This window comes from Trichomycterus rosablanca, chromosome 7 (assembly GCF_030014385.1).
Source record: "Trichomycterus rosablanca isolate fTriRos1 chromosome 7, fTriRos1.hap1, whole genome shotgun sequence".
NCBI lineage: Eukaryota > Metazoa > Chordata > Actinopteri > Siluriformes > Trichomycteridae > Trichomycterus > Trichomycterus rosablanca.
The window spans coordinates 17,362,171-17,434,259 of NC_085994.1; the positions used below are offsets into that span (position 1 = coordinate 17,362,171).

General features: G+C 39.6%; 1 protein-coding gene across 1 annotated transcript; it reads right to left on the reverse strand.

Moving 5' to 3' along the window:
* Window positions 1-15,117: 15,117 nt before the first annotated feature.
* Window positions 15,118-56,768, reverse strand: ajap1 (adherens junctions associated protein 1). Its single transcript, XM_062998452.1, has 5 exons — window positions 56,042-56,768; window positions 23,904-23,991; window positions 21,861-22,103; window positions 16,002-16,124; window positions 15,118-15,656 (listed from the first exon to the last, which is right to left on the reverse strand). Exons 1-4 carry the CDS (start codon window positions 56,766-56,768, stop codon window positions 16,052-16,054), a joined length of 1,131 nt encoding a protein of 376 aa, XP_062854522.1. The 3' UTR covers window positions 15,118-15,656; window positions 16,002-16,051.
* Window positions 56,769-72,089: the final 15,321 nt, after the last annotated feature.

The following is a 72,089-nucleotide window of genomic DNA, read 5'->3' on the forward strand; positions in this document are numbered from 1 at the left end:
TCATCTGCTTATTGTAAAATGTTTTAAAACATTATAACTTCAATCAATTTTTCATGCTTATTTTGCCTCTGTCCCAACTGTTTTGGAGTGTGTTGCAGGTATCAAATTCTAAATGTGTTTATCAAGAAAGTGTCTTTCTACTTTTGTCAGTTAATTCTGAATTAACAAATGACAGATTCTGTATCTTATTACACAACATCCCAATATTTCAGGAAATGGGGTTTGTATATTAAAAGTCTAATATATGTACAACATATTTAATATATTTTTTTAATCTATAAAATATATTGATTTAATTAATTATTCGCCAAATGTGGGTCGAACGTCCTTCTTTTATTGGCCGAGTGTGTAAAGTGTGATAACCCCTAATACACTTATGCGTTTACCTATCACTTACTCCACTTTGGGTTGCAGATTTTGATTTCGGTTTTCTTTCTGGTTTCATTTCCTGTTTTTCCACCACTGGTTTTGTGTAATTTTCTTTTTATTTGTGGCATTTAAGCTGCAGTATTATTGTACCTTACCCAAACCCTAACCCCTTCCTGTTACAGTCCCTCTAAATAAACTGTTATATAACTAAAAATAATTTTCAGAACCAATGGCATTTACTTGAGGAGTAAACTGTGCACCTGCCAAACACTGAAGGTAAAGTAGCTGTATTTTAAACACTAAGTTAAAACTAACGTAATACAGATTACTACTGCACAACACTGTGGAAAATCTATAATGATTATTTGATTGCAGTGAGCAGAGCAGCATACCATGCTTACTAGCTGTAATGTGTTCAGTCTTTAAATTAGCAGAAACTAATGAATAAAGGATCAAACATTAAACCTCTGCTGAGTCACTTATCACAAGTAAATTGAGTAGATAGCTAATGATCTGGCTTTAGTTGAGTCCAGTTGTTTTCTTTATTCTGATTAAATGAAAAAATAGTACCTAATTTGAAGAGGCTTATCCTGAAAAGCAGACGCAGCAGCTTCCTAACACAATTGGACTAGCACGACTCAAACGTTTAATTACCTGTAAGTTCTATCTGACCATATATACATATATACAGTATAATATATTGATTAGGCATTACATTATGACCACCTTCCTAATATTGTGTTGGTCCCCCGTTTGCTGCCAAAACAGCCCTGACCCGTTGGGGCATGGACTCCATTAGACCCCTAAAGGTGTGCTGTGGTATCTGGCACCAAGATGTTAGCGAGGTGGGGCCTCCATGAATTGCCAATTTTTCCTGCTTTTAACACATCAACTTTGAGGATAAAATGTTTACCTGCTGCTTAATATATCCCACCCACTAACATGTGTCATGATAAAGAGATAATCAGTGTTATTCACTTCACCAGTGGTCATAATGTTATGCCTAGTCGGTGTCTGTATATACAGTATATATACATAAAACTGTATATATAAAATATACATTAAAAAAAATATATATATAAAACTGGAACACTATTTAATGCTTATATACTTTTAGTGATTTATTTTTATAGAGATTTGGATGCCTTGAAGACCTCACATTTCTGCATGACAGCAAATTTCCAAGGCGATTAATCTAATTGCTTAAAACATTTGCCCTTATTTTACAGAGTCCTATTCATTAAATCCACATTAAATAAGTCATTTTGTCACCCACAACACACAAAATATTTCACTTGTAATCTTTGTTAATCATCGCTCTCACAAGCTGCCAAACTAAAATAACAAAGATTAAGTTCAAACCGCAAAATAAAAAGAACTAAATTAAAACCTTAAACAAATATATTAAAATATAATCACTAATTGCTTCATCTTGCTCAGGGTTGCTCTGGATGTGTATCCACTCAGGAACAGTGGGCAAAAGGCAGAAATGCTGGACAACATACTCACCTGGGGTAATTAAAGTAATCCACCAGTACCCAGAGAAAATCACATGGACATTGACATTTTCGGCATTTAGCAGACGCTTTTATCCAAAGTGACTTACAGTACACTGACAGTATATTGTCTTAGCAATTGAGGGTTAAGGGCCTTGCTCAAGGGCCCAACAGTGGCAACCTGGCAGTGGTGGGGCTTGAACCTGCAACCTTTGGTTTACTAGTCCAGTACCTTAACCGCTAAGCGACAACTGACATTGAATGAACATACAAAGTTTTTTATATAAAGTGACCAGAAGCAAGAATAAAGTAAATGTGCATATTAAACATACAATTTATTTTGTAGCATTTAAGTAGCCTAGTGGTAGTCTAGGATGCAAATACTTCATCTTAAGAGCTACAAGGGCACCATCTTTCCAAGCAGTACAGAGGCATGAGCCATGACAGCTGTGGGCCTCTCTCTCGCTCTCTCTCTCTCTGATGGACTCTGGTAAGCCTTGTGGTCCTGAGATGAATGGAATCATCAATGTGAAGCCACAGATTAAATTCTGCTATTAGGTAAACATCTAATAACCATAAAGCCTGGAATGTGCAATCTGATTAACATTAGGCCTAATAATAAAAGACAAGAGCCCTGAATACCTTATGTTACTTAAATACATTTAGCTTATCTAGGCAGTTAAGATGTATACGCATGTCTATAGAAAAAATACTGACAAAAAATAATAGGAGTCACTACGTCTGAAAGTGCAGGTGTATGCCTAACATATTTGATTTGACTGTTTAATTATCATTTCCAATAGTTCCATTATGTGCTTGGTACTCTATCACCAAGGGGGCAGTCACACAGCAGCATAGGTCCTGGGTTTGATTTTTGCCTTTAGTTACCACCTTTCAAAAACATACAAATGAATGCATTGCATCTAAATTGCCACTAGATGTGAGTGAGTGTAAAGGTGTGTGTTGCCCTTTGGGCACAAGGCAAGAATACACAGTGGACAGAGCACCAATCCATCAGTGTTTTTGGGTGGCATCCATTACAATTTTGACATTTAGACTTACATATTTTAGCAGATGATTTTATCCAAAGCAAATTACAACTGTTTCAATGCTGGCAACTCAGCTGTGCTTTTTCCAAAGCAACCTACAGCACTGTGACAGTATATTATCTAAGCAATTTAGGGCCTTGCTTAAGGGCCCAACAGTGGCAACCTGGCAATGGCGGGGCTTGAACCAGTGACCTTTCGATTACTAGTCCAGTTCCTTAACCACTAGGTTTCAGTTGCCCACAAACAGGTAGTTACTGGTTACACAAGATTCATCAGTTCAAGTTTTAAAGTCAAACACAGTCATTCACCAATTCACCTCACTTGCATGTCTTTGGACTGTGGGAGGAAACCGGAGCTTCCGGAGGAAACCCACGTAAGAGAACCCATGGGGAGAACATGCAAACTCCACACAGAAAGGACCCGGACCGCTCCACCTGGGGATCGAACCCAGGACCTTCTTGCTGTGAGGCGACAGTGATACCCACTTAGCCACCATGCTGCCCCGCACTGTAGCAGCAACCTACAGATTAATAGTCCAATACCTTGATAACTAAGCTATTACTGTTTTAGTATGAATGAATGAGTTATTGAATTAATAGATGGATACATTTTTGCTTTTTGCTTATGGGCAATTTCGTATGGCCAATTTGGCAAGGAGCTTGCTTGTTAATAATCTACACATTTATACATCATTAGAATCAGGAGTTCCTTGCAAAAACATTGCAGTTTTATAGCTTGGGTGTGTGCCTTGCAGGTATGATTCTCTAATGAAAAGGTGATTGAAGGCTGTCATAGCTGTGAAGAGTGGTACACTCCATATCAATGTTCATGGGCATTGGGAATCTGGGAATGGGATCTTCAACTTCTTCATGGCCAGATGATTGCATATTTTAATTAAATGGGGCAGTTGTAGCCTAGTGATTAAAGTACTGGACTAGTAATCTAAAGATTGCTGATTAAAGCCCCACCACTGTAAGGTTGCCACTGTTGGGCCCTTGAGCAAGACCCTTAACCCTTGATCGCTTAGACAATATACCGTCACCGTACTGTAAGTCGCTTTGGATGAAAGCGTCCGCTAAATGCCAAAAATGTAAATCAAAATATGTTACATTTCTGGAAAAATATTAATTAATCAGAAAGTTAAATCAGAATCACTTAACTACATAAAATGTGCTAATTATACACCGATCAGCGATAACATTAAAACCACCTCCTTGTGTCTACACTCACTGTCCATCGCTTATCTATTGCTGCTGTTTGAGTTGGTCGTCTTCTAGACCTTCATCAGTGGTCACAGGACGCTGCCCACGGAGCGCTATTGGCTGGATATTTTTGGTTGGTGGACTATTCTCAGTCCAGCAGTGACAGTGAGGTGTTTAAAAACTCCATCAACATCGCTGTGTCTTATCCACTCATACCAGCACAACTCACACAAACACACCACCACCATGTCAGTGTCACTGCAGTGCTGAGAATGATCCACCACCTAAATAATACCTACTCTGTAGTGGTCCTGTGGGGGTCCTGACTATTGAAGAACAACATAAAAGGGGGCTAACAAAGCATGCAGAGAAACCGATGGACTACAGTCAGTAATTGTAAAACTACAAAGTACTTCTATATGGTAAGCGAAGCTGATAACATGTACAGTGAGTGTAGAAACAAGGAGGTGGTTTTAATGTTATGGCTGATCAGTGTATATTGGACTTACAGCAGTAATGATTTAGTAAAGAGTTTTTCAGTGGTGCTATAAATTTATTACCAGGTGAAACAACTATTAGGATGTTTTATTGTCACTAACTCCAAGCATTATCACAGCTCATTGGGTTGGGTGCTCCAGTGGCACAGTGATAAAATATGTTAACCCACTACCGCTAAGTTCGATTGAATTGAACTCAGCAGCGGTGCTCTTGGCAGGTTGGGTGTTTGCACAGACATAATTTGCTTTTTCGGGAACGGATAGGGGGGCATAAATCAGATATGTGGACCACGATAATGGTGGTGACCCCTAAAATACAAGAGCAGCTGAAAAAAAGGTTAATGAACAAAAAAGATTCATTATTAATAACTTCAGTCATCCTGTTCAGTTTAAGGGTTCAAACATAAATCCCAGGAGCCCTTATGCTGTGCCAAAACCATGTACTCAGGGCTTGGGTTGCAACTCAGGTTCCCAGAGCCCTTGTTTTGTGTGGCACCCATACTACTAAACTAGTATATTTTACTGCTAAACACATTGTAGCCCTAACCATTGCAGAGCTATAAAAAAATAATCAAAGAACTGCAGATATAGCACAAACTGTGGGTCTGATATATCAATCTTTTCCCTTTACATCTTTGCGTTTAACCCAGGACTTGGCTAACCTTAGACAGAACCTCTTCTGTTTATTTATATGTGTATTTGCTTGTGTCTTTTAGATAACTGCTTTGTTTTCTGATGACACGTGTCAAAGCAACATCCACATTAATAGCAGGACCCGAGGTTTCCCAGCAGAACATTGCCCAAAGCATCACACTGCCTCTGCCGGCTTGCGTTCTTTCCATAGTGTATCCTGGTGCCATGTGTTCCCCAGGTAAGCGACGCACACGCACCCGGCCATCTACGTGATGTAAAATAAAACATGATTCATCAGACCAGGCCACCTTCTTCCATTGCTCGGTGGTCCAGTTCCGATGCTCACGTGCCCATTGTTGGCACTTTCGGGGGTGGACAGGGGTCAGCATGGGCACCCTGACTGCTCTGCGGCTATGCAGCTTCATACGCAACAAACTGCGATGCACTGTGTATTTTGACACCTTTCTATCAGAACTACAGTAGGTCGTCTGTTGGATGACACACGGGCCAGCCTTCGTTCCCCATGTGCTTCAATGAGCCTTGGCTGCCCATGGCCCTGATGCCTGTTTACCATTGTTCCTTCCTTGGACCACTTTTGATAGATACTGACTACTGCAGACTGGGAACCCCATTCAAGAGCTGCAATTTTGGAGATGCTCTGACCCAGTCATCTAGCCATCACAATTTGGCCCTTGTCAAACTCGCTCAAATTCTTATGCTTGCCCATTTTTCCTGCTTCCAACACATCTTTTTTTTTTCTTTCAGCTTGAAAGATGATTTTAAATAGTATTTCTGTAGAAACTCCAATATAACTGCTTGACATTGGGAGTATTTTAGATAAGTAAGATTTATATTGAACAGAGCTGGCTAAAATTAAGCATTGTGTTTGGCTAATTGATTACTGTGAATTGGCTAAACTGGTTGATTACTAGTACTTAAAGAGGTCATTATTCTTTACAAGAGTGTTAAATAGCTTTGTTCCTTTATGAAATTTGTCACTGAATTTTTTCCTAATATTAAGCTGCTTGATAAGTTTGTGCTTTTACATATTAAAAGGGTTCTTCAAAAAGTTTCTGCACTTATTACCCTATTTATTAAGAATTTAAAGAACAAATTACATCACTTTTCTACATAATCACCTCACGATGCATTTCTCCCAGCGTCGTACCAACTTTTTAATGCCATCAGCAAAAAATATTTTTGGTTGAGCACGTAGCTACTGATGCACCACTGCTTTGACACATGATTTTCATCACATGAAAATCTTCTTCCCCTTAAAGCTTCTTTTATAGCACCTTTTCACCAAAAGAACTCTCAAAAGGTTCTGTTCGAGTTTCTTCGACCCTTAGTGTTTTTTAGAGAACCGACCCGCATTTCCACCAGTTTTTGAGAACCAAGCATGTGTCATCAACAGTGGGCGTTGCGCAACGAAAGTAAAGAGTAGAAACATGATGGCGGAGCGTGTTGATTACCTGCGAGCATTTGTGCTGTTGTTACAGATGTTTCTTTTTATGCAAAAAGCATCGCTCAACTATGGGTGATAAGAAGTTAAGCGTTTTTCATACTTTCTGGGTCACTTTACCACGTCATATCACACAGTCTATCTCTTTTGAGGAGCTATGAAAATATCAGCGGCAAACTAGCTCCAGAGTAATTCAGGTGAACTTCAAAAGATGAAAGTGCAGCGTCAAGCTCCATACCAGACAACAGCACCACGGTTTTACAGCTTCTCATGTAAAAGCACCCAAACCTCTACACTCTGACACGCCCACAGATGATGTCATGGTTCACGCTGAAAAACCAAGTATTCCGTGGTGCCAGATTAGAATACTAGTTCGCTGTCTGGAACCTCTTTTTTCGGTAGAAACAGTTGAACCAGTTCAAAATCAAGTTCGTGAACCAGAACCGGAACCGTTCCACATCAGTGGAAAAGGGGTATTAGTGGTCTAAAAAGGTGGAAATCAGATGGAACTACATCTGGACTATAAGCTCTCTCCCAGTCTCTTAGACACGACCGATTACTACTCCTCCCGCCCTCACCGTATCCAACCAAAATACTTTTTGAAAAAACTTTTTTTGTAAAACTTAAACCTATAAAACTTATGTCACAAGTTAATTTTATTGTATGTAATGTATTTTCACTCACAAATGTTTTTTTAACATTATTAATTAAAATGACAAGTAGATAACTACCACAATTATACTCTTATTAGTTTCTTTTGTCTTGATATTTAACATTAACACCCACACACACCTACACACCCCTGTGATATTCACCCAAACACTTTGATGATAAGGTCCAATGAACATGTTAAAATGATTTAGTAGCACTATCTGTGGCCTCACAGATCAAAGATATGAAGTTTAATGCTGGGCAGTAGATGTCCTTGTCTGGCTAGACAAAGCCCTTGCACGCTCTTTGAAAATATCAGACATGCACAAACTCTGCTCATTATCCACTCCCACACTGACCAAGAAGGGGTTGCAGACTAGCACATTTCTTTTTACTGGGCAGTAAAGGATTTTCTACAGAAATTCTACAGAAAGTAATTACTTTTGAGTTGTTTAATACACTGTGTGTGCAAATTATTAAGGTATGTATTAGCGTTCTTAGTGTGACTCTGTGCAGGCACCATCAATCAGCCAGCAGAGGCCGTGATTGCACCAGTTATGAGGAACCCGGTCCGGCTCGTCCCATCCCTGAACAACAGCCAATCGTTGTTTTGATACGATGTATTCGAAATCTCAGCTCTGGTGTGCTAGTGTATTTTACCGCTGTGCCACCTGAGCGGCCATTTCACTGATTTTAAAAAATATTATTTAACACGTTTTGTCTGTTTTAACCTTTGCCATAAACTTTAATGAAGTAAACCAGAATGCCCTTAATAAAATAAATGTTGAGATTATGCATCTGAATCTTGCTTATAAAATGTTGCATTTTATACTTATTATTTTTAAATTGTTGTCATTACTATTATTATTATTTATATTAAGTCTCTATTAATTTTATCACTGTGTGGCGAGTGGCTAGCTAATGATGTAAACAGTAGCCATCTTTGAATTCCCAAAATGCACTCCTGCCTGCTGTATCTGATGGGCATGATTTTTCCAGAGGGCAGCGCACCACCTACTAAAATCAGGGCGCAAAAATGTCAATAATTCATTATGTAGGTTGAATTAAGTGAATGTAAATGCTTCAACATAATCTGTAGTGTAACGCCAGTCACTCCTTGTATTTTGTTAAACGCTTCATAATTTTTTAAGTCACCACTGTCACGTGTATGTTTTTGGTCTTTAGTTACTCTCAGCAATTTTCTGTGTATAGTTAATCCTCCTTTTCCATGTGCACTTTCACTGCTCACATCAGCTAGTGAGTCATTTTTAACAAAAAAAGCCGAATAATTTCTACAGTCTCATTACTCAGTGTTGACACCACAATAATTTCACTGATCTGACTGCACCTCCCAAGCAGATTGGTTCCTTTAGGAGTTTTAATACTTCTAACATTATCTGTATCTCTACTTTTCTGGCAGCTTAATTATTAGTAGCCAAATATGCCACAAAATTAAAATACATTAGGAAAGTCCTGGCTTATTTTAGGGCTAGATGTTCTTAATGACTGCATCACAAGCCACATACTACTCAACTAAATAGTCTGCCAAACTGGTAATGACACTTGGGTAGTGTTCTATAGCCATGTTTTTTTTTATTATACTTAATGTTGTAAAGTTCTTAATGTTTGCAAAATCTAACCAACTTTTAAATGCAAATGTCATGTTTTCACTGTAGTCTCAAATCCTGATCTTAAAAATTTAGAACAATCCCAACCAGATGAGACATATTTATATATTAATGCATTTTCTCCCCATTTTCCTCCCGATTTAGCACACTCAATTTTGTCTTCCGCTGCTACCAGAGATACCAGATTGCATCTGAGGAGAGCACATCACTGTACACGCCTCTTTCGACACGTGCACAGCCCCCCTCTTCTCGCCCATGCATTCTACACAGGTGTCTCTTCCGCCAATCAGGGTCCTTACACAGTGTATGAAGACCCACAAACCCACACATGGTCTGGCCCCCACCCTGCAGATACGGTGGCCAATTAGTATCTGCTGCAGGCAATGCCAATTATGCCCGCTAGGTGTTGTCCAGTCGACCGGAAGCAACATCAAGTTTCGAACCGACGAGTTCAGAAACTGCACCAAGATGTATCCGGTGCTGGTGTGCAATATCCCGCTGCGCCATCTGGGTGCTCTATAGATATTTTAATGTAAAAAAAAATCTAACTTATATAAATGTACGTATATATATCCAATCGAGCATCTGGCCTCCATATTCCCCAGATCTCAACCCAGTCAAGCATCTGTGGGATGTGCTGGACAAACAAGTCAGATCCATGGAGGAATCTGCTGCTAACATCTTGGTGCCAGATACCAGCCTCAGGGGTATAGTGGAGTCCATACAATATTAGGAAGGTGGTCATAATGTTATGTCTGATTAGTACAGTGGGGCCAAAAAGTATTTAGTCAGCCACTGATTGTGCAAGTTCTCCTACTTAGAAAGATGAGAGAGGTCTGTAATTTTCATCATAGGTACACTTCAACTATGAGAGACAAAATGAGAAAAAAAAACCAGGAAATCACATTGTAGGATTTTTAAAGAATTTATTTGTAAATTATGGTGGAAAATAAGTATTTGGTCACCCTCAAACAAGCAAGATTTCTGGCTCTCACAGACCTGTAACTTATTCTTTAAGAAGCTCTTCTGTCCTCCACTCGTTACCTGTATTAATGGCACCTGTTTGACCTCGTTATCTGTATAAAAGACACCTGTCCACAGCCTCAAACAGTCAGACTCCAAACTCAACCATGGCCAAGACCAAAGAGCTGGACACCAGGAAGAAAATTGTAGACCTGCACCAGGCTGGGAAGAGTGAATCTACAATAGGCAAGCAGGTTGGTGTGAATAAATCAACAAAGGCTACCATCAGTAACACACTACGCCGAGAGGGACTCAAATGCCAGGCGTGTCCCCCTGCTTAAGCCAGTACATGTCCAGGCCCGTCTGAAGTTTGCCAGAGAGCATATGGATGATCCAGAAGAGGATTGGGAGAATATCATGTGGTCAGATGAAACCAAAATGGAACTTTTTGGTAAAAACTCAACTCGACGTGTTTGGAGGAAGAAGAATGCTGAGTTGAATCCCAAGAACACCATACCTACTGTGAAGCATGGGGGTGGAAACATCATGCTTTGGGGCTGTTTTTCTGCAAAGGGGACAGGACGACTGATCTGTGTTAAGGGAAGAAAGAACGGGGCCATGTATCGTGAGATTTTAAGCCAAAACCTCCTTCCATCAGTGAGAGCATTGAAGATGGAACGTGGCTGGGTCTTCCAGCATGACAATGATCCCAAACACACCGCTCGGGCAACGAAGGAGTGGCTCCGTAAAAAGCATTTCAAGGTCCTGGAGTGGCCTAGCCAGTCTCCAGACCTCAACCCCATAGAAAATTTGTGGAGGGAGTTGAAAGTCCGTGTTGCTCAGCAACAGCCCCAAAACATCACTGCTCTAGAGGAGATCTGCATGGAGGAATGGGCCAAAATACCAGCTACAGTGTGTGCAAACCTGGTGAAGACTTACAGGAAACGTTTAACCTTTGTCATTGCCATCAAAGGTTATGTTACAAAGTATTGAGTTGAACTTTTGTTATTGACCAAATACTTATTTTCCACCATAATTTACAAATAAATTCTTTAAAAATCCTACAACGTGATTTCCTGGATTTTTTTTCTCATTTTGTCTCTCATAGTTGAAGTGTACCTATGATGAAAATTACAGACCTCTCTCATCTTTCTAAGTAGGAGAACCTGCACAATCAGTGGCTGACTAAATACTTTTTGGCCCCATTGTATATATATGTATATACGTATATATATATATATATATATATATATATATATATTTATATATATATATAGTGGTGGAAATAAGTATTTGATCCCCTGCTGATTTTGTAAGTTTACCCCCTTACAAAGACTTGAACAGTCTATAATTTTTATGGAAGGTTTATTTTAACAGAGAGAGACAGAATATCAACAAAAAATCCAGAAAAAAAACATTAAATAAAAGTTATAAATTAATTTGTATTTAATTAAGGGAAATAAGTATTTGATCCCCTACCAACCTGCAAGAATTCTGACCCCCACAGACCGGTTATGTGCACAAAAGGCACACAAATTAGTCCGGTCCCTGTATAAAAGACTCCTGTCACAGAATCAGTTTCTTCCGTTCAAATCTCTCGACCACCATGGGCAAGACCAAAGAGCTATCAAAGGACGTCAGGGACAAGATTGTAGACCTGCACAAGGCTGGAATGGGCTACAAGACCATCAGCAAGAAGCTTGGTGAGAAAGAGATCACTGTTGGTGCGATAATTCGAAAATGGAAGAAATACAAGATCACAGTCAATCACCCTCACTCTGGAGCTCCATGCAAGATCTCACCTCGTGGGGTAAGAATGATTCTGAGAAAGGTGAGGTCAGTCCAGAATTACACGGGAGGAGCTTGTCAATGATCTCAAGGGAGACAGGAGTCTTTTATACAGGGACAGGACTAATTTGTGTGCCTCATGGGCACATAACCGGTCTGTGGGGGTCAGAATTCTTGCTGGTTGGTAGGGGATCAAATACTTATTTCCCTTAATTAAATACAAATTAATTTATAACTTTTATTTAATGTTTTTTTTCTGGATTTTTTGTTGATATTCTGTCTCTCTCTGGTAAAAATAAACCTTCCATAAAAATTATAGACTGTTCAAGTCTTTGTAAACTTACAAAATCAGCAGGGTATCAAATACTTATTTCCCCCACTGTGTGTGTGTGTATATATATATATATATATATATATATATATATATATATATATATATATATATATATATATATGTACAGTGTATCACAAAAGTGAGTACACCCCTCACATTTCTGCAAATATTTTATTATATCTTTTCATGGGACAACACTATAGAAATAAAACTTGGATATAACTTAGAGTAGTCAGTGTACAGCTTGTATAGCAGTGTAGATTTACTGTCTTCTGAAAATAACTCAACACACAGCCATTAATGTCTAAATGGCTGGCAACATAAGTGAGTACACCCCACAGTGAACATGTCCAAATTGTGCCCAAAGTGTCAATATTTTGTGTGACCAGCATTATTATTCAGCACTGCCTTAACCCTCCTGGGCATGGAATTCACCAGAGCTGCACAGGTTGCTACTGGAATCCTCTTCCACTCCTCCATGATGACATCACGGAGCTGGTGGATGTTAGACACCTTGAACTCCTCCACCTTCCACTTGAGGATGCGCCACAGGTGCTCAATTGGGTTTAGTCCATCACCTTTACCTTCAGCTTCCTCAGCAAGGCAGTTGTCATCTTGGAGGTTGTGTTTGGGGTCGTTATCCTGTTGGAAAACTGCCATGAGGCCCAGTTTTCGAAGGGAGGGGATCATGCTCTGTTTCAGAATGTCACAGTACATGTTGGAATTCATGTTTCCCTCAATGAACTGCAGCTCCCCAGTGCCAGCAACACTCATGCAGCCCAAGACCATGATGCTACCACCACCATGCTTGACTGTAGGCAAGATACAGTTGTCTTGGTACTTCTCACCAGGGCGCCGCCACACATGCTGGACACCATCTGAGCCAAACAAGTTGATCTTGGTCTCGTCAGACCACAGGGCATTCCAGTAATACATGTTCTTGGACTGCTTGTCTTCAGCAAACTGTTTGCGGGCTTTCTTGTGCGTCAGCTTCCTTCTGGGATGACGACCATGCAGACCGAGTTGATGCAGTGTGCGGCGTATGGTCCGAGCACTGACAGGCTGACCTCCCACGTCTTCAACCTCTGCAGCAATGCTGGCAGCACTCATGCGTCTATTTTTTAAAGCCAACCTCTGGATATGACGCCGAACACGTGGACTCAACTTCTTTGGTCGACCCTGGCAAAGCCTGTTCCGAGTGGAACCTGTCCTGGAAAACCGCTGTAGGACCTTGGCCACCATGCTGTAGCTCAGTTTCAGGGTGTTAGCAATCTTCTTATAGCCCAGGCCATCTTTGTGGAGAGCAACAATTCTATTTCTCACATCCTCAGAGAGTTCTTTGCCATGAGGTGCCATGTTGAATATCCAGTGGCCAGTATGAGAGAATTGTACCCAAAACACCAAATTTAACAGCCCTGCTCCCCATTTACACCTGGGACCTTGACACATGACACCAGGGAGGGACAACGACACATTTGGGCACAATTTGGACATGTTCACTGTGGGGTGTACTCACTTATGTTGCCAGCTATTTAGACATTAATGGCTGTGTGTTGAGTTATTTTCAGAAGACAGTAAATCTACACTGCTATACAAGCTGTACACTGACTACTCTAAGTTATATCCAAGTTTCATGTCTATAGTGTTGTCCCATGAAAAGATATAATGAAATATTTGCAGAAATGTGAGGGGTGTACTCACTTTTGTGATACACTGTATATATAATTTAACATTTTTAGGCACTTGTTACAACCTAATGGAGCTTTGTTTTGTGGCTGTAGTTAAAGTCAGTATATGGCCAAAGATATGTGGACTCCTGACAATTAGCTTGTTGAATATAATATTTTAAACAGTTGCCAGTTGCCTTAATCTCAAATTGCTAAAAAGTCTTCATTTAAAAAAAAAGCTATTGTAAAATCAGGCATTGATATTGACTAAAAAGGCCTGGCTTGCAGGTCAGGGTTCTGTGCAGGCCTCTGGGGTTCCTCAAACCCTGCCATTATTACATTTCCTTTGTGCACAGAGACACAGTCAGGCTGAAAGAGAAAATGGCATTTTAAAAACTGATGTCACAAAAGTTGGATGCATGTAAGTTGTTTTACAGTATTGATTTTACACCACTTAGCAATAGATGTAGGACAGGTGTCTACATAGTTTTAGCCATATAGTATAAACAACTGTTGAGTTTTAAATCATGGGTCTTTACTATCATTCCCATTGGCAGGATTATCACAATTCCTTTAATTACGGTTGTGAGAAGGTAAAAGAAAGCACAAAATGATATAAAACGATAACATCTATTTATATAATTCAGTTATCAGTACAGATTTAAATAAAATAAAATAAAATCCACTTCAGCATCACACCCGGTGACATTTGGTTACATAGATTCTTATAATTCAGTACCTTTTTCAAAGCACACAAATAAATAATATACATGTGATGTATGATTGGCACTGAACAATGGCTTGGCACAAAATAAAGCAGACATAGCAATGTGTTTGATATTAAGCCCTAGAGTAGTGATAACTGTACACGTTCAGTTCTTATAAAAAAGCTTTTAAATCCTAATGCAGTGATGAAAATGTATTGCGTACCATAGTTAAAAATGTGAGGCTTTGACTAACCCATAAGGCTCTTCAAGAATATTTATAGAAAATGCAGACTTTGTTAAGGATTAAAGTAACTGTACTGTACTCATCCAACAATTATCAGCGACTGTTGATTATCATCAATGGCACCCGGTATCAAGAAAAATGGCTTGTGCAAATGAAAAATCACCTGGGACTAGTGTTGTTTTTGGATGACCACTAAATCTGAATGAATCTCAGATGCAAAGTTAACAGTTCAGAGTTATGATGCATCACAGCTGGGTGATATAATGTGTGATCAACCTGTGTACAAAAATAGAGAAGACTATTCTATTGAAAACGGGGCCTAATAACAATACAGTCACCTCAAAAATTGGCCAAGGTTCTCATCATTCAGTTAATTTCTTTTATCTAAATCAAATAGTTTCTTATAAATATTTTTGGATGTCTGCAACAGTTTTTGTTCAACTATTTCAAAACATAGTTCAAATACATATTTGTACTTTCTATACAAAAAGTATGGGATTTTGAATACTGTCACAGAACTGACTCGTCGTTAAGCCTGTAGTATTCAACTCCCACATGTGTCCCATCTGTACATATTGGCACATATTGGCATTATTGGCACGTAGTTCTGAAAAGTCTGTTCACCTCTTTAACAGCAGACCATCTTGAAAACAGCTCTCCATACACATACACGTCCATAATGGCAGCGATTCTCCCCAAGACGTCTACACATACAATTATATATGAATATAATATTAAGTATAGTGCATCACCTCTAAGTAACCAGAAGTCTATTAAAAATGATCTGGAGTGGCAACCATAGCACGTCCCTTTTGCAATCCGCTTACAAAAATAAACATCTTCATTTCCAGGGAGATCCATAATTTATACAAAACAGTGTATTGTTCCTGCTCCTCTGCAATTATTGGGTACGTCGTTTTGTCATTTTCCTCCGTATTCGGGAAGTCAAGGGTTTCCAATCGGATTCTGTAATTAGAAAAATAAAAAGTTAAAATTGAGACATGAAATCACAAGCACTTTCCAGCTAGCAATCATTTAATTAAGTTCCATTTGATCCGCTAATCACCACAAACAAGAAACTCCACAAAATACCATCTAATTATGAAATGCTTCTTAATTATATACCCCAATACTAATCATGAAATCAGAATCTTTTCAACTTATTAATGTTTGACTTTAAAACATCCAATACAACAAAATAACATCTAATTTTAACAGCATGACTCAGTGAAGCTCAGTGCAGCTTTAGTCTGCAAAAATATTTTACTGTAGTTGTGTATAACTGGGAACCAACTGAGGAATTAAGCATACCAAGGTCCTATTCAAGGAAGTTGCAGTGTCCAACAGGTAGTGAAAGACCCTTAGCAGGAGATCTCAAACCATTTATCCGACACAAAGGCCACAGGGATTAGCTGCCTTTCAGTTGGCGATGGTCTGGAAAAAAACACAAACAAGAGGTGGAACTTAGGTTCAGCACACAAGTAAACAGCCTTGCGTGTTCTGTTTTGGATACTGAAAGATGTGGTAAAATTGTATTACGTTAACCTAAAAAAAGGCTTCTTCTGTATGAAATTGTAACTTTCGTCATAGAAACTGATTTGTTGACAGACTTCACAAAAAAATCCTACAATATGCTTTCTTAGACTTAGACTGAAATACACCGATTAGGCATAACATTATGACCACCTTCCTAATATTGTGTTGGTCCCACTTTTGCTGCCAAAACAGCCCTGACCCGTCGAGGCATAGACTCCACTAGACCCCTGAAGGTGTGCTGTGGTATCTGGCACTAATATGTTGGCAGCAGACTCTTTAACTCCTGTAAGTTGTGAGGTGGGGCCTCCGTGGATCGGACTTGTTTGTCCAGCACATCCCACAAATGCTCGATTGGATTGAGATCTGGGGAATTTGGAGGCCAAGTCAACACCTCAAACCCGTTGTTGTGCTCCCCAAAGCATTCCTGAACCCTTTTTGCTTTGTGGCAGGGCGCATTATCCTGCTGAAAGAGGCCACAGCCATCAGGGAATACTGTTTCCATGAAAGGGTGGACATGGTCTGCAACAATGCTTAGGTAGGTGGTACGTGTCAAAGTAACATCCACATGGATGGCAGGACCTAGGGTTTCCCAGTTGAATTATGGGATAGATTATCGGACAGTGTGCATCGTTTGCATACTCAAAAATGGCTGCCCCAGCAGTAGGTCATCCAGGTACTTTTCACGTACTGGAAGTATGCGATTTCGGACGCAGCTATCAACTTTGAGGATAAAATGTTCACTTGCTGCTTAATACATGCCACCCACTAACAGGTGCAGTGATGAAGAGATAATCAGTGTTATTCACTTGGTCAGTAGTCATAATGTTATGCCTTGTCGATGTAAGTGTTAGTAATGTCAATACTTCATGGTTTAAAACAATGGTGGAAAGTTTTCATGTGTAACAAACACACAGTAGTGAGTAAGTGAAAGTGCACCTTTGGTAAGATCTTCTGCACAATGTAACATGGTACTAAAAACCATCGATTATAAACTTTAGATTTTTGTAATTGTTGTAATTTTTACCATTCTAGTTAATTCCAATTTCCTGATTCCATAACTATGCCTGCAGTCACCATGGGCTTATTTTTACCCATTAAAGGCAGGGTCTCACACCTATCCTGTACTGAAAGACTTTTTGAGTTCCCCACCTTGACCAGCCAGCAGAGGCCTCCCTCCCTCAGACATAGCCAACTGTGTCTAAACGGTAGGTTAGCACAACTAACCATGGTTCCATCCAGGCACACGAGATGCATTCATCAGTAACAGTATAACAGTAGGTGTAATTTTTCATTTTGGATTTTAAATTATAGTTTTGACACAATACCTTCAGCCGATACCCTCAACAAGTATCACACAACATGATAAATAAATGAATTAAATTCTCTAATGCATCAAGAAAATAAAACGATATAACAAACACCAAACCAGATTCCTAATCCTATATTTCATACTCCTGCACTTCAATCAAGTAAAGCTATGAAATACTCATTTTTAATTCTGTCTAGTACAGTATTCAGTATGCTGTATCTGTATCCAATGGTTTTATACACAGACTAACTAATCTTGTCAGCTGAGCAGCAGAACTAAGGCTGCACCCGTGATGGTAGCAAAAAGCACCTTACAGCATCAAATCACCACCACATCAGCTTGAACATATCTACTCCATTCACTTCAAAAAGAAATAAAACCACAATTCTAACAGGGGTATCCAGGTCATACAGAGACTGAATCTTGACAGTGGGAGTAGTAAATCCAGCAAAAAAGCTCTAAAATTAAATTAGTCACATTACAGGGAAGTTTTTATATATTTATATATTTTATATGTTTTATTCCTGTGCTACAATGCATTAAAATTGAACCTTTCCAAAGCTAGTACAGATTGGTTCTGACAACTCCACCCTGATTGTACATTGCAAAAAAAGATCTGGTTGTCAAATCTGACAACAAACTGACAACCTTAGCATACAATACAATACTCAATAACGTATTTCCTGAGTTTTTAAAAAGGCATTATCTTTGCACAACTCTGATTAATCATTAGTTTAAGATGATAAATATTCAACATATATTTAGATTTCAACCTTTATTAAAACCTGTAGCCTTATTTTGAGCTTTTACAACCTTAAAGTTTCTAAATTGAAAACACAAAAAGTGTGATCTAGTTCAGTGGTCCCCAACCACCGGGCCGTGGACCGTTACCAGTCTGTGGGTCATTTCTTACCGGGCCGCACAGAAAGAATAAATAATTAGGGATCGCTACAAGAGCAATTAAATTTCCAATACTCTTCGGGTGTTATTGTCCCCAATTACCACTAGGTGGGAGCAGCGTCTTGTTGCAGCACCCCGCCGGTCTGTGAAATTATATCTTATATGAAACCGGTCCGTGGTGCAAAAAAGGTTGGGGACCGCTGATTTAGCTGACATCCTAATCTATTGAGAAATGTTATCATTGTGTAAGCTATTATTATTTTAAAAGGTGTGCATTGTGTTTTGTTTTTGTACTGCTTCACTAGCCAGTGACCTGGTCCTCCAAACCTCACCTCTGGTCACTGAAAAAAATCTGATTCTATTGTCACCTGGAAAATTAAGAATACAACCTTGGCCACCCAACAATCAATTGCAATTTATGCACACTTCTTTACATCTTGTCAATAGACATCCTACTTGCTTTTAGGGGGTGGGAGAAAACCAGTGTACCCGAAGACATAAAGAACATGTGAAATTGAAGAGTGGTTGCTGGAAAACATGAGACTTGTGGATCTGTGTTTGACAGTTAGGTTTAGGAGGAAACCCACGCAGAAACAGGGAGAACATGCAAAGTCCACACAGAAAGGACCCAGGCCCTATTTGCTGGGAAGTGACAGCGCTACCCACTGCACCAACATGCCACCTAGGCACATTATGAAATTTTTATTTTATTTTTATTTATTTATTTATTCATTTATGCATTTAAAAAAAATCTAAATATTCTCAATTTCTTTGTGCACTCTGGCAGCCCATGCTGGCTGCATGCATAGTGCCCACGCAGGCCAAGCACACTTGTAAAGCAACATTTACACCCTGGACAGCAGCGGATTCTCGCAAAGACCCTAAGCAAGAACTAAGAACTCTTCATATATATTTTTGGCCACTCATGCAGGCACCTCAACCAGACAGTAGGAGTCAATTCAAAAGGGGTTATCCCACATCCAACCATTCTTTCCTCAGAGACAGCAACTGTGTGTGGTAAATGCCTTGCCAGGACAGTTTCACTGCCAAGACTTAAACTTGAGACGCCAGTGTGGATCATATTGGACTGCTATGCTATGCTGCTTTGTCATGCAGCGTGAAGACTTTTTTTTGTTTTTTTTTGTTTTTTGGATACCTGTGGACCTTTGTATACCTTGATTCAGACCCGACCTTGCCTTTTGTCACTGTCAGTACAGAGTTTGACATACGACCTCACAACAACATGCAGAAAGTGCTAAATAATAATAATAGGGCGCCCAGGTGGCGCAGCAGGATATTCCGCTAATGCACCAGCACCAAGTTTCTGAACTCCTGGGTTCGAGGCTCGGTGTTGCCACCGGTCAGCTGGGCGCCATCTGGTGGGCATAATTGGCAGTGCCTGCAGCAGATACAAATTGGTCACCGTATCTGCAGGGTGGGGACCGGACTGTATGTGGGTGGGTGGGTCTTCATACACTGTGTAAGGACCCTGATTGGTAGAAGAGACGCCCATGCAGGAAGCACGAAGAAGAGGAGGGCTGTACACGTGTAAAGAAGGTGTGGGCAGCGGCGTGCTCTCCTTGGATGCAAATCTGGAGTCTGTCAGCAGTGGAAGACAAATTGGATGCGCTAAATCAGGAGGAAAATGCATTTAAAAAAAAATATTGTCATTTGTAGCTGTAACGTTATGAGATAATGCTTGACAATATAAACCTTGGTTACTCACTGATACTGCAACTTGCATCATCCTCTCAGACCTAACATAACATGAGAGTAAAATATAGCTAAACTGCAGATTCAAATTCTGCATTATTTGTATTCCCATTATGATCCAATTCTGACTAGAGGCAAAGTCCATAAACGAATTTGGATTCCACCACTGAAATCAGAGCTTTTATCATATGAAATCTTAAATCCATGCTATGACTTGGGGCAATACTCTGAGAAAAGAATAAAAAAAGAATTATAATATTTTGAATTGCGTTACATTGGGGAATACAATCTGCTCAGTCACGCACACTTTTCAGAGTGAGTGCCTGCCTATGATATTTACCAGAAAATGTGGTTTACAGCAAGGGGTTTCAGCCTGGGGGAATCTAATGGGGTGAGCATTAATGAAATACTTATATGTTATATGCAAAAGCAAGTAAACAACATTAAGAGAACTTCAGTGTGTAACTTTAGTGTGTTTTTTTTTTCTTCCACCCCTATAAACGGGACAGAACATAGTAATAATAACACTTGAGTACACAGCAAAATAACTAGTCTAATTCTGCTTGGTAGGTAGTCTCAGTGTGGTTCCAAATAACCCTGATTAGGTGGTCTTAGTCTGGTTCCAAGTAACCCCTGGAATCCTGGTTCCAAAAATCCTGATTGGATCCAAATACAGGAAGCATTAATGTATTTTTAAACTAAACATGAACTTGAACAAAGACATGGTCATTATTATAAAGTTGGTCCCTCTTTTGTACCTGAAACAGGTCTGGCTTGTAATTAGTGTGGCTGCAGAAGCCAGTATACACCGATCAGCCATAACATTAAAACCACCTCCTTGTTTCTACACTCACTGTCCATTTTATCAGCTCCACTTACCATATAGAAGCACTTTGTAGTTCTACAATTACTGACTGTAGTCCATCTGTTTCTCTGCACGCTTTGTTAGCCCCCTTTCGTGCTGTTCTTTAATGGTCAGGACTCTCCCAGGACCACTACAGAGCAGGTATTATTTAGGTGGTGGATCATTCTCAGCACTGCAGTGACACTGACATGGTGATGGTGTGTTAGTGTGTGTTGTGCTGGTATGAGTGGATAAGACACAGCAGTGCTGATGGACTTGTTAAACACCTCACTGTCACTGCTGGACTGAGAATAGTCCACCAACCAAAAATATATCCAGCCAACAGCGCCCCATGAACAGCGTGACCACTGATGAAGGTCTATAAGACGACCAACTCAAACAGCAGCAATAGATGAGTGATCATCTCTGACTTTACATTTAAAAGGTGAACCAACTAGGTAGGAGTGTCTAATAGAGTGGACAGTGAGTGGACACAGTATTTAAAAACTCCAGCAGCGCTGCTGTGTCTGATCCACTCATACCAGCACAACATACACTAACACACCAACACCATGTCATTGTCACTGCAGTGCTGAGAACCCACCACCCACATAATACCTACTCTGTGGGGGTCCTGTGGGGGTCCTGACCATTGAAGAACCGGGTGAATGCAGGCTAATAAGATATGTAGAGAAATAGATGAACTACAGTCAGTAATTGTAGAACTACAAAGTGCTTCTATATGGTAAGTGGAGCTGATAAAATGGACAGTGAGTGGTTTTAATGTTATGGCTGATCAGTGTACTGTATAATAATAATAATAATAATAATAACATTAATTCCACTTTGAGAAGCAGTGGGCTCTTACCTGTTCCCATTGTAAGTAGACTTGTAAGTGGGGGTGTGCTGGATCATCTCGTCCGTATAGACGGGCACGGCGGTGCGCACACACTCGTGAGAGCAATGTAAACTGTCGTTGTAGGCGGTGAAAATGTCCACCTTGCTTGGCACACGAGTTGAGGTGAAGTCAGTCAGATTCTGGCAGCTCTCCTCCTGCTGGTTGATCTTCCTCTGGTGGCTAGTGTGGCGGCCATTCACCGACTGTGCACAGCTACAAAAACACGCACCAAATTCACAAAACCAACATAAAATCATACCTTGAACCCCCATGTTTGCCTTACACATAACATATTCAGGGGAAACAGACAGAAAAAGAGCTCTGCACACAGGTACAGGTACAGAAATGTATGCAGTGGTGTATAAAGTACCTGAAGTCCATACTTGAGTAAAAGTACAAGTATCTTACCAGAAATTTACTTTGATAGAAGTAAAAGTCACCTTTTAAAATATTACTTGAGTAAAAGTCAAAAAGTATCTGATGTTTAATGTACTTAAGTATCAAAAGTATCTGATATTAAATGTACTTAAGTATTAAAAGTAGAAGTAAAAGTAAATGCTGTTAGTATAAACTGAAGCGGTCAGAATTTTGCAAAATATGAAGATTGTTCTTTTAAGCCTGTAAACCACCTTAACAGTGGAGCCGACCTTCCATCTACAGAAAATCCAGGTCTTCAAAACATAAGAATTAATAGAATGAAATACATTTTATTCCTTTATCTGAACATATCCAACTTTTTTGGAATGTGTTGTAGCTTAAAATGTATGTTTATGTATGTTAAGAGTTTAAATGAAGTTAACCAGACAAAACATGAAATATTTTGGGTTACGATGGAATAAGAGTCGATGTAAATGTAAGAAACACTGCATTCATTTCATTTGCATTTTCTATACTGTCCCAATTTTTTGATTTGAGTAGTACATTCAAATCATAGATATATATCAGCTCAAGAGAGTTTAACAAAACGTGTGGCATTTTTAACCCTTTAATGTTCTGCTCAACTATTAGTTTTAATCGAAATATTTGGGTAAAAATAAGCTGTATTTAAATAATCTTGTTTGGGTCGTATCTACTCCCTGACTGGCATGTTTTAAACTACAAAATATTGGTATTCTTATCTTAAGAAAACATTGTTTCTAACTATAAGCAGCAGCTGAAAAATCATCCATGAAAAGTTGGAAAAGTTGAAAACTAGGAAAAGCAAAGAAATACTTTTTTTTAAACATAATTTTCTTGTTAAGACCATTAAAGGGTTAAAGACGTGCATTTTGACGAGCAGAAATGAGATGAAGAAATATTAGTCGGCAGGTGAGTTTTTATAAATCGACATTTCTTCATGAGTTTTGCACTGCATTAATTCCAAACAAATTTAGTGAAACGTTATATCTGTGGTTCGAATATAATCAAAAATGTAAGCTAGATATCTGAACAATGTTAATGTTAATAATAAGAAATAAAAAAACAATGGTGCGGCAAATTTACTTTGTTAATCATGAACTTACATCAGCGTGTTAAACAGGGAGCTTCTGATATGCCGATATTTTCGTGTCTTTGGGTGAACGACGCCCTTCACTTTGTTTGCACATGCGCATTAATGTGTTTAACCACCGATCTAACTTTCAAGCGCAGATTCGCCAAACCTGCTGCAGTCTGTCACACATCTCACATGATTTAGCTTATTTATTATTATTATTTTGTTGTAACGAGTAACGAATATGCATACGTCAAATGTATCGGAGTAAAAGTACACACTTTCTTTAGAAAATGTAGTGGAGTAAAAGTGAAAGTTGCCGAAAATTTTTATACTCCAGTAAAGTACAGATACTCCAAAAAACTACTTAAGTACTGTAACGAAGTATTATTACTTCGTTACTATACACCACTGAATGTATGTATGGTTAGCCCTTGTTTACTGAGTTTGAGAAGTGATAGAAAGACAGAATGGAGGATGTAGACATTAAAAAAACATTGATGTTAATATCACAATTATGTCAAAAAAAGAATCTTTCCTACCAGTTTTTAAGGACTAGTGTTGTGATCAAGGCTGCGATGACCATTATAAGGGAAACAGTGATAGTGATGATCTGATGGACAGCCAGACCTGCAACAACACAAAAATCCACAATCAAGTTCAATTACCAAAATTTAATAATAAAATGCATCCACATATAAAATATATGTAGCAACATATTAAAATATAGAACACAGTGATTGTTGATTGATGTACCTATACAATAGACACTTTATTAAAAATACCATACTTATAATGTGTTAGACACTCACTTTGCTTTCAGAACTGGCATCAGTTTCACATGGAATTGAAAACATTCCACTATGACTTTAATTCATGTTGACATGAATGCATCAGTAACTGCTAAAGATTTGTCTGCTGCATACACGGACCAGGCATAACATCATGACCACTGACAGGTGAAGTGAATAACACTGATTATCTCTTCATCACGGCACCTGTTAGTGGGTGGGATATATTAGGCAGCAAGTGAACATTTTATCCTCAAAGTTGATGTGTTAGAAGCAGGACAAATGGACAAGCATAAGCGTCCTTGGGTATTGTGAAAGGCGCTATATAAGTCCAACTTATTATTATTATTATTATTATAAGGAGTTGAGCGAGTTTAAAAGGGCCAAATTGTGATGGCTAGACGACTGGGTCAGAGCATCTCTAAAACTGCAGCTCTTGTGGGGTGTTCCCGGTCTGCGGTGGTCAGTATCTATCAAAACTGGTTCCAGAAAGAAACAGTGGTAAACCGGCGACAAGGTAATGGCTCATTGATGCATGTGTGGAGCGAAGGCTGGCCAGTGTGGTCCGATCCAACAGACGAGCTACTGTAGCTCAAATTGCTGAAAAACTTAATGCTGGCTCTGATAGAAAGGTGTCAGAATACACAGTGCATCACAGTTTGTTGCGTATGGGGCAGCAAAAGGGGGGGCAACACAATATTGGAAAGGTGGTCATAATGTTAAATCACCTTGTTTACCACACCTCATCAAAAAGGTAGATTTTTATTCATTCCATGTTGTCACCCTGATGTGCTGAGCTCTAATATTTTAACAGAAATTAATGTTCATCTAGTCTAAAACAATCCTGAAAATCAACAGAACCAACCACATCAATAAAGTTTCAGTTTGTTCCTCTGACATTTACACTCATTTACATTTTAAGCATTTAGCAGACGCTTTTATCCAAAGCGACTTACACAATGAGCAATTGAGGATTAAGGGCCTTGCTTAGGGACCCAACAGTGGCAACTTGGTGGTGGCGGGGCTTGAACCGGGAACCTTCTGCTTACTAGTCCAGTACCTTAACCACCGAGCTATCACTGGCCCTATTCAGGCCACACTCTTCACAAGCTATTCACAAGCTATTCACAAATCACTGCAAGTGACAGGTAAGCTGTGCAAGACTCTTAAGCCTCTACATTCTCTGTTAGTAATCTTGCAATAAACCAATAAATACCATAAACTGTTGGCTTTACAGAGATTGAAGTGCCCCAGTGACTGCAGAGCTGACCCATGCAAACCCAGACTCTAAATGAAGCGGAGAAGTCCCAAATGAGGTTACGTTCAACATAACAAGATTTGACACATCCAGTTTGACATAATCGGCCTACACAATAGCATTAGCAGGGTGCTGTGGAATGATAGCAGCTGCCATGGAGCGCTATATTTTCATAAGTATGCTTCTGAAGCAGTAATACACTCAGTGACCTGATGACACCTGGCACAAACACTTGGCAAATTGAGCATGGGAAAAGTCTAACAGTGGTCCACTGACCAGGAATCATCAATAATGTTTTTATAATCTGTAAACAGATAGTCTGATTGTTGGTTTCACATTTTGTACTGTAAAATATGTGATTTGCTTGTGAATATGAACATGTATAATATTAGGGTTATACTGTATATACAGTATAGCCACACAGTAGAAGTAAAGATGTGGATTTAAAATAAAAGCATGTGCTTGTTATACAATACTCAGAAATAGTGTTAGCAGGTCTCTAGAGATTAACCCTAGTGCTTTACCACCTCTCTATTTAGGATTAAGCCTGGACACTTTACTATTGTGTAGGAGGAACATCTCATATAAAATATTTTATATAAATATGAACTTAAACAGTCATTCAAAGTCACTTCTCTGTATTGCATACCAGAGATCAAAAGGCTTATCTTTAGCAATGTGACTCAGTCTCGGCCAAATGCAAAACAGAGAGCCCCTGTCATAAACTGTGTGTTTACAGTGTGATAGGGGTTACTGACATGCAGGGGAAATAACTTAGATTCACAGTGACGGGTGCTGAGTGCTCGCTGCTGGCTCACATCCCTGCCATCACTGCTTTTCTCTGCCTTTCTCTGCATTAGGACAGAGTCACCTACTTTAAGTAAAAAATAAACTGAGTTACAAGCCAGATAGAGTTTCATAATAAAAAAAACTCAAGGCATTATTTCCAAGCCTTGGGTAGGATTCTTCTTTTTCAATAAGCAGGTTGATCAATTTTAGTAAACGTGGCAGTCCAGTACACGTCAAACTGTTTGCATTATTCAATATGGTGTAATAGAAGCCATGCATCAACTGCATGAACAGGGACCCAAACAGTTTCGCTGAGGCATCTGTTCTCATATAGACAATGGATCTTCATCATATTATTGTCTTTATTGAGTTTACAAGTCTTACTTGAGTCTATGTGTCTGTCTAGATGCAGCATTCAGCTGAGGGCTGGACAGTATGGTCACTGTGTGTGTGGAAATGAATGATTCAGCATTTATTGCCCTGTTCCCTACAATAAAAGTCCTATTTGTTCTGTTTTACCAATTACAGAAGTACATCCAGTAAGCAGATTTTTATCATCAGAATGATGAAGAGAGCCGGGTTTCACAAGTTTTCTTTTCCTAATGACATTCTGTCTTTGTTGCTGTTCTTTTGGTAATGTATTGTTAGCACTACTCCCTTATTTATTTATAATGATTTTAGTACTTTTGTTAATTAGCACTGCAAATGTGGCATAGCCATTCAATGGATTTATGTGTGTAAGCTGCATATACTCACATATACAGTGGCACCTTGAAACTCAATGTCAATTGGTTCTGGGAGTGGTTCTGGGAGTTTAAAAGGTGTTGAGTTTTAAGGCATTTTTTCCCCATAAGGATGTATGGAAAGCCTGTTAATGTGTTCCATGGTCCCGTTTAACTGCATATATTTTAGGCTAATGTAAAATAAAGGGGTTGTTTTTGAAATTTATACACTTAAAATAACACAAGTAAAATATAAAAACACTAAAATACAATTAAAAATCAATCAAAAATACAATAAAACCTGCTCTTTACCTTTACTTCTTTATTGTTTTCCTATACTTCTTAATTAGTGGAGAGAACAAATGAGCAGTAATAATTAAGAGAAGTTTAGTGTTTCTGTCATTCTTTTAATACATTAAGTCACATTTTTTTTTTAATGATAAGCATTTTAGACTCTCTCGGAAAAGCTGATCCTTACAATTTCTCAGCACCCCGGGCTGTAACACAAGTTTAAAAGTGAAACAGGTGGAAAATTCAGCTAAACACAGATACATGTGGAGCTTTCAGAGTAAATTTGACGATTATTCCACACAAATGCAGATTCGTCTCATATTTGCATGATGTTTTACCGCACTGCTCAAGCCAAGCGCTGAGCAAAGCAGTAGTCGCACACATGTTAAGTGAAACGTTAAGTTTAAGGGTACAAATTTCTCGATGAAGAGCATTGAGTTTCAAAGATTTTGAGTACCACTGTACAGTAAAAACATTTTTAATCCATCTAAAGAGAATAAGAAGTAGTAACTGTAAGTTTAAATTAAGTAAATGGCACTGTGTAAAAAACTTTAAAGGCACATACCATGTGCGGGATTATAGGCGAGAGATCTTAGAAGCAGCAGCAAGTGATCCCAGACTAGACAAATGTCCCAAAGAGAAGATATGTTCCCAGGACCATCCAAGGTAACTTGACAACAGGCCACTCAAGGGCCACAAGAACATGCCAGCTATTGGCAGGAAGTTACTGGTGGCCAAATCAAAACTTTGATGTGTAACAAGATGTATCTTTTTGTTTCATTTGTTCTCAATCCAACAGCCCCATGCAACTCCCAGCTGGCACAATGTAACTGTCGCCAATTCCCCTCTTAAGACCCTGGACATCTCTCAGTGGACTTCATCACAGACCTCTCAAAACCACAAGCTAAAACCACTATCTCAGTTTTGATCATGGAAAAGCTAGGGTTTAATGTGAGTCTAACCTCTGGACACCACCCGGAATCCCGCGGGCAAGTAGAGAGGTTGAACCCCAAGCTAAAGGAGTTGTAGTCAACAACAATATGAATTAGGGATTTTCCCTGGGCAGAATATGCCCACAAATCACTTATTCATTCATCTTCTGGACAACCTCCCTTTCATTGTTTCCTAGGTTACCAGCCACCAGTCTTACCTTGGAACTCTATATCTGGTGAAGACCCCCCTATATCTGAGTAATTACATCACAGTAGGGAGGTGTGGGAGACAGCTCTACGGGATACTGAGAGTGTTTGATCGCGAGAGTGTTTTTATTTCCCACTAAACCCAGAGATTAAGCAAGCTTACCGCAGAGAGTCTTGGCAAACACAAGGCCTCAACATACAGTTGCTGTTGAAATATGAGCGACTGTTGTGGTCTAACTAAGATTTTGCTACCAGGGAGCTTTTATATGTTGATTCCTTTAGTAATCCAAGTTAATGCCATTAGGTCATCCATTTGATTGAAGAAGGATCTAAAGTTGATCCAAAAGATCTACATTTTTACAGAAGACATAGCAGGTTCATAGAGTCTGTGCTTCTCTCGCTCCTTGGATCCAGCTCTACAACCTTAAAGTGCTGGCAAATTTCCTGCAGAATGATGGGTCTCTGGTCTAGAGGCACTGGTGTTCTCCTCAGCGCAAACAACTTTGCTCAAGTGTAGAAAACGCTGCCTGTCACAGACATGTACTCCACAGAAAAAAATGTGACCATATTATCAAATATAGCTTGCAGTATATGATACAAAAGTAGTGATGTAAACAAAAACACTTAAACAAGCACGGTTGTTGAGGCAGCTGATGCAAAAGGCTGGTGCCTTGCATGGTGCCTGAGACAACAAATAGGGCTGCATTGGATGTCTGGAGGGAACATAAACTAACTGTTTAAGGTCTTGTCACAGCATTAATGGGATTTAAGTCAGGTCTTAGACTCAGACAAAAATGTCTTAAAGGTTAAAGGCCTTTGTGTTTTTTTTTTTGGTCAGCAGCAGTTTGCACCTAGAAACTCTCCCATAAATGCCATTTGCCCATTTTTTGTATGAGCTTAACTGAGGTAATTAATGTCTGCAGTTCTTTAGATGTTTGTCTTGGTTCTTATGTGACCACCTGGATCAGTCATTGATGTGTTCTTGGTGAAATGTTGCTAGGCCAGACCATTCCTGGGAAGGTTTACCACTGCTCCAAGTTTTCTCCATTTGTGAATAATGGCTCTCACTCTGGTTTGCTGTATTTGCAAAGCCTTATCAGTGGCATTGTAATCCCATTCAGACTGGTAAATGTGGCATCAAGTGGTACTTTTTGAGACCTTCCAGTCTGATTCACATAGCCAGACGTGTTCTGTTTAAGCGATGTTTAGATTCAACAGGTCTGGCAGTAATCATGCCTGGGTGTGACTAGATTGATCCCCACTGTCTATTGAATTTGGTTAACTGGTTGATTTAGAAGCTAAGAAGGGCTATTGCTTTTTAAAATGGTGCCAGGTAGGGCTAAACAGCTTTTTTTCCAATAAATAAAAAGCATTTTGTGTTTACTTGGGTTATCTTCATCCAGTATTAAAAAAGTTTGATGTGAAGTGTGTAAGTGTGACAAATATGCAAAAAGGCCCAGTTTTCGAAGGGAGGGGATCATGCTCTGTTTCAGAATGTCACAGTACATGTTGGAATTCATGTTTCCCTCAATGAACTGCAGCTCCCCAGTGCCAGCAACACTCATGCAGCCCAAGACCATGATGCTACCACCACCATGCTTGACTGTAGGCAAGATACAGTTGTCTTGGTACTTCTCACCAGGGCGTCGCCACACATGCTGGACACCATCTGAGCCAAACAAATTTATCTTGGTCTCGTCAGACCACAGGGCATTCCAGTAATCCATGTTCTTGGACTGCTTGTTTTCAGCAAACTGTTTGCTGCCTTTCTTGTGCGTCAGCTTCCCTCTGGGATGACGACCATGCAGACCGAGTTGATGCAGTGTGCGGCGTATGGTCTGAGCACTGACAGGCTGACCTCCCACCTCTTCAACCTCTGCAGCAATGCTGGCAGCACTCATGTGTCTATTTTTTAAAGCCAACCTATTTTTTTAAAACCGCTGTATGACCTTGGCCACCATGCTGTAGCTCAGTTTCAGGGTGTTAGCAATCTTCTTATAGCCCAGGCCATCTTTGTGGAGAGCAACAATTCTATTTCTCACATCCTCAGAGAGTTCTTTGCCATGAGGTGCCATGTTGAATATCCAGTGGCCAGTATGAGAGAATTGTACCCAAAACACCAAATTTAACAGCCCTGCTCCCTATTTACACCTGGGACCTTGACACATGACACCAGGGAGGGACAACGACACATTTGGGCACAATTTGGACATGTTCACTGTGGGGTGTACTCACTTATGTTGCCAGCTATTTAGACATTAATGGCTGTGTGTTGAGTTATTTTCAGAAGACAGTAAATCTACACTGCTATACAAGCTGTACACTGACTACTCTAAGTTATATCCAAGTTTCATGTCTATAGTGTTGTCCCATGAAAAGGTATAATGAAATATTTGCAGAAATGTGAGGGGTGTACTCACTTTTGTGATACACTGTATATCACCCCACTGCTGCGTTCTCTTCACTGGCTTCCTGTAGCTGAATGCATTCAGGTTAAAACACTGATACTTGCCTACAAAGTCAAAACTGGACCAGCCCCAAGCTACCTTCGAGGTCACACAACCTCTAAGCCACTAGTCTCGCTCGACTTTTTCCTCTGCCCAGAAATCGAGGAAGACTTGCATCAAGGCTCTTCTCTGTACTTGCACCCAAGTGGTGGAACGAGCTTCCCCTGTCTGTCCGAACATCTGAGTCTCTCACTGTCTTCAAAAGACGACTAAAAATTCACCTCTTAAATAATCACTTAAGCTGACATGTACTTACTCATTACTCATTTATTTCTTTTGGTTCTTATTTATTCCCTTTGGTTCTAACAGGGTTTTAGCAGATTTGTATTCTTGAATTGTTGTCCACTTAAACTAAAGTATTGTAATGTTCACTATAGAAGCACTTCTGTAAGTGGCTCTGGATAAGAGCGTCTGCTAAATGCCGAAAATGTAAATATAGATGTGGCCCCAATATTAGAAGCGGTGTCTACAAACCTCTGGCCAAATAGTGCAAGTGCAGATAAACAGAATGTAGCAAATGGGTTTATTTGGTGTTTTGCTGCACAATGTTTGCTGTGCTGATTCAGCAGAGCTTTCGATAAGTATATGTGCAAGTTCCTCCAATCCCTAATACTGTGTTGTTAAGTAGCTTTAATAATTTGGCATAGATTTATTTTGTCAGTACCTAAATTATTAATTCTTATTTTTTTTCTGGCCTGCTGCCTCTAAAACAATGAAGTGATAAGCAGTTATGTTTTACAGTCACACTGTAGCATCGTCCAGTTCTAAAAGCCATACCATGATGTAAGCAACCCTGACATTTCACTGACTTTATATAACAGCAGCCAGCTCATGACAGTGCAGTTTGGATTGAATAAGTGGCCCTACAGAGGACTGATTGCTCCTAAAAGCAATGTTCTATGATTTGACCCTGTAGTTGGCCTTCTTAATGTTGTTTTTTTGCTTTTCTCAAGGCACTGTATTACCTGCTGTCAGGAAGTTCAAGCACTCATTTAGCCCATATCGATGTGCTGAGCTGTCCTCATTGCTTAGCTGCCACTCAGGCCTGTGTGACGCTGCATATGCATGAGGACGAGTTCACTTCCTTTCCATTCACTTAGTTTCACGGTCATAGCGGGTTAATCTGATCTTCTTTTGACTGACTATAAAACATCCAGCATACCTACACTGCTCTGAGAGTCATAGGGTCTGTCTGAAAACCTACTGAGCTCTCTACCTAGACAGCATTTACATTTTTGTCTTTATCCAAAGCGACTTACATTACAGTTACAGTATACAGTCTGAGCAATTGAGGGTTAAGGGCCTTGCCCGAGGGCCCAACAGCAGCAACCTGGCAGTGGTCGGGCTTGAACCAGCGACCCTCTGATTACTAGTCCAGTACCTTATCCACTAGGCTATGGTTTGCCCTTACGTCATTCCGAGAAGGGGGCTGTGTAAATTCTTAGATACCTTAAAATGCTGCCTACTGAGGTGCCTTAATTCTAGACGATAATCTAACTGAATAATGAGGGAGCAACAATCCCAGCACTCAGTGCGGCACAACTTTTCTCACTAAAAATAACAAATATGGCAGACAAATGCGAAGCAACAAATGGAGTTCTCTTTAAATGTAAATAAATTCTCACTGATTTTTAATTTGTATAAAGGTGTACTAGTTTACTAATTTGCAAATTCAGACTTGTCAGTGACAATTTAACTGTTTTCGGTACACAGAGATAAATGTTAGCTGATGTTAGCGGGTTGTGCTACCTCAGCCCATTGGTTTAAATGGCCTGAGGCTAAATGTGTTAGCTTAGTGAGCTAAAACTGTGGTGACATAATTGCCGTAATCACTGTCTAAGTAGTGCGTCATCTGACTTCAATGTCTTCTCTAGGTAAGGAGTCTTGCTGCCTAGGTAAGGAGTAGGCAGCAAGGCAGCTCACTAGGCTTTCAGACAGACCCATAGTCAGTAAGAACTTCCTTTAAAATAAAGCAATGGGGTAGCATTAAAATAAGACGAGTATTAAACCCAAGTCATTCTATTTCTTGGAGGGTATAGCCAGAGAGGACCAGACAGATGTGTATCCTATCTTCAAAATGCCTTTATAAAAAAACATGTATGTTTGAATCAATTCCTTTGTATTAAATAAATAATCTAAAGTTTGATATTAAAATAAAATCACCAAATGTTCAGATTAGGTTTGGAATAAACAACCACCTTTTTTAATGGCTGAAATTCTACACTTGGTAGAAGCTCATTGGGTGATATTTACAATCACAGTACTGTGTTTTGTGTCTGTGTTTTAATTCACTGCATAGGCGGCATGATGGCTCAGTGGGTAGCACTGTCACCTCACAGCAAGAAGGCCCTGGGTTCGATCCCCAGGTGGGGCAGTTCGGGTCCTTTCTGTGTGGAGTTTGTTCTCCCCGTTTCCTCCGGGAGCTCCGGTTTCTTCTCACAGTCCATAAACATGCAAATGAGGGAAACTGGATATACAAAATTGTCCATGACTGTGTTTGACTTTAAATACCTGAACTGATGAATCTTGTGTAACCAGGAATTTCTTGTCTTCCCATGAATCAGATTTTGTCCTCTGGTAATTGCCAATGTGTCTTTTTTAGGTCTGGCAGCTGATACAGTGGGTGCTGCACAGCAACATAGTTCCTGAGGTCCTGGACTTGGTTTGAACTTGTCTCTGTCTCTATTTCAGATGTTTTACATGTCATAACCATGTCCATGTTGTATTCTCGGCTACTCTTCCAGCTTCTACATCTATACAAAGGTGAAAAAATGCATTAAACTGCACTTGTATTTGAGAGTGTAAGTAAATGTGTTAGTCTGGCGCTCTGTCCCCCAGTGTATTCCGACCCTGTGCAAGTGTTTACAAGTGGAGCTACACTTCACTTGTAAAAAATTATAACTAGAATCTAGTGGTTACTGAAAAAAAAATCAATCTATGTCTTCCTTTGATTTCTGTCTTTAGTAATTCATTTATTATTGAAACATTCTGGCATTCTATAAACACTTGCAGCCAATCAGGCTATAGGCACAGTGACAAGCATGGTGTTCTTAAAATGTGTTTCAAAGACATGATAATAATTAATGCGCAAAATAATTATGCATATATGTATTTGTGTGGAAAAGCTACAACGTTACACTCTGCCTGGCTGCTTGTTGAGATGCCTTTATGTAGTGTGGATAATACAAAAGAGTAGATCTCATAAAAGCAGTCCTGAATCAGTGTTAATAAATGTATGAGATGCCTTGAGACAAGAGCTGAGCAAAGCTTTAGAGTTCAGGCAGTTACAGTATAAACAAGGCCAGTAATGTGCAACATCAGTTCTGTAGCAGTCTCCCTGGGTCTGACTTTATTCTGGTTAGATCAAAGTCTGGAGATGTCATATGCTTTTGGCTAAAAAGTGAATTAGGAGAAAAACACACTTAGTTTGAATTGTATAAGCCAGTATATGCCTTAAAAAGGCAGGGTTAAAGGTAACAACAGCATTCACAGCACCTGTTTTTAACATATTGCACGACTGTAGTAAAAAAGTATGTTTAATTAGTGAACTTATAATAGCCTTATTAAACTTTATGTAGCACATAGGGACAGTGGTAGCCTAGTGGGTAGAGCTTTGGGCTACCCACCGAAAGATTGGCGGTTCAAATCCAGGCTCTGCTATGCAGCCACTGTTGGGTCTTTGAGCAAGGCCCTTAACCCTGTCTGCTCCAGGGGTGCTGTACGATGGCTGACCCTGCGCTCTGACCTCAGCTTCCAAACAAGCTGGGATATGCCAAGAAAGAATTTCATTGTACTGTATATGTATATATGACAAATAAAGTATATCTTCTTCTTCTTCATTTTGAGGTTGAAGATGGAGCCAGGCAATCACATCTGAACAATGACAAAAAAACACCAGATCAAATGTATGATAAATGTAGAATTGTATTTTACAATGGAGTGAAGATTTTTTTTCTATGTATGGTTCAAACAGCTATCTACAGTACATGTAGCATTAGAAGGAAATACCATAAAGGATGAAAAAGTAAATAATGATGCATTGAGGCTGAATGTGGGGCTGTTACTCATGAAAAAGGATGCAAAAGCAGTGAAACATCTCCATGAGAAATACATGGAGCAGTTATAGCCTAGTGGTTAAGGTAGTGGACTAGCATTCAGAAGGTTGATGATTCAAGACCCATCACTGCCAGGTTGCCACTGTTGGGCCCTTGAGCAGAACCCTTATCCCTCAATTGCTTAGACTGTATACTGTGACAACTGTAAGTCACTTAGGATAAAAATGCCTGCTAAATGCCATAATGTAAAGATAAAATGATTGGTCTACTTTTGAAACATCAACTGTCAAGACTTGTTTGGGTACATACACAGATTAAGCATAACATTATGACCACATTCCTAACTGACTGGTCTGCGGCTATTCAGCAATTTGAGCTACAGTAGCTCGTCTGTTGGATCAGACCACACAGGCCAGCCTTCGCTCCCCACGTGCATCAATAAGCCTTGGCCACCCATGACCCCACTCGTTGCCTAATATATCCCACCCACTAACAGGTGCCGTGATGATGAGATGATCAGTGTTATTCACTTCACCTGTCAGTGGTCATAATGTTATGCCTGGTCAGTGTATGAAACAATGTGAGCAAAACTGTATGCATTTCAGTGATATTCACTGCCAATTTTAAGGACTTCCCAGAAAGGCAAATTTTGTCAAGAGAATTAGTCCTGGAGAGTGTTTTAGCATTAAGCCACAATGTTGTACTTCAAGTACTACAGAGAACTTCACTCACATTGTACATCTTGTTTTGCTTTGGGGGTCAGGTGGGTGGAGTGAGTCTGCTTATGTGAAAAAGACGGAGTTATTTTAAGAGTTGTAATTTGCTTTCGACCTTGGATGATGCTTAAACTCTAACTGGCTAAGTCTCCTCATGTTTTGGGTATCGATTTCCATCAGGAGTCTCATTCCCCAGCTGTGTTATAAGTAACCTATCACATTCATAATATGAAGCTGTATAATACAGAGAGAGTGACGGACAATTAATTCCCGACAAAATGCAGAAGAAGAGCAATATATCATAGAGCCTGGTCTGAGAATACACATAGGGATACTGTATACTCAAACCAAATTTCAGATCATTTTATATTCAGTATTTAAGTCTGGCTCTGCAGTGGTACTATCAGATACACTCTCACAGCCAGACAACACAGTCACCTTGTCTTTAATGCACCAAGTTACTATATTTAGCAGCCAGTTTTCTCAGTTATCAGGGTAAGATTGAAATATCAAATTTTAAGTTGTTATTCATTCAAGTATTCATCTTTATTAAATACATATTAAATGTGGTACCCCAAAAGCCAGAAGCCTTTTTTATTTTAAGACTTTTGATTTTCAGTTTCTTTAAGGTTCTGTCAAGTTAAGGTTAGTTGAGTAATGGTGGTGTACAGCAATTTCACAACAGATGTCTAATAGAGTTCAGATCAAGACATGAAGAATCAGCTCTACTGTAGTTTTAGCAGTGCATTTCCCCCCTGGGTTTTGTGGAATCAAGCTTTCTTCTTTCTTTAATAGGCTGGGTTTTAGGAGCCTAGTTTTCTAGTCAGCTCCATTTAGTTATTAGGATTTAACGTCATGTTTTACACACTGGTTACATTCATGACAGGACAGGTAATCACTGGATACCCAAGATTCATCAGTTCACAAGTTCAATGTCAAACACAGTTATGAACAATTTAGTATCTCCAATTCACCTTAGTTGCATCGTGCATCTTTGGACTGTGGGAGGAAACCCACACAAATACAGGAAGAACATGCAAACTCCACACAGAAAGGACCCGGACCACTCCACCTGGGTATCGAACCCGGAACCTTCTTGCTGTGAGGTGACAGTGCTACCCACCGAGCCACCGTGCCACCCCCAGCACCAATCAATCCTAACTGTAAGGTACTTAATGACTTTCCCACCATCATATTTTACTGTTGGGTTGTTGTTAGCTGACTGATGTTCTTATTTTGATTTAGAACTCAAGCTACTGAAGCAAAAATCTGTGGAAGCTTCCAAGTAATGTTTGCAAATCTGTTTTAGAGGGTATGCTTTCTGGAAGGGCTTTTTTTTCCTGAATTCTGTTTGGTGTAACACCTGGGATATGGTTGATTTATGAACATCGCAGTTAGATGCAGTCACTGATTTCAGCAACTCAGTCTCAGTAACAGCTGGAATCAAAGAAACCATTCTAAATGCACTTCTAGTCTCTTTTGAGCACTGGCAAACGTAGGTAGTGTGGCTGTAATTTATAATTTTGTTTACTTGCTTGACTGAACTTAAGCTGTATTGTGTGTTTGCTGCCTTTTAGATGATCTTGTATCCTTCAGCTCTTATAGGAAGATCTCTGTCCTGTTTGATTGGTCAGCTGACTTCATTTAGACAGTTTCTACCATAGTGACAGACCTAACATATATAGTATATAGAAGAGAATAGTGTAGAATAGTCCACCAACCAAAAATATCCAGCCAACAGCGCCCTGTGGGCGGCATCCTGTGACCACTGATGAAGGTCTAGAAGACAGCAGCAATAGATGATCGATCGTCTCTGACTTTACATCTACAAGGTGGACCAGCTAGGTAGGAGTGTATATACATATATTAAAATAATTTGGTGTTTAAAATTGATGTACTTTTTTTGTAGTTTGGCTTTTTTAGTTTTAGTTTTCCAAAATCACTAGTGCTTGCTGTTTGCAGCTCTGTAGTTAATACCCGAGGTGATGGTGACAGGTCATGCCAACCTCATCCCATATTCACACCCACAGGGCACAGCAGAGATGAGCAACATCTCTATTTGGTCACTCTATGAACCATTATAAAAGCAAGGCCAAAAATACTATAAAGGACTCAGGCCCAAAATAGTCAGAGAGGCAGACACAGAAATGTCAAAGGAGAGTGGTGAAAACAGGACACCTAAAAAAGCAACGAAAACAGTTTGTGGTACAAACAAGAATGGAGACATAAAAGACAACATAGTGAGATCAGAACAGAGTTGGGAGGTTGACGTCTATCATTTTGCAAATTGTAACAACATCCTTGTGGCAGTGGATTGACAGGCACCCTACCATGTACCAAAATGAAATTTGGCTTTCAACAGCACACAGGTTAGGTCTTTCAGCCAGGCATTTCAGCGCAAAAGCAGCAAGGTGCTGCAGCTGGTAGAGTGAATGACACAAAGCAACTGGGGACCTGAATTTAAACCTCCACTTTAGTCACAGTTTTTCGATGAGTTTGACTTGTCATTTCCATGTCTATGTGGGTATTCTGGATTTTTTTTCTTACCTGCCAAAACATGCAAAAGGTGAAATGGCTACTTTAAGGCCCCCTAGATCTGAATACATTAGTGTATTGGTGAGTGTCAAATGTCCTGTGATGAAAACCAGTTGGTATATTGGTATATTTAACATACATCCTATCCATGACTGGACAGAAGATTGCAAAGCCTATTCACATGGACATTTATCTGTATACAGAATCCTGTTTTTGAGGAGCTTGGGTGACACAGCTGTTAAAAGACCTCATTGGCTGTGTCTGAGGGAGGGTAAGGTGGAGGTGGAATTGCCTATTTGCTGCTGCAACAGAGACTCATACTGTCTAAATATGCTGACATGAGAGATGAAATATGGACAGTGTAGCATGATCCAACATCCATGCTGAGCCTCTCTTTAAGAATCTAACCCTGTCTGGTGTATTAAATGTCATGCAGTCAGCTACTTCACTTATGCCAGACAAGACAGAGGCTAGCCTGCAGCCCTTTTTGGCCAGCTTTGCTCTAATGCGGCCAGCAGAGGTCGCCAAAATGCACGGTAAAATTAAATATATTATGAATTTAATATACACAGTTGTTTGTTCCAGTGCCCTAATATGCAAAAATAAATTAATATGGCTATTGGAAAGGGAAACCAGCCTTGGACTGATTTGATATGACAGACTTTAGTACTGGCTCAGCAGCTTTATTGGAAAGGTTCAGTGGCTTGGACATAATAAATCATAATACATTATAACAAAGACTTAAATTGTTCTTTATGAAATAAATTATATTTAGAACACATGCTACTTTGACAAACATAATTTATTCATTTATTTATTAGCTAATTTATTTATTTTGTGTTTTTTTTTATTTTTATTATTTATTTCATTATTTATTTTTATTAATTTATCTTTAGTAACTGCTTCATCCTTGAAGGTTGCTGTGCTTTACAGAAAAACTGGGCACAAGGCAGGAATACACAGTAGACTAAGCACCAGTCAATCACAGGGCATTACATTTACCTAGGGACTCACTCAACTCAAATAACTATTTAGTCCTCTGAGTGGCCATTCCACCTACTGACACTGTTTTGACATAAGAGGAAACCCAAACACATTATAGGCCGAACACTTATACACTAAAAATAACACAAGTATAATATAAAAAACACTGAAATACAATTGAAAAATAGTTAACATCAATAACAAATACAATAAAACCTGCCCTTTACCTTTACTTCTATAGTGTTTCCTTACGCTTTTTAACCATGGAGATGCTTGATCTTGGAATACTGTATTCCGTTCAGTAAAGGCACATTCACATAAGTAGTGACAAAATACGTAGCTTTTCTGCTTTTTTTACCATTTGTGCACCGCCTGTGAATGCGTCTTTACTGAATGGAAAAGTACACAGTGATTGAATGTTCATATAATTATACGTCCAAGAATGCTATAGCTGGGGTATGTGCACATAACAAATTAAAATTATAAAATTAGGTTCTGTCTTTTTGTGTATATAAACAGCAATTCTTTAGCATGTTTATAATCTTCAATCTAATAAATAATAATAATAAATAATAAAGCAGCCTAGATTAACTAGCATTTTAAACAAACTTCTTATGACAAGCACTGCAGATTGACTCAGACTCAACTCTGGCACACAGCCTGAGCATTATCTCTAATAATCTCCAAACTCAATTTACATTTTAATACCAATAAAAAGAAATGAATTTTATCATGTTAGAAAATATAAATTTCCAGTGGAGAATAAAATAACAGGGACATTTTTCCTGATGAGATTTGGGATCTATAAAGATTCCTCTTTTACTCCCACTCAATATAAAAAATATGATTAGCTTCATGAATTTTTATAGGCTTCCCATGTGTACTTCAAGGGTATAAGGGTCAAAGCAAAATATGAGTAAATCACTTGGCAATCAAATACTGCAGGCTTTATTTACAGATGAGTTATGCATGCACCAAATGTACCAAATGATCACCTATGTACATTTTTATCTAGTAAATAAAATGTATAATAACTTTATTATATATAATTATTAATTTGGTAATATTGGTAACATGTTAGTCTAAAATAGTAGACACAGCAGCGCTGCTGGAGTTTTTAAATATCGTGTCCACTCACTGTCCACTCTATTAGACACTCCTACCTAGTTGGTCCACCTTGTAGATGTAAAGTCAGAGACGATCACTCATCTATTGCTGCTGTTTGAGTTGGTCATCTTCTAGACCTTCATCAGTGGAGGAAACCCATGCAGACACGGGAAGAACATGCAAACTCCACACAGAAAGGACCCGGACCATCCCACCTGGGGATTGAACCCAGGACTTTCTTGCTGTGAGGCGACAGTGCTACCACCGAGCCACCGCGCCTTTCCAATACATTATCACAATGTTCAACTTTTAATACACTATATGGACACAAGTATGAAGACTCCTATTCTAAATACTGAGTTTAGTTATTTAAAATTCCTATTAGGTGTCCAAATACTTAGTAAATACAAATACAAATAATCTTAGTTTTAGCCAGATCTAATAAAACACTTGCTGTCCAATAATTATAACTGAAGTGTCCACAGGACATTTTTTAAAAGATTCGTGGATCATCCAGGTGCCTTTTGCAAAGGTCAGACAAGCATTGATGTTTGTCTTGGTTAGCAGTGGCTTTTACCTTGCTAGCCCTCCAATAATTCTATTTTGTCCAGTCTTTTTTGTAAGGTTGTGCCATGAACATTGACCTATTGATATGCCTGCAACTGCTTAGATGATTCTCTAAAACCTTTGGTGACTTGCTTGACAAGTTGTCAATTGGCTCTCAAAGGGATTTTTAGTGGACTTGTCCAAACTTTAAGTTTTCTACACCTGAAAACTACAAATCTCACTATGATGACACTTTTCAGATCTATATATTTCAACAACTTAGATTGTTTAGATTGTTGCATAGTGTTCCTGTAGAAACCTTAAGATGACTGCTTGACTTTGATGGTAAGGCTTAAGATAAGTAAGGTGTAAATTCCACAGGTCTAGTTGTGTTCCAATCTGGTTAATTGTTACAAACACATATACACAAGTGCATGTTTCATATTTTATCTTGTTTTAAAAGCCAGGAGGTATATCTAAGGGTCTTGTCCAAGGGCCTAACAGAGGCAGCTATGCAAATATTCTGATTAAATAGCACAAAGCCTTTACTGTGGAGTCACCACTGCCCCATGTTGCCAACTCAGGATATGGTCATGTATGTGTAATTGTAACATATCTACCAAATGGCCAAAAGTATGTAAACTATATATGCGGTTCTACATGGTATTCCAAGAAACAGACATTATTATTTAAGATTCTTCCTTTATATCTATAACAGCTTTCATTCCTCTGGGAAAGTTTTCAACATAATGTTGGTGTGTTCAACCCATTTGTTCTCAAACTTTGTGCTAAAAAAGGAAAGTGTAACTCTTTCAATCTTTAATCAAAATATGTCAGCATTCTTTAAGCATTCAACCGTGAAATTTAACTTTTCAAAAGCTTATTTTTTATATTTGGCTGAAAAAAGAAAGACAGAAATCCTGCCAGTCTTAAAACGAGAGATATCCAACCTCTGCATTTATTTTCTAATACAAGAAAGCTGAAGGAGAAGGAAAAACTTGCTGTGACCACAATTTAACCTCCACTTTTCTTTTCCTATTTCTTTCTTTAACGGTTGCTGTCTTTGTCTCAACCCACTTATTTACATTCACATCCATTTTCTTGTATCCAGATGTAACATGATAAAAGATTAGCTTTATTAGTCCTTGAGTGACATGGTGGCTCGGTGGGTAGCACTGTCGCCTCACAGCAAGAAGGTCCTGGGTTCAATTCCCTGGGGGAACAGTCTGTGTGGGCTTTCTTCCAGGTGTTTCAGTTTCCTCCCACAGTCAAAAAATATGCAATTAGAGTAACTGGAGATACAAAATTGGCGTGAATGTGTGTATGTGTGTGTCCTGTGTTTCCTACCTTTTGCCCAGTGTATTGCACCCACTGGTACTCTAACCAGGATAAAGCAGTGGTAAAACAAACAATGAATGAATGAATAAAGAAACAAATGATTAGTCCTTGGATAAATGACTGCTTTTTTATTGTGTCCTGATGTGTCATGGTATCACTGTTGGGCAACCTGTAACCTGCAGTCTAGACCCACAATAACCCCGGCTGAATAAATACAAAAATTAATGAGCTGTGCACTTACATAGAGTTACTATAAAGCTTTTTAAAACTAATCTTTACTTATAAGATTTTCTTTACTTATATTTCTCACTTTCTTTCTGGACAGCCAGGTGTTTTTTCCACTTCTTTTACCTGCCAGTATCTCATCACTGATTCTGTCTCCAAGGCAGTGAGTAGACAGTCTTGTTTTTCTGGGTAGTCAGGTGTTTCTCTGTGTGCAGTGAGCCAGTACTTTATTGGGATCTGTCTCTTCTTTGTATCTCTTTAGATACTCTGAAATATGTCTCTAATGGAAGGGCTTGTGTGAAGTAGAGGGGAATTACTAAAGCTTTTGAGTTATACCACACTGGGCTTTAAATTAGTGAAATAAAACCACATTATTGCTAATTAATAAAATAAATATAAAGCTCTCCTGCACTGTGCTTTAGTTTTACCACTCTAAAAATGTAAACACTTTATGTTTGTGCAAACTAGTGTTATATTAATGAATTATTGTCTATTAAATTTGTTAGTAATTGTCTCTTATTTTATTGTGTTTTATTAATATATTTTTAATGACAAAGCTACTGTAAGATTTTGTGTCTATAAACACTTTCTTTATTTAGCAGCCACGTGCTTTTTGGCTCTTTCATGGCACAGAACTTCTGCATCTGCCCCTGTTCTGTACCACTTACAATAGCACTAGATAGAAATCTCTTCTGCACTGCCTCATTGTTAAGTAAATTGTATACAGTTGCTATTAACTGAGGACCATTGTGGTAAAAGAAAAAGATGCTTATTAATAAGTTGTTATTGCATATTACTGTAGCTTAGATGGCAGAAACTTTAAACACCAAAAACACCTGATTAATGTTATGCATTTATACTATATGGACAAAATTGTGGGAAATCCTTATAATCTTTGAATTCATATGTTTCAACCACCACAATTTCTGACAGGTGTAATAAAATAATTATATAAAGGACATGATATGCTTTCAATTTTGCAGCAACAGTTTAGGAAAAGATATTCCCTGTACCAGCACGACTGTGCCCCTATGCACAAAGCAAGGTCTATAAAGACATGAAGAAAAGCTTGGCTTAGGGCCACTCAGGTGGCGCAGTGGTAAAAACACACTCTAGCATCGTATGTGGCTGCCTGCCTGCTGGGCTGAGCAGCCACATGAACAACGATTGGTCTGTTGATCATATAGGGGTGGGATATTGAGTGATGCAACTACGACCTCTGCTGGCTGATTGACGGCGCCTGCACAGAGACGGGGAGAGAGTGGGGATCAGGGTGTGTCTCTCCGTACACAGGGCTGGTCCGCAGCTGATCTCATCTGGTGTAGGTGACAGAATGCATACGGCTGCTGCCCACGTGTCGGAGGGGGCGTGGGTTAGCTTCATTCACCTCAATCGGAGCCAGGGCCGGCATTAGTGGAGAGGAAGAATGATGCATATATAGAGCCATCTAACATCGGATCCCACCAGGTTTGTGAGCAGCAAAAATGGAATACAGAGCTTTTGAGATGTCTGGACCTATGATTTTTAGAATCAGGCATATAGTACATCTGCTTCAGTAAAACCTTTCAACAATTCTGTAACACTGTTAATTCCAGATGTGTTCTTTATTTGGAAAACATAAAATACATTTAGACCAGTGCACCTTTAATGGTAATATCTGGCAAATCTCTTAATAATTTGTGCCTGTATGATGACAGGAACACTGATAAAAGTAACTGTGACCTTGCTACTTATCTAAGTATCAGCCAGTTTTATCATCTGGCTGATGCATCTGTTTGAACCCTGGTTTAATTAAGTTTCTCTCTATCATAGTCTGTGTCAATCAATTCTCCTCCACCCATCCATCTCTTTTCCCTCACTTTATTCTCTCTCTGTTCGTCCTCCCACACTCTCAGCCAGGTCTGGGGAAACCTCTTATTGCACCTGCTGATGCTTTGCAATTGCCAATTAAAGCCGATGTCAATGTGTCAGTCTCACTTGATTTTCACTGAGCTATGGCAATCCAAAACACTTAATGCTTAGAAAAGAGGGAAACAGGGAAAGAGAGAGCCATGGAGCCGATTGGAAATTATCACAGAGTAGAGAATGAGATGAAAGATCAAAGCCAATTATTGTAAATGTCTTTTCTGCAGTGCGAAAGACAGAACTGCATAATTCAATCACGCACTGAGGACTTTCTCTGCAAGCTGCACTGTGCTGGTCAGACTCAAGCACTCAAGTGGCTATGATCATATTACTTAACACATAATGAAGTAACTCATAATACAGCCATTTAATTTCTATACCACACTGGAAGCTTATTAAGCACATATAAAAAGTCCTTTAAAAACTAATTATGATACTAAATGTTTCACAATAATGAAAGGCAAGAGGTCCTAAACGGCTTTTTAAAAGAAATATGTTCAAATGTGTTCAGTTTGTGTTTGTATTTAGACAGGGTTTCTTGTTAAAACTGAAATACTAAAGAAATAAATGTAAAATATTTATATATTGTTATTCCTACGAAAAATTACATAATTATTACAAAAAATGACTGTCTTTGCCATCATGCAGTCATCTAGTTTATACTGCCTGTCTTCATTCTAGCCTCATATTACATCTATAGGTCTAGAAGATGACCAACTCAAACAGCAGCAATAGATGAGAGATTATCTCTGACTTCACATGTACAAGGTGGATCAACTAGGTAGGAGTGTCAAAAAGAGTGGACAGTAAGTGGACACAGTATTTAAAAACTCCAGCAGCGCTGCTGTCTGATCCACTCATACCAGCACAACACACACTACCACACCACCACCATGTCAATGTCACTGCAGTGCTGAGAATGATCCACCATCTAAATAATACCTGCTCTGTGGTGGTCCTGTGGGGGTCCTGACCATTGATGAACAGGGTGAAAGCAGGTTAAAAAAGTATGTAGAGAAACAGATGGACTACAGTCAGTAATTGTAGAACTACAAAGTGCTTCTATATGGTAAGTGGAGCTGATAAAATGGACAGTGAGTGTAAAAACAAGGAGGTGATCATAATGTTATGCCTGATCGGTGTATATACTGTATATATAATTTGTTAAAAATGTAAAACAAATGTTTTCTTATAGCACTTGTGTATAATAATGCAAATGTCCACAAGATGCATGTATTCAGACTCTTTTTGGCAAGTAAAATAAAATAAAATATTTACCTTCGTATTTTCCTTATATTGTAATGTTCGGCCAGCAGAGGGGGCATTAAGTTGCAAAAGATTGAAGTGTCAGTCTCTTTTGACTGATAATCGCCTGCCTGTCGTAAGTGTTGATTCACTTCCGGTGAAAGTGTTTCTTTATATCAGTTTCTCACTTTCGCACTTGCCAGCTCCTTTGTTGGCACGATTACTTTTCTCTGAAGCTGTGATACTGCTCAGTCATGTATTCGCTGATGTGCAATGCCATCATTATTTAGCTGTTTGGGAACTCACCCTAGTGTCAGGACGTTTTTGGCCTCATTATGAGACCACCCTGGGAGAGCGCACTGGCGGGGTGATGTCCCTTTTTCAGAGCGGACTCCACCCATAAATCCAGAGTGGTTGGGGTGCTGCTCGTAGAGCAGTCTGTCTGGATTTGAAAGCTGGCTTGTTGCTGATGGCCGGAGCAGCCTCTAATATTGTAACCTCCAGTTCTCAGTTCTGCACTATTGCTGATCTATTTTCTTCAATTAAATGCAGATATAAATTTTTTTATCTGTTTCTAAGAATTTGACACTTGACAGAATGTTCTAGGTGAACATTCTAGAAGCAAAACATTATTATTATTATCAGTAGTAGTAGTAGTGGTCTACCTTAAAATTTGCACTGGGGTTAATTTCATTACTGCAGGAGAGGGGCTCACCCCTGTGCTTCAGTAGTGAGGCCTAACCCACACTATTACAATTAATTAAAAAGAGAGGCTTTGTTCAATATACACCGACCAGGTATAACATTATGAACACTGACAGATGGAGTGAATAACACTGATTATCTCTTCATCACGGCACCTGTTAGTGGGTGGGATATATTAGGCAGCAAGTGAACATTTTATCCTCAAAGTTGATGTGAGAAGCAGGAAAAATGGACAAGTGTAAGGATTTGAGCGAGTTTGACAAGGGCCAAATTGTGATGGCTAGACGACTGGGTCAGAGCATCTCTACAACTGCAGCTTTTGTGGGGTGTTCCCAGTCTGCAGTGGTCAGTATCTATCAAAAGTGGTCCAAGAAAGGAACAGTGGTAAACCAGTGACAGGGTCATGGGCGGCCAAGGCTCACTGATACACGTGTGCTCCGATCCAACAGACGAGCTACTGTAGCTCAAACTGCTGAATAAACTAATGCTGGTTCTGATAGAAAGGTGTCAAAATACACAGTGCATTTAAGTTTGTTGCATATGGGGCAGCAAAAAAGGGACCAACACAATATTAGAAAGGTGGTCATAATGTTATGTCTTATCGGTGTATTTAAAATACCTAAACATAAATGTTCAGGAAAACTTCACTTGGGTTTTTTGACAGTTAAAATTATAATATAGAGACTAAAGAATTACATCCTGGCCAAGAGAAAACAACATTGATTCATTTGACATATTCTTGGAAGGATAGGCTGTAATAATGCACTTGCCACCCATGGCCTGGAGTGGGCTAATTATTCTCTCTTGAATAGAGTAATTTTTGTCTTTTTTGTTGGACCATAGTGACACTGTGAGAGCATGAGTATGGAAGCTTTGAGCTGGCCAAATATGATTAGCATGAGTAGGAGTTCGAAAAGTCATTGAGCTTCATACATCTCAGAGGAAGCACGTGTTCACTAATTATAAGAAATGGAGTTAAAGAAAAAATAAAAAGTGAAATAAACTAAGAAGCCAAGAAATAATTCTGTTCGAATGAATGTTTCTGTCATGTAAAAATGTTTAAACACTTTTTTTTATTTTATTATTTCATTTTTTATGCATTTTCTCCCTGTATCCAATTACCTGACTGCATTACGCTTACTCTCTACAGATGTTGACCTCCGCTCTGATTGAAAAGAGCCGGGACTAACACCAGCCCCTCCAGTAGCCGCCCGCATCTTTTCACCTGTTCAAGGCGAGTTCGTATGTGGATCAGATTTGTGTAAGGAGAGCCACACCCTGCTCACATTATCCCTCGTCTCTGTGCAGGCGCCATCAATCAGCCGGCAGAGGTCGTAATTGCATAAGTTATTAGGAATCCTCGCCCGGCTCCCACCCTGTATGAACAACAGCCAATCGATGTTCATGTAGATGCCCAGCCTCCTGGATGGCAGAGCTGAGATTCAAAACGACGAGTTCGAAATGTCAGCTCTGGTGTGCTAGCGCGTTTTACCGCTGCGCCACCTGAGCGCCCTAAACACTTTATTATTAACCTAAAAACTTTGACACGATGTTTGAGGTAAACATTCCAGAAGCAGAACATTTTAAAGCCCTATTATTCAGGGTTCTGCTACTCCAACAAAGCTAATTCAACAAAGTTTTGTTAAATGATTGGTCTTTGACGGTCAATATACATTTAAGTACCACAACTGTACCACGTTAGATCATGGTTGGTCAACAGTGCCTGATCAACAGTGCCCCCTTATTGCTGGCAGTTCTCTGCTTTGAAGGATAATTTTAAGTGGATTTTAAGCGTAGTCTATAGCAATTTGTCTTATTTTGTCTTGCGCTCACATAACCCCCATCAGTACTCATTTTTTAATTTATAAAAATGAAATTATCTCTAACCATTAGTATCTTCATTAATTCAGTTCAGCGCGGGTCTATGCAAAATTTTACTTTTTACACAATGTAATTAGCCTGTGTGGTGGTGGGCAGGAGCGGGTCGTTGTGATAACGAGCTCACAGTGAGGAGAACAGCAGGTATGTGTGAGCTTTAAATCATCACAGCTACACTGAGTCTGACACTTCCATCTGGCAGCATCCATTGCATGAGCTTCGGCGACAGGAGCATCTGTACACAAACTGTATCCCTCGCCAGATATACATTCCTGCTTACCCACACGCACACACACACACAGGAAGAAGCTGAGTCATGCATGCTACATGATGATAAAGTCCATCTCACACTGTGAAATGAGGGTCACTGTGTCAAGGTTGTCACACCTCAAAATGAAACCTCTGGATAAAAATAAAATATGGCTACAAGCTACACTGGGATTTGGCAGATGGTGTCATTGAGGGAAATTGCATCATAGGCTTTGGAACAAACAACAGGTGTACCGGGGCAAAAAAAAAGCGGGGGGGGGGGGGGGGGGGGCTTGCAAGTTCATTTGTAGGCTAATTGTGGCAACCTTGCAAATTATATGTTGTATTTTTTTTAAACATCCCAAGCTGAATACATAAGTATACATTTTTATATTGACTTACTACATTTGTCTTTATATAACCATATTTACTACATTTACATAACAATATTTACCACATTTATATAACCATATTTACTACATTTATATAACCATATTTACTACATTTGTTTTTACAAAACCATTTTTCTCCAAATTTTCCCCCCCAATCTAGTCATATCCAATTACCCTGATTGTGTTATGCTTCACATCCACTGATACAACCCTCCACTGATGACTGAGGAGCTTTGCCACTGACACACGCCCCCTTCGACACATGCTTAGTACTGACTGTTTTTTTCCACCTGTATGAGGTGAGTTCATATGTGGATCAGCCTTGTGTATGGAGAGCCACACTCTGATCAGCATTATTCCCCAACCCTGCATAGGTGCCATCAATCAGCCAGCAGAGGTCATAATTGCACCAGTTATGAGGAACCCTGGTCCAACTCACCCACCCTGTGAACAACAGCCAATCGTTCATGTGGCCACCCAGCCCAGCCAGATGGCAGAGCTGAAATTCGATACGATGTATTCAAAATCCCAGCTCTGGTGTGCTAGTTTGCATGTTCTCCCCGAGTCCATGTGGGTTTCCTGCAGGTGCTCCGGTTTCCTCCCACAGTTCAAAGACATGCAAGTGAGGTGAATTGGAGATACAAAACTGTCCATAACTGTGTTCAAAGACTTGAACTGATGAATCTTGTGTAACCCCTAATTACTTAATTATGTGGGCAGTGGTAGCTCAGTGATCAAGGTACTGGATTAGTATTCAAAAGGTTGCCGGTTCAAGCCCCACCACCACCATATTGCCACAGTTGGGCCCCTGAGCAAGGTCCTTAACCCTCAATTGCTCAAATCGTGTTCAGTCATAACTGTAAGTCGATTTGGATAACAACGTAAATTAATTGTCCTGTTATGAATGTAACCAAAGTGTGTAAAACATGACGTCAAAATCCTAATAAATAAGTAAATAAAATCTTAAGCACTCCTGGTGCAACTAATACAGCCCTTGAGTATTTGTGATAACACCTGATTTGCATGTGTGTGCTTTTATGAAGATTCTATTAATGGGGTTGTATAATTCTAAGACTGCAGTAGTCATTAAAAGTGGCATTTTGTGTTAAATGTAGAGAAACCACCTATATTAGTTGTGTTGAGTTATTTAAATCATTCTTGTTTGATAGGTTTACTGCAAACAACTAAAGGTTATTACATTTTGTTTATAAACCTAATTTGCAATAGGAGTTGAATCACTTAATTGCGTTAGTGTAGACGTTTGAGGGTGACTCACATAAAGCATGTTTAAATTCATTGATTTCTTTATTAGCATCTAATGCAGTAACGATATTTTTATTTGCTGCAGCTTTAAATGGCAATGTCTGCAGATGGCCTTTGGGATCTTATGTAAAGAAACTGCAAGAATCAGCACAACAGGCTGTGATGTGCACTTCCATAATGTAATTATTTCAACTGATATTTCAACACAAGGATGTAAATCTACTTTGTGTGGTTTCAGTATGGCTCTGATTATGCACAGTTGTTTCAGTATGGCTCTGATTATGCAAGGTACATGTGTCATACTGTACTGCAGTATAAATGTTTAATCCTTTCTCTGCATTAGGAGAAATGCATTGTGATCAATAACAATGTCATTGCATTTATCTGCATTGTACAGCTTAACTTCATTAAAGTATTTACAGTTAAAAGAGATTTAACTGAAAAGTAGGAAGGTAACAATCAAACTAAATATTAGTATCAGGGCCGATACTGATCATATGTGTTCAGTATCTGTATCTGTATAAAGCTATAAACTAAGATCTTGTTTGGTACAATTTATTATTTTGCAAAATAATAAAAAATCATAGATGTTTCAGGCTAAGTCTTACAACAACAGCTAATGATGTTTTGGTTGATACCCCTCCCCCCAAAAAGTAATTAAGGAAATAAATCTTTTTTTTTATGTTACAGTATGGAAGGTGGGCGGCACGGTGGCTCGGTGGGTAGCACCGTCGCCTCACAGCAAGAAGGTCATGGGTTCGATCCCCAGGCGGGGCGGTCCGGATCCTTTCTGTGTGGAGTTTTCATGTTCTTCCCGTGTCTGCATGGGCTTCCTCCGGGAGCTCCGGTTTCCTCCCACAGGCCAAAAACATGCAGTCAGGTTAATTGGAGACACTGAATTGCCTTATAGGTGAATGGGTATGTGTGTGTGTGTGTGTGTCTGCCCTGCGATGGACTGGCGCCCCATCCAGGGTGTTACTGTATGCCTTGCATCCATTGAAAAGCTGGGATAGGCTCCAGCACCCCCCGCGACCCTAACTGGATAAGCGGTTAAGAAAGTGAGTATGGAAGGTGGCAGACTAGCACCCCTAGTGGACATAATGATGACATGTTACTGTTTACATTAAGGACAGCTCATTGTGGGTATCAGATCTTCAGCTGGGCTATTTTGACCTTCGTATCATAAACTACATTGAAGCTTCACTGCTAATGCTAATATTAATTAATTCATTGTCTGTTTTACCACTGCTTTATCCTGGTCAGGGTCGCGGTGGGTCTGATTCATTGGCACACATTTACACTTTCTTGCTGTGAGGTGAAAGTGCTACCCCTTGTGCCACTATGACACTCTAATGCCAGTATAATTTAGATCAAGATAAACATGGAGAGCGTGCTTTGCACTTGCAAATAGTAGACGAATGCCTACAAAGGAGAAGACTAACTTTATGTGAATGATCATGATTTTAAAATACAATGTTCAACAAGCTTGTGGTTAACTGTCCACATATGGTTGGCTATACAGACAGTGGTAGCCTAGTGGGTAGAGCTTCGGGCTATCAATTGAAAAGTTGAGAGATCGAATCCCAGCTCTGCCATTCAGCCACTGTTGGGCCCTTGAGCAAGGCCCGTAACCCTCTCTGCTCCAGGGCTGCCGACCCCAGCTTCCAAACAAGCTGGAATATGCAAAGAAAGAATTTCATTGTACTGTACACCTGTATATGTACAGTGTATCACAAAAGTGAGTACACCCCTCACATTTCTGCAGATATTTAAGTATATCTTTTCATGGGACAACACTGACAAAATGACACTTTGACACAATGAAAAGTAGTCTGTGTGCAGCTTATATAACAGTGTAAATTTATTCTTCCCTCAAAATAACTCAATATACAGCCATTAATGTCTAAACCACCGGCAACAAAAGTGAGTACACCCCTAAGAGACTACACCCCTAAATGTCCAAATTGAGCACTGCTTGTCATTTTCCCTCCAAAATGTCATGTGATTTGTTAGTGTTACTAGGTCTCAGGTGTGCATAGGGAGCAGGTGTGTTCAATTTAGTAGTACAGCTCTCACACTCTCTCATACTGGTCACTGAAAGTTCCAACATGGCACCTCATGGCAAAGAACTCTCTGAGGATCTTAAAAGACGAATTGTTGCGCTACATGAAGATGGCCAAGGCTACAAGAAGATTGCCAACACCCTGAAACTGAGCTGCAGCACAGTGGCCAAGATCATCCAGCGTTTTAAAAGAGCAGGGTCCACTCAGCACAGACCTCGCGTTGGTCGTCCAAAGAAGCTGAGTGCACGTGCTCAGCGTCACATCCAACTGCTGTCTTTGAAAGATAGGCGCAGGAGTGCTGTCAGCATTGCTGCAGAGATTGAAAAGGTGGGGGGTCAGCCTGTCAGTGCTCAGACCATACGCCGCACACTACATCAAATTGGTCTGCATGGCTGTCACCCCAGAAGGAAGCCTCTTCTGAAGTCTCTACACAAGAAAGCCCGCAAACAGTTTGCTGAAGACATGTCAACAAAGGACATGGATTACTGGAACCATGTCCTATGGTCTGATGAGACCAAGATTAATTTGTTTGGTTCAGATGGTCTCAAGCATGTGTGGCGGCAATCAGGTGAGGAGTACAAAGATAAGTGTGTCATGCCTACAGTCAAGCATGGTGGTGGGAATGCCATGGTCTGGGGCTGCATGAGTGCAGCAGGTGTTGGGGAGTTACATTTCATTGAGAGACACATGAACTCCAATATGTACTGTGAAATACTGAAGCAGAGCATGATCCCCTCCCTCCGGAAACTGGGTCGCAGGGCAGTGTTCCAGCATGATAATGACCCCAAACACACCTCTAAGACGACCACTGCTTTATTGAAGAGGCTGAGGGTAAAGATGATGGACTGGCCAAGCATGTCTCCAGACCTAAACCCAATAGAACATCTTTGGGGCATCCTCAAGCGGAAGGTGGAGGAGCGCAAAGTCTCGAATATCCGCCAGCTCCGTGATGTCGTCATGGAGGAGTGGAAAAGCATTCCAGTGGCAACCTGTGAAGCTCTGGTAAACTCCATGCCCAGGAGAGTTAAGGCAGTTCTGGGAAATAATTGTGGCCACACAAAATATTGACACTTCAGGAACTTTCACTAAGGGGTGTACTCACTTTTGTTGCCGGTGGTTTAGACATTATTGGCTGTATATTGAGTTATTTTGAGGGAAGAATAAATTTACACTGTTATATAAGCTGCACACAGACTACTTTTCATTGTGTCAAAGTGTCATTTTGTCAGTGTTGTCCCATGAAAAGATATACTTAAATATCTGCAGAAATGTGAGGGGTGTACTCACTTTTGTGATACACTGTATATATGACAAAAAAAAGGCATTCTATTCTATTGGAGTGTATTTTGCTACTACCCGAATGCCATGCGTCCCTCTCGGGAGAGATGGGGGGTGGTTATCCTGGCCTTTCCCAGGATGCATTGCACCGCACCTCTAAAAAGGACAATAAAATGTAAATAATTCAGTTAATGTAAATAAATTTGGGTTTGATTAAGGATAGTCTGTAGTGCCGGATGTACCATTTAGTGTAGGTTGTTTAGTAATCAGTACAGTTCAATTATCATTCTGTTTTTGGTTGCTCTAGCCCTCATATGTGTATTATCAGCTTTAAGGCAGGTTTTGTGTCTGACCCGCCCTCTGATTTATATCAGTGAGCCAGTCTTTTTAATAAAATGAGCAAAGAACTCTTCTTGACTCGTCCTTGCCTGCATTGATGCCACAGTATCATTTAACATGCACAGAAGCTGCATGACATAACAAATCCAGAAGAAAGTACCAGGAGATAAAAAGAAAGTGGGTATAAGTCTCTGAACGTGTGGTTCTTCAGGAGAGAAAACTACAAACAAGTTACACATATTGAGCTGCAAATATTAGATTATTCTGCTTGCTGCACATATAGAAGTGATTTCAAAGACTGAACTCGCAACAGGGGTGCCAGCAAGAGTATCTATATTTAGCAAAATACTATCACATTTCCTATAGAACTACAGTGCTGCCAAAAGTATATATAATAGTCATCTTAATATCTCAGACTGCAGAGTTTTAAATAAAGCAAGTTTTTTTGTGTGTTTTTAGCACTCTGTAAAATTGTACTGTAATAACATTATAAAGAGAAAAACTGTGATTCTTTGTGAGGTCATTATAAAAAACATTGTTTGTGAAGAATCAATTCCCAAGGTACTAGATCAAAAAAAGGACTTGCAAGGACACAAATCCTGGGGAGTGTCACAAATCCAGCCTCTTTGAGCTCCTGGAGCCATGTTTACGTGTTACGTGCCACACCCCTCATTATGATTGGTCCCCTGCTGCTAATTACCCACTGCTGCACCTTGTTTAAGGTGTAATGTGTAGGACATATAAGAAGGCAGTTGTGTTGTCTGTTATTATTAAATACTTTTATTAAACATCTCTGCGTATGTGCCCCCCCCCCCCCCCCCGTCTCATCCTAGCCCAAAATTGTTACAGGGAGAAAAAAAATTTTTCTTCACACTTTACACTGGTGCTTTACATCAATGGCACTGTGTGTCCTTGTTTGCAGTGTGGTAGTAGTAGTATTGCTAGTAATAGTAGCAGTAGCGGTTGTAATATTAATAGTACTGTAGTGTGATCATTGTACTGGTAGCAGTAGTAGTAACAGCAATTGTAAAGGTAAAGAGTGTTTACAATATGTAGTCAGAAAACTGTCAAACGGTAACCCAAAAAATTAACTTCCAACTACAAATAATATATATATATATATATATATATATATATATATATATATATATATATATATATTATTTGTATAATATATACAGCATCTTTCTGTTTCTCTTCACTACAGAAGGCAAGTCTTGGGAAATGTATCCAAGTAAAAGCTGCTATTTGCTTTTGACATATTTCTACTTTACTACTATAAATACAAAAATATTGTGGCGCCGGCGAGCAGGAAGGATAGTGTCAGGGCCGCAAGTGAGCTGCTTTTGGCAGTTCATTCAGTGGTTTAGGGACAGACACCCATTCATACACACATACATTCATACAACAGACAAACATATAAGCTACTTACCCAACCCTCACCGCAGCCACCCCACTCCCAACAACGGGATACACGGCTACGGTGAGCTTAGACACCACTGCCGCAAGGCTTTCTGGGTAAAGCCTGTGCCGACGCTACAATATAATTTTTTTTCGACTATACAACTCTGGTGTAAGAACTTTTAAACTATGCTTTTGAATCAGACCCCTGGTTGTTTCTTGAGACCTGAAATCATATGGCATTTTTTATGCATAAATGTGACTTTAGATACACACAGACATGGCAGCCAGTAGCCATATATTGCTTGCTTGAGCAGTAATTTCTGCATTTTGTATAAATTAATGACACAGTAGTTTAATATGCATGCCCAACACCACAGAGAGTTTAACCTTCAGCGGTGCTACCAGGCTGGCCAGGCACTCAGCAGACACAATCAACCATGTTTAAGAAAGAGAAAGTCATTGCTGCTGCAAAAGTGACTCCTGCTGTCTGGTCAAGGCCCTAGCATGGAAAAGGTGTAGGCGTTAAAAGAACTGTAGTGGGGAATTGGAAATGCTTGGGAGAAAGACTGAGTTTGGCTTGCATAAAACTACTGGTATTATTGCTACTACAGATATTATTTTTATCTATGAATATGAATGACTGCTTAGATCATTTTCATATGAAGGTGCATTGCCTCCATTAAAGATTTTTACTTTAAACTGTCCAGACTACATGACATGATTATCACATGAATATTTTACAAGACAATGATTTAAAACCAACCTAAAACTGGGACAATTTTTAACTTGTCAGGAGGAGCAAATTATAATTGTTGTTACTAATGTAGTGTAACAATCTAGTTTCATTTTTTAATAAAATGGTTATTTATGTGCATATGATATTTACCAATTTACCAATACCTTTAAACATAGAGCAGAATTAAATTCAGTACATTATTGACTCTATTTCCTCTTACCTGGTGTGTCCCCGAATGGCTTTTGTGGCCTGGCAGTCACTCCGAGGTTAACAGTGGGCTGAGTGGTGCTTAGCCTCCTGGGGTGGATAGTAGTGACCACCACGTGAGTCCTTTGTGGGCTGCGTGTTGTGGTGGTACTTGTGGTGGTGGTAGTGGTGGTTGTGGCCTTTGTAGTGGCCATGGTGTTGTGTACTATATTAATCTCATCCTCCACCCCCCCATCCACCCCTGTGGGTCCCCAGTCAATAAATCCTGCCACAGTGGTGGTCCTGCCTTCCTGCGAACTGTCATAATTATCCCACTTCAACTGCCTGCGTGATCGCAACAAGTACTGCAAAATGTTGGCTTTACTCCCTTCCAAAAACTCCAGTGACTCGCCTCCATCTGAGGCTGTAAAGCTGGAGCCACACTCCTCACAAAGATAACGTTTGCGCCTCTGAGGCCGCGGTTTGGTCCCCAAGTCCTCTCTTCCTCCTCCTTTATAGCCAAGTGTTGGTACTGGAGGTGGGAGACCACGCTGCCAGGTACCCAGAGTCCTCCAGTGCTGTCCATTAGGTACGTCCCGACTGGGAAGGAGGCGAGGGCGTAAACGAGGCAGTGACCGAGGCAGCAGCTTAAGCCCTGTCCCTGCTGGAGCACACATAGACAGATCCATAGTGAGGTGGACGAGGGCAAACAGGATCCACATTCTGCATCTCAGAAGTCCTGATGGTCTCAAAGCAGCCATGGAACTGAAAAAAAGGTAAAAGAAAGAGGCATGAGCCTAACTGGGGCACCTTGACAAGCATTTATCCTTTATCCTTAAGCTTCACCTTGCTGAGAGGAAAGATTGTGGACACATTGGTAATTTGCTGCATCATATGGTTCAAAAATGCACTTGCAACAGTTCAGCCATTTTCCTGTTGTGGTTTAAGAGTTATGCTGCATTTTAACACTAACATTAATAATAGTTCGTTTTAAATGTAAACATCTTTATCATAAAGGTCACAGTTTGATCATAAAGAGTTACTGTAAATACAGATAAACCCAGATACAGATGGACAGATAAAAATCTTTTTAGGTCTCCTTGACACTGGCACATTTTTACACCAGACAAATCCCAAAATATCTTAACCTGCTTTGTTTCTTTTAATAAACCAGGGTGGCATGATTATTTTTTGTCACAGATTTATCTGATATGTATCCAAGGACTGTTAAAAGATGGACATCTTATAAAGGCTGAAACTTTTGAGTGCATACAGTGTATCACAAAAGTGAGTACACCCCTCACATTTCTGCAAATATTTTATTATATCTTTTCATGGGACAACACTATAGACATGAAACTTGGATATAACTTAGAGTAGTCAGTGTACAACTTGTATAGCAGTGTAGATTTTCTGTCTTCTGAAAAGAACTCAACACACAGCCATTAATGTCTAAATGGCTGGCAACATAAGTGAGTACACCCCACAGTGAACATGTCCAAATTGTGCCCAAAGTGTCAATATTTTGTGTGACCACCATTATTATCCAGCACTGCCTTAACCCTCCTGGGCATGGAATTCACCAGAGCTGCACAGGTTGCTACTGGAATCCTCTTCCACTCCTCCATGATGACATCACGGAGCTGGTGGATGTTAGACACCTTGAACTCCTCCACCTTCCACTTGAGGATGCGCCACAGGTGCTCAATTGGGTTTAGTCCATCACCTTTACCTTCAGCTTCCTCAGCAAGGCAGTTGTCATCTTGGAGGTTGTGTTTGGGGTCGTTATCCTGTTGGAAAACTGCCATGAGGCCCAGTTTTCGAAGGGAGGGGATCATGCTCTGTTTCAGAATGTCACAGTACATGTTGGAATTCATGTTTCCCTCAATGAACTGCAGCTCCCCAGTGCCAGCAACACTCATGCAGCCCAAGACCATGATGCTACCACCACCATGCTTGACTGTAGGCAAGATACAGTTGTCTTGGTACTTCTCACCAGGGCACCGCCACACATGCTGGACACCATCTGAGCCAAACAAGTTTATCTTGGTCTCGTCAGACCACAGGGCATTCCAGTAATCCATGTTCTTGGACTGCTTGTCTTCAGCAAACTGTTTGCGGGCTTTCTTGTGCGTCAGCTTCCTTCTGGGATGACGACCATGCAGACCGAGTTGATGCAGTGTGCAGCGTATGGTCTGAGCACTGACAGGCTGACCTCCCACGTCTTCAACCTCTGCAGCAATGCTGGCAGCACTCATGTGTCTATTTTTTAAAGCCAACCTCTGGATATGACGCCGAACACGTGGACTCAACTTCTTTGGTCGACCCTGGCGAAGCCTGTTCCGAGTGGAACCTGTCCTGGAAAACCGCTGTATGACCTTGGCCACCATGCTGTAGCTCAGTTTCAGGGTGTTAGCAATCTTCTTATAGCCCAGGCCATCTTTGTGGAGAGCAACAATTCTATTTCTCACATCCTCAGAGAGTTCTTTGCCATGAGGTGCCATGTTGAATATCCAGTGGCCAGTATGAGAGAATTGTACCCAAAACATCAAATTTAACAGCCCTGCTCCCCATTTACACCTGGGACCTTGACACATGACACCAGGGAGGGACAACGACACATTTGGACACAATTTGGACATGTTCACTGTGGGGTGTACTCACTTATGTTGCCAGCTATTTAGACATTAATGGCTGTGTGTTGAGTTATTTTCAGAAGACAGTAAATCTACACTGCTATACAAGCTGTACACTGACTACTCTAAGTTATATCCAAGTTTCATGTCTATAGTGTTGTCCCATGAAAAGATATAATAAAATATTTGCAGAAATGTGAGGGGTGGACTCACTTTTGTGATACACTGTATATTTGTCAGCATTTTGACACAATAAATGACATTGAAACTGTCCTAGAAGCTTTTGGCAGCCTAACACCGACTGATCCTGCTTAAACCAGGTTTAATTGGTTTGCTGGTATTAGAAGATTTAAATGGTCTTCGAGTTGTAATGTTGTAATGAACATCACACATACTTCATCACACAGCGGTAAGGGTCCTAGACTAGTGATCTATGGGTCAATAGTTCCAGCCCACGCCACCAAGGTTCCACTGTTGGGCCTCCGAGCAAGGTCCTCAATCCTTAATTGGCTGCACTGTATTTGGTCACAATTAAAAGTGTCATTGCATAAAAGCATCTGCTAAATGGCATTAATGTAACAGTAAATATACAGTACATGCACACTGGGATATAAAAAACATCAATGTTTAAGGCATTGGTAACCATTAAGGTACTGGAAGGTAAATGGAAGGTTGCCATTGTTGGATCCTTGAGCAAGGCCCTTAGCCCTCAATTACTTAAACCGTAATCATTAACATTGGATAAAAGCATCTGCTAAATGGCTGTAAAGGAAAATGAAACAGTATCCAACATCTACATTACCCATATGAGGAAAGAATTGCACACATGTCTGGTTTGGCATTGCTATGATGGAATTATAGCCCACATTTTGACACCCACACTAGGCGATATATGCATATATGCGAATCAGCCTTGTGTACGGAGAGACACACCCTGATCCGCACTCTTTCCCCACCTCTGTGCAGACGCCATCAAGAGCCAGCAGCGGTCATAGTGCATCAGTTACGAGGTGTCCCTAATGCCTAGTTCACACTACACGATTTTCGGCCAGATTTCGCTCGGCGACTGGTCGGTGCTAGATTTGCCGGCTCGGGAGCAACTCGGCGTTCGCTCGGCGATCAAAACTCGGCACTCAGTCGCCATGTGTGAAATACTCAACAACTCCATCCGACCGGCTTGCCGAGTGCGCGGCGACCGGATTGAGATTTCTAGCATGTCAGATATCTGATCTGAGTGCTGTGTCGAACAGCCAACGATAATGCAAGATACGGGGATAATATAGTTTATATCAGAATACACCGGCACACACACACGTTTTACAGTATTTCTGACCCGATCGTTCTCACATCAGCGCACAAACACTTTGATCACTTGCTACTTGTTGACGTGCATTTTTGGACATGGTATCAATAAACCCCTCGTCACTTCTCGCGTTTGTTTTCGTGACAAAACGTAGTTTGGGAGACCAGAGAAGCTCGCCTGTGATTCCAGTTGGTGATAGGTCGTGTAGTGTGAAACCCCCTATCGCCGATCAGTTGTGTAGTGTGAAATACACACCGACTGAAAGACTCCCGAGTGCAAAAGATTCAGTCGTGTAGTGTGAACTGTACAGTGACCCGACAAATCAGAAAGTCGTGTAGTGTGAACTTGGCATTACCGGTTTAATACCCCACCCGTATATATGAACAACAGGCCAATCGTTGTTCATGTGGCCACTCAGCCCAGCTGGATGGCAGAGCTGAGATTTGATACAATGTATTCGAGATCCCAGCTCTGGTGTGCTAGCGTGTGTTTTCACCGCTGCGCCACCTGAGTGGTTCAGAATACAATTTTTAATTGTACTGTATATATGACAATATATGTCTGTGCTGAGACAGTTGTTTCTATACCCTTGGATTTTAGCAATGTTTCAAGATTCCTTCAGTTATAAGATAGTGACTCTCACTGTAGTTTAGACATGGTTATTCCAAGGCTAATATACTATGATTTTCCCTTTTTGCTTCATTATTTTTTAATTTCCAAAATTACTACAAAATATACATACTATAAAGAATATAATCTACAGTGCCGCTGTTGATGTGATGAGTAAATCACAATCCGCAAGGCGTAATGTCAAATTGTAATGTTAATTCAGTCTGCAGTATATAATGACCAAGTCCAAAGTTGAAATTAATCCAAACAAGAAAAAGCATGGTTTTACTGCACTGAACTAAATCCCAAAAGCAAGCCCTCTGAAGTCTCCAAACTTGTAAACCTCAAGAAGCTGCCAAATGTTTCATCACCAGTTAAACAAACAGATGCCTTTGATGGTCCAGCCATCAACACAACCAAGATACAGCTTACTCAGCCAAGCAGCTCAATCAGTACCTCTGCTTGTCAGAAGTAACCAACCTTCAATTTACCTTCATGGTTACCACAGCCTGTCAAAGAATTCAATACCCTTTTGTCTGTCAGACACCCCTCATATTTCAGCCATCAAAAGAAAGAAAAAAGTATTCAATAAGAAGATCTAGTGGATACCAAAAGTAAAGCAGACAAATGAACAAAGAAAAGCAAAAGCAAGAACTTGTATCTTGCTGAGCAGACTGTAAGCCTATAGCAATGTCAGGTCTGCTTAACTGTTTAGTTTCCCTCGTGTTACAGCAGTCCCAGAATAAAAAGAAATATGGTTATTACAAACACTTACAGGTAAGGTAGGGCAAATTAAGTGGACTTCTGTGTACAAGCCTGACACTTTAATGGTGTACCTACTCATTCCTGTGACAGCAGCACAATGCATAAAATCATACAGATAAGAGCATTGTATATATCTAAGCAAAACAAACACAAGTGAAAAATATTTAAAAAAAAAAAAAAAAAAAAAAAAGGATTTTTTTTTTTTCAACCTCCTGCTCAATTTAGGAAAAAGCTGACTCAACTGTCACAAAGCCAACATTTCAATTACCAGCCTGGGGACATAACATCTTGACAACAATTTAATAAAATTATAAAACAGCTTTACCTACTCTTCTTAAGGTTGACAGCTTACTTAATGAAGTTTGGCACACAAGAGTTTAAGTAGAGACACCAAGGATTCATGATGCGTGAACAGAATGCTATCAAAAAGCATACAATGAACTGAATAAACCCAATCCATAGTAAGTTCATTCATCTACCAATATCTTTTCATTATTTTGTAAGGTTGTATGTGGTATGAATGTATCATGTTATTTTGTAGAAATTAAATACGGGTTTAGTACCTGTACTGTTTAAAATTCATGGTAAACAATATCAAATTTTAAATAATGTTTCATGAATATACTATTATGTGGTAAAATGCTTAGCTTATCGTCTACGGATTTTAATGACTAAGCTGATATATATTCTTAGTGATATATAGTCATCACACTTGATAACACTCATAGATATCAAGGCTGTTCTCTGAACTAGCATCCAGGTGGCAAAATAAGCAGCTGAGTCTCTTGCAGTCTTCAATAGACAACTAAAGATAACTTCAACAGAAACTAACCTTGTACTTACTGAAAATAAAACCCCTTCTGTTTTTTTTCTATATTTTAAAAAAATGCTTTTCAGCAGATAAGTATACTTACACACTGTTTGTCCAACAGTAAGGAGATGTTTACTGAGGAAGGCACTTGTGTATGTCACTCTGGATAAGAGTGTTTGCTAAATGCTGTGTAAATGTAAATGTAAGATGCTGTGCTTTAATCTCCAGATTCAAAGTGAGGCTACCAGACCCATAACTATATTGTAACAAGCCCACCTAATGTGTAGATCGCAGACATCCCAAGTTGCAAAAACTCATTTCAGGGAGGTACCCCTGGACCCAGACCTCGACCCCGACCCCCCAAGCCCAAAAAAAAAAATAGTGCACTAGATAGTATTTTAGATATGAATTTATGTTCCCTACGTAGTACACTAGATAGTGAATTAGACAATTGGTTTATGTTTCTTACACAGTGCACTAGATTGTATATCAGATCACGGATTTATGTTCGCTACATAGTGCACTAGCTGGTGTATTAGATAACGAATTCATGTTCACTACATAGTGCACTAAAAAGTATAACTAGATGATGATTTGTGTTCCTTACAAAGTGCACTACATAGTGTATTACATAATTAAATATGTTCCCTACATAGTGCACTAAAACGTATATCAGATAACGGATTTATGTTCCCTACATAGTGCACTAGACAGTATATTAGACAATTGATTTATGTTCCCTACACAGTGCGCTAGATTGTATATCAGATAACGGATTTAATACACGATCGGGGAAAAAAGACTGTGTCGCCTGCGTGCCCGTTTGTGTCGCTCTTGGCCGCTCGTTCTAGATTCCGGGAGATTTTATCTGACTTGCGGGCATCAGGGAGCCGCTATGTATATGCGGGAGACTCGGGAAGTCTGAGATCGGTGTTTGGGCTCAGAGTCATGTCCCTGTGCACTGCCAAATTTGGCCAGCAGAGTCAGCATTAAGGCACAGATGATTGACATGACAGTTCCTCTAAACAAGACTTACAGGTGCACTAGCCTTGCTATTTCAACAGCCGGAGCAATAAGTACTCTTAAACTGGAAACGAGAAGAACAATGACCAGCGTATCTGATGTGGTTTTATGCGCAAAACAGATGATTGGCACCCTCTAGCCAATGTCTTTATTCCTCTTAAGCTAGTTTAGTGGCTAAGAGTTCATGACAAAAAAACTAACATTTTAAAAATGTAACGCACTGGTCTCCAACCTGACAGCAACAGTAATTTGTAAAACAACACCCGCTCCTAGAGGTTCCCCATCATGGGACATGAAGCGCAGCCATGCCTTAAAGGATTTCACAGTTGTTTCACAATCCGGGCATTATGAAGTTCCGTTCTGTGCCTGAATCAATCAAAGCTGGAAACACAAACACAACAGAGACAGTTCTGGAGCAGTGCAAAGTAAAAGGAAAAAGAAATGGCTTAGAGACCAAGCCCTTTGTGGGATTACTTATTACATTAGCGCATGGAGTACTCTCCACACGCTTTCCAGGGATTGGCAGGGAGTTTTCTGCAGCCGCACCAGGCAATTCCGCAGACAAGGTTACTAGCACTACAATAAAAACACAGACCTCCATGTAGTCTGCAAAGTCTTTTATCCTGTGTTAGCCGTGAGGAATCACACAGCATTAGACTGACTCACTGTGCTTCTGACTGCGAAAGTCACCTTCTTCAGTTTTTCTGCTACATTTGGGAGACGTACCATAGGGAATGGAACCAGTTAAGGCTCCCTTGGGTCGGCGAGTTTGAAAGAGATGATCCAACCAAATAGCCAGATTATACACTTCCTCTAGAGAGAGTCTTTTATATTTACAAGGCAATTCTGCTATCTGTATTAAGTCCATTTTAGAATGTAACCTGTAACGCTGGCTCATTTCATTGCCAGCAGAAAATATGCAGAATGTAAGGATGTATTCAGCGACAGAACAATTGCCCTGACAAAGTTTATTTCCCATTTGACCTGCCTTCACAGGAACGATCAGTCAAAATTCCGGTTTTAAACAGTGATAAGTGATATGATGACTACATATTAGGTCATACTGCTGTGGCTCAGTGTAACACTGTGGCTGATTGTAACAAAGTAGAGAATAGTTAAAATACAAAGAACACTGCAGCAAAACCCTTTGCACTTCTCAAACAATTCATCACATTTGTCATACTTTAAGGGATTATAAATGAATAGTGGGTAGGTTATAAGTTAAAGTCACAACACTGGGGTGACTGAATGAAGGAATCAATAGCAAGTGGGTATATAAGTCATTAAGGTGGCCAGCAGTGCAAGCCATCTGAGCCTCCTTTTGACTCTATTGTTGAGTAAGAACCAAGTTTTCCAAGAGAGTTTGGCGCTCACCCAGAACTTGTCCTTGGTTGTTTATTGGAAATCATATTCTTGTTTTTAGCCGTATGCATAACTGGTGGAATATTCTATCAAATGTTTACCAAAAGACCAGAATTCAAATACGATGACAAATGCAAAATAAGGGCATTCCAAAAAGCAGTCAAACGCGGTAAGGCCAAATAACAAGAAAACGCTTGGTATGTAACAAGGGGAGGTTGGTAGTACTTGACAAAGTACCAGACACACACTTTGGTTTAATATACACATATAGTGTAATCAGTCACAGGTATCACCATTAGTGTTGTGGTGACACAGAACCAAACACATAGTTTGGATTGGTTGCTGTTGCAGTGCCCCGTGACCTCCCGCTAACTCCTGGCACATGTAGTCTGAAGTCCAATGACTCAAGTAAGTGGAGAAGGTTGGTGAGAGAACTGGTTGGATTTAGCAGGCTGAATGACAATTTGTTTGGTCACCACTTTTATTTTCCCTTCAAACCTTTTTGTTTGTGCCTTTTTAGCCATGGTATTGTTCTACCTTGGTTATGCATATTGCAAGATGGGATCATTTTTAGTTCCTGTAGGTGGTACCGGGCTACACCTATCGCCTCAGTGGTGAGGCAAGACCTGCCCCATTACACATATATAAATTCACATAATGTAATAATTTAATTTTTATCCCCCTATTGTGTTTTGCACCAGGAGATTAAAAGAAGTGACACTTATGTCCTTTCTTAGCAGATCTGCTTTTAATGCTTGAATACAGAAGTATATATACAGTATATATATGTTATGATGAAAATATAATAATATATGAGCAGCCATTAGCAAATTCTAAGAAAAACATTGGAACAAAGTTTTCCACTGCATCAAAACCAAAAAAGAGAAGGTTAAGGATTTGTGTGTGTGTGTGTGTGTACATGTACATGTACATGTGTATGTGACTAGGACGCAGGGTTAACATAAGTACAGAATGTTCCAGAAGAGAGGAAAAATAACATTGTATCTAACACCCAGTACAGCAGTACAGAGACATTTTATTTGTTGCATTTTCTAGAGATGTGGACTATTGAGTGAAAACTATTCTCTTAAATTGTCTCCAAGGAATAGTCTATGGGAGTTGTACATTCTATTTTCCTCCCTGGACATTTCAAGCAGCATCTGATAAACAAGAGAAGAAAGAGAAACTGACACTAACCATCACTCAGACCTATCTGTCTGAGCCTCTCACATTCATCATTTGTGCATTGGATTTCAGTCCACAATACTGAAACAACCTTTTTTCACCGACAAACTCTGACGTCAGGCTGATTTTAAACTGATATAAGTCAGCCTGCATTGTTGTGGTATTAGTAAGCAGTTTAGCAGTAAGTGTTTAAACGTCAGTGTGAATTGCACTGGAAACTGTGCAACCTCATGAGTCATGACTTCCTACACAATCCAAAAACAAGCTGAGAATAATGAAACCACATTGAGCAAGTTCAATGATATTTTCTTACAGTATCATCGCAAATATCAACACTGCTGTATGTCTATTTTCACCAGTGTATCATATTGCATACATGCTGTGCGTATTTGCAACTGCACTTCATTCTGCTGGTTGCATTATTTCATATACTATTTATATTTACTGCACGCAATGCAGTAAAACACCCCCAACAAGGTGCTATTCCATCTTAGCAACACCTCCCCCTTTCTTAGACATAGATTACTATGGATCGTGGTGAGTTAGGGTAATTTACTCTGCCACCCATGCAATTATCATTATAATTATTATTATTACATTAACATTAATAAAGGTAATTTACATTTACAGCATTTAGCAGACGCCTTTGTCCATTACACCTTTGTCCTGCTCCTTAAATTACAGTTACATTATACAGTCTGAGCAATTGAGGGTTAAGGGCCTTGCTTAAGGGCCCAACAGCAGCAACCTGGCAGTGGTGGGGCTTGAACCAATGACCTTCTAATTACTAGTCCAGTACCTAATGGTACTGCTGCTAACTGCAGTTAGATGTTGTGCTCAGATAAAGTGGTCTCTTTCAGGATAAAAATTACCCCATTTACAGGTCATGACGGGTCAATAAATGGTTTAGTAAGCATGAAAATTATATTATTCATAGGCTACATTTTTTACAGTAACCTGTTAACCTGGTTAGCACTGATTGAGCACCTAAGACCCATTACTTGTTTGAGAGCAGGTAGCTCATTATAGAGGGGATCTTATTTTTATTTCTGTGCCCCATCATCTGTATTTGTTCACCAATTTTAAGCTCATACACACACTAATTTAGCCTAGATGGGGTAATTGCTATCTGGATGTGTCTGCTGTGTTTACATTAGGCTGAGATGCTGTAGCTGAATATTTAGGAGTCTTTTGTCTGCTTGTTATTTAGATGACCTAGGCACAGACAGGTGCAAACACATGGACCATTGCTGGTGATTGTAATGAGGTCTAATTTCCAATTTAAGGGTCAAGAGCAAGACAGCAAGAGAAAAGCATTAAGCATTAACAAGAGGAGTGAGGAAGGAAGGGAAACGAGGAAATGAATGCCTAAGCAGTTTTTAGAACCAGTAACATTTTAATGAAAGTAATAACCTCACATAGGTGGCAGTCATTCAGTGCTGTTGGAAAGTTAGAAAAATGCTGTGTATAGGAAAGAGTGGTGGGGGTATCTTTCAGCTCTGAAGAACTGTAAGTCAAGTGTCCAAAATCTTTACCCAATTAGTAATTTTGAAATACAAATTAGTGCAGTAATATGCAGTTTGGCACTAAGACTCTCATCTGGTTAGCTTTACTACATTAAATGAAGTATTTTAAAACATAAAAGTAAAGTGTGCAAGTAAATAGAATGGCATTTATGTAGTTCATTTGCAACACTGTTTATAATCCAGCATTATTTTAGGAATAAATTATTTTAGTGAAGGCAATATTCACAATAATATCCTGAGGCAAAATAAAACAGGATAAACAAAGTGACTACAGATAATTAGATAAGTAATACAATGATTTCGGCAGTATCAGTCATTTGCAGCTGCTAAATTGTTATGAAACAATATTAAATTTGTAGATAAAGGATCAGTTCCGCCTTTATAGTTAGATTAAAAGTTCTACTCAACTAAAATCCTTATGAATAAACTGCTCTGAATTAAAATATACACTTTCAATTTATGAATGAATATAATGAATTGAATTAATTTTTTTACATAAATTTAAGTTTATTTACTCTTCCTAAATAATCCACAGAGATTGTTTGGGTGGTGACTCATTCTCAGCATTGCAATGACACTAAAATGAAAATAACATGGGATTTGTTTGTCTAAGTGTCATGTACAGCAGTGTTGTTGGGATTTTAAACACCTCATTGTTATTTCTAGAAGGATAATAGAGTTCCAACCAAAATTATAAAGCCAACAGTGTTCTGTGATCAGAAAAGTGTGCGATGATAAAGGAAATTCTACACACAAAAAAACCTTTAATCTCTTAACTGTACACAGTATTTTAAAATCCATACACTGCTGCTGCACCTTATACAGTAGACCCTTGACTTACAAATGTAATTGGTTCCAAAGGGCTGTTCTTAAGTTATAATGTTCGTTAGTTAAACCTATTTTTCCCATTAGAAATAATGTAAATAGAATTAATCCGTGCCAGACATCCCAAACCACCCCCTTACCTAACCTTTCTAATTTCTTAAATGGTCTTTTTTGTTATAAATACAAGTATATTTCCCCTTAAATCTTAAATTATAGAATAGACATTCCTGTAATAAACAACAATACACAGTAGTACTGTACAGTACATAAACACACATCACATTTCAGTACAGTACGTGTGCTGTACCATACACCATAATACATTTCCATCTTTTTTTTATATAAAATGTATCTACCAGAAACAACACTAACTCTCATATTTCTCTATTATTTCCTTCTTTACTTCAATAGTGTTGTATTTGTAGGTGTAAATGCGTGAAAGAAAGAATACTTTACTCAGCCGACTTCCTTCTTGTCTTTCACTCACTGTGTCCTCTGTCTGATACACAGTGACGGCTACTGGCAGGAGTAATTATACAACACAACAAACAGTCATTTTTTCATTTTCTCACCACTGCACTTCCTCTGCACATTCTTTGGGGACATTTTAATATTGAATTTTACAAAATATAAAGAAAACACAGAAAAAACACCGTCTGCTGTCCGAATGTTCGCTCACTGTATATTTATATATATATATATATATATATATATATATATATATATATATATATATATATATATATATATATATATATATATATATATATATATATATATATATATATATACTTAAATACAAAGTGGTAACAAAGAGCTACAACCTCTGCCTTAGGAGGGACCTGTGTGTTCCTTTCCAAGCTGCTGCACCACATGAGATGATTGCCTTGTCAAAGGTACCACATCCTCGAGTAAGTCTTTAGTTAAAGCCATGCCAAGTCCTCCCTCCCCACCACCCATATGACTTTTTGGCACTACACAACCTCACGAACATTGTTTTCCTCGTCCACCCTTGAACAGAGAACTATGGGCAACAACATCTGAGAGGCATTAGTCCTTGGCTTCATAAATCACCACTCATTACCAGGTCAGGCAGGGGAAGAAGGACTGGACCTTGAATTCCTGTTAAGCCTACAGTTGACTGCAAAGATTTCAATCAAGTCAGTGTTCATCAAACTGGAAATGTGAAGCATTTTTAACCTGTGAGGAAGAAGGATGAATAGAAGACGCTGTCAGAGTCAGGTACAGAGTGATCCTTCTGGCCAATAAATGCCCCAGCTGTTTTTCAGCGATTCATTAATGAGGTACTCTGGGATGCACTGGGGTGCTACGCATTTGTCTACCTAGATGACATCCTCATCTACAGTAAGACCTTGGACAAACATGTGGTACACATTAGGGACATTCTTCATCTGCTCCTGCAAAAACTCCTCTATGTGAAGCTGGAGAAATTGCAGTTTCATGGCAGCTCTATAGATTTCCTTGGCTTTGTGGTTTCCAGAGGTAACCTTCAAACAGATCCAGCCAGGACAAAGGCCATCACCTAATGGCCTTGCCTACATTGGTCTGGCTGGTCCAACACTGCTTTTGATGGTTCATAGGAAACTTTAGCACCATTGCAGTGCCTCTGACCTACCTCACCAAAACTAACTGAGTTTTAGTAAATTCCAGAAGCATAGGAGACATTTGAATAGTGTAAGTAGTGCCTCATGTCAGCCCCAGTGTTTAAACTGCCAGAGCCAGAGGTCTACCTAGATGACATCCTCATCTATAGTAAGACCTTGGACAAACATGTGGCACACATTAGGGACATTCTTCATCTGCTTCGGCAAAACCCCCTCTATGTGAAGCTGGAGAAATTGCAGTTTCATGGCAGCTCTATAGATTTCCTTGGTCTTGTGGTTTCCAAAGGTAACCTTCAAATAGATCCAGCCAGGACTGAATGGCCTCGCTTACAATGGTCTGGCAGGTCCAACACTGCTTTTGATGGGTCATAAGAAACTTTAGCATAATTGCAGTGCCCCTGACCAACCTCACCAAAACAAACTGAGGTTTAGTGAATTCCAGAAGCATAGGAGACATTTGAATAGTGTAAGTAGTGCCTCAAGTCAGCCCCAGTGTTTAGACTGCCAGACCCAGAGGCCCTGGTGTACACTGTAAGGCATCTGCTTGACATTCGCTGAGTGAAGAGCGGGACCCAGTACTTGGTCAATTAGAATGAATGTGGACATTGAATCCCTTCTTGGGTGTTTGAATTTGTTTTCCATTTTTCTACTGGTCAGCCATGCTCTATCCTTTGGCTGACATTTGTACCCTTTTGGCTTCCTTTTCGGTTCTGGTTCTGTTTAGCCACTGCACTTGGGTACAGAATTAATTTAATTGTGAAAATGCTGTGCGGCCCTTCCTCACCACCTCATTACACAAAAGACAAAACTGCCTCCTATATTTTTGTGGGTTATCATAAGAACACCAGACTCTATTAAAGATTATAGGTGTTGCACACAATAGCTCATGGGAAAACAAGACTTCAGGAATTATAGAATGCATTATAAGCCACATTTCCCTTAATGACTCTAGTCATTCACACAGAGCATGGACATTTAGCGCTGTATAATGCACACTCCATACTGCTAAAATATGTGGACACCCCTCCCAATTATTACACTTACAGGTAAATATGTCTATTGCTAACAAGTGTAAAATTTTATTTTTATGCAAGAATAAAATGGACAGAGCACCAATTCATTCCAGGTCTTCACTCCCTCTTCCCCCAAGCTAGATGAATGGCCAGAAAGATGCCTGGCTGGCTGGCTGATAGCACCGTTGAGATTAGAATCTGGACCCTGTGGGTGTGTAGTGGTGGGCTAGTGTAATAGACCACTGCACCACCCAAGTGCCCAGGTGTATGAAATCAGTAATTTATAACATAATGTACAATGTTCCAACTTTTACCTTCCTAAATGCTTTCAATCTAATATCAACAGTTTGGGACAGGTAGCATGATTGTTTTCTTGTGCACAAAGTACAGTCAGTAAAGACATGGTTTAAAAAGACTAGTGTGGCCTGCACAGAGTTTTTACCTCAAACCCAATAGTCAGATTCAGAATGAACTAAATCACTGACTGCAACCCATTTCTTAAAATCCAACATCAAACAGAAAGACATACTCCAAAATCTTGGAACATTGCCAGCAGAGTGGAGACTGTTGGAACTGCAAAGGGCAATACCAACTCCATAGTAATATTAAGATTTTTGATCGGGATGTTCATCAAGGTCATGGTCAGGGGTCCATATACTTTTGGCCATATAGTGTAACAATATAAACATAATATGGGTTTCTTCGATCCTCTATAATGACACTTACATAAGCATGTTGTTAACCTGTCATGTCAGATGTTGTCATGAACAGTCATAACCATTGATGTCAATTATTATATCAACAGTAATTGTCATGACAGGAGTCATATTAGGTAATGTCACAACAGCTTAAATCACATGTTAGATTGGATGAAGTGCTGCAGTCAGAGTTTATGGTATCATAGATGCCATGACAGCTAGTCTATGGCAATGAGTAAAAACATGGCATGTCAACTATCACAATTGACAGTTCATAGCTAAAGGATCATGGATAATAAAGAAACATACCATATCACAATAAAGTTTTTGAATTAAATTGATAGAAAAACTCACTTGTATTAAATTTTCTGATTGCATAAGATTTTCGAGACCACATTATTCACATATACAGTATGTGATGCATGTTCAGATGGAGTCCATCAGCCATTCTTTCTTATATTAAACTTATATTATGTTCAGATGATTAGAGATAAGTACTGTGTGTTTGGAAAAAAATTTAACTATAGCTATTGTGGTCTATTTATTCTTAAATATTATTTATTATATTTATTTAATATATATTTATTTTATATATAATTTAGAGGCACTTAGGTGACACAGTTACTCTAGCCCACTACCCCTGGGATTCAGGACTCAGATCGTCCAGTCAGATGTCTACATACAGACATGAATGGTTGTGT

What these genes read in the sequence shown, in the direction of transcription:
- ajap1 (XM_062998452.1), bottom strand. Translation starts at nt 56,768, where the DNA reads ATGGCTGCTTTGAGACCATCAGGACTTCTGAGATGCAGAATGTGGATC. An exon ending in ACACTAGTCCTTAAAAACTG is followed by an intron (nt 22,104 to 23,903) that starts GTAGGAAAGATT and finishes GTGTTTTTGTAG; the next exon opens with CTGTGCACAGTCGGTGAATG. An exon ending in TCTACTTACAATGGGAACAG is followed by an intron (nt 16,125 to 21,860) that starts GTAAGAGCCCAC and finishes GTTTTTTTCCAG; the next exon opens with ACCATCGCCAACTGAAAGGC.